General features: G+C 36.0%; 7 protein-coding genes and 1 pseudogene across 7 annotated transcripts; 1 reads left to right on the forward strand and 7 right to left on the reverse strand.

Moving 5' to 3' along the window:
• Nucleotides 1-562: 562 nt before the first annotated feature.
• LOC128564336 (olfactory receptor 5D13-like) lies at nucleotides 563-1,507 on the reverse strand. The gene has a single exon (XM_053559832.1). It carries the CDS (start codon nucleotides 1,505-1,507, stop codon nucleotides 563-565), a length of 945 nt encoding a protein of 314 aa, XP_053415807.1.
• Nucleotides 1,508-8,965: 7,458 nt separating this feature from the next.
• Nucleotides 8,966-9,910, reverse strand: LOC128564337 (olfactory receptor 5D13-like). Its single transcript, XM_053559833.1, has one exon. It carries the CDS (start codon nucleotides 9,908-9,910, stop codon nucleotides 8,966-8,968), a length of 945 nt encoding a protein of 314 aa, XP_053415808.1.
• Nucleotides 9,911-12,904: 2,994 nt separating this feature from the next.
• Nucleotides 12,905-15,523, reverse strand: LOC128564338 (olfactory receptor 5D13-like). The gene is made up of 2 exons (XM_053559835.1): nucleotides 14,610-15,523; nucleotides 12,905-12,992 (listed from the first exon to the last, which is right to left on the reverse strand). Exons 1-2 carry the CDS (start codon nucleotides 15,521-15,523, stop codon nucleotides 12,905-12,907), a joined length of 1,002 nt encoding a protein of 333 aa, XP_053415810.1.
• A 5,362-nt stretch (nucleotides 15,524-20,885) lies between these two features.
• Nucleotides 20,886-21,821, reverse strand: LOC128564339 (olfactory receptor 5D13-like). Its single transcript, XM_053559836.1, has one exon. It carries the CDS (start codon nucleotides 21,819-21,821, stop codon nucleotides 20,886-20,888), a length of 936 nt encoding a protein of 311 aa, XP_053415811.1.
• An 8,677-nt stretch (nucleotides 21,822-30,498) lies between these two features.
• On the reverse strand, nucleotides 30,499-31,443 carry LOC128564340 (olfactory receptor 5D13-like). Its single transcript, XM_053559837.1, has one exon. The coding sequence runs from the start codon at nucleotides 31,441-31,443 to the stop codon at nucleotides 30,499-30,501; it is 945 nt and encodes a 314-aa protein (XP_053415812.1).
• Nucleotides 31,444-40,172: 8,729 nt separating this feature from the next.
• Nucleotides 40,173-41,837, forward strand: LOC128565492 (zinc finger protein 79-like; annotated as a pseudogene).
• Nucleotides 41,838-42,574: 737 nt separating this feature from the next.
• Nucleotides 42,575-43,519, reverse strand: LOC128565835 (olfactory receptor 5D13-like). The gene has a single exon (XM_053562560.1). It carries the CDS (start codon nucleotides 43,517-43,519, stop codon nucleotides 42,575-42,577), a length of 945 nt encoding a protein of 314 aa, XP_053418535.1.
• Nucleotides 43,520-55,715: 12,196 nt separating this feature from the next.
• Nucleotides 55,716-56,666, reverse strand: LOC128565983 (olfactory receptor 1165-like). Its single transcript, XM_053562851.1, has one exon. The coding sequence runs from the start codon at nucleotides 56,664-56,666 to the stop codon at nucleotides 55,716-55,718; it is 951 nt and encodes a 316-aa protein (XP_053418826.1).
• Between the last annotated feature and the right edge of the window lie 4,282 nt (nucleotides 56,667-60,948).

Below are 60,948 nucleotides of genomic sequence, written 5' to 3' on the forward strand. Positions count from 1 at the left end.
TCGTTTCTTACAATTCTTGAGACCAGGATTTGACATCAAGGTTCTGGAAAGACTATACTATCTCAGAAGTAACTAGATGAGAATGCTTCCTTGCTTCCGGTTTGTGTCAACAGCCAATTTGCTTCCAAGCTCACAAGGCCTCCCTCCTCCCTGAATATCTGTGTCTGTACTTACTGTCTTGTGTAAAGGTATGCTCACTGGATTCAGGGCTCACCATAATCCACTATTATCTCATCTTAATCTTCATTCAATTACATCTACAAAGATTTTATTTTTAAATAAGATCACTTTTGTGGTTGTGGGTAGTCACAAATCAGAGAATATTGTCTATTTCAGAGACAATATTTATCCCACTTTTAACATTTGTGTTACTACATATAATGTCAGAGTTAATTTTCAAAACATGGAAGTGACAAAAAACATCAAACAATCAAATAAGTGGTTTGTTACAACATATTAAAAACTTCGATGAATTACCACACAATTTGAATGGGCTTCTATACTGGAACCACCGAACTCACCTCAAAATAATAAATGTGATTCGTTGGGGGTATAGAGGTGCTCAACAAAATTCTGTTGTGTGATCCATCAACTTCCTGACACTGTCTTTCACATCTTTGTTTCTAAGGCTGTAGATCAAAGGATTCAGCATGGGGATGATGACTGTATAAAATATAGAACCCACTTTGACAATAAGCCATGAGTTCTTAGAATTCGGGACACAGTAAAGGAACAGGACAGTCCCATGGAAAATGGTGATGGCAGTCAGGTGGGAAGCACAAGTGGAGAAAGCTTTCTGGCGCCCACCAGCAGAAGGCATTCTCAGGATAGTGACAAAGATGAGGATATAAGTACTGAGGATGATTCCCAGGCTACTGACCTCATCAAACATGGCAATGACAAAACACAGTACTTGGCTGATGGAAGGGTCAGAGCAGGAGACAGAGACGATGACAGAGTGCTCACAGAGGAAGTTATTGATGATGTTGGAGCCACAGAAGGATAATGTTAAGAGAAAATAAGTGAGTGTGAGGGAACAGACTATTCCCCACATGTAGGGCCCTGCCACTAAGGATGCACAAAGCTTTGGGGACATGACCACTGTGTAGAGCAGAGGGTTACAAACGGCCACAAACCGGTCATAGGCCATCACGGCCAACATGAAGGTTTCTGCCACCACAAATATGGAAGCAAAGGAGAACTGCATGATGCAGCCCGTGAAGGAGATGGTCCTGTCTTCCACAATCAAGTTCTCCAGCAGTTTGGGTGTCACTGTAGTGGAATAACAGAAGTCAACAAAGGACAAGTGGCTGAGGAAAAAGTACATGGGGGTGTGGAGTTTGGGGTTGACCCTGATGATCACGATCATGCCCAGGTTCCCCAGCACAGTGACCATGTAGATGGTCAGGAACACCAGGAACAGGGGCACCTGGAGATTTGCGTATTCGGAGAAGCCCAAGAGGATAAAAGTGGCTCCAGAACTCTGATTTCCTTCTGCTATCAACATGATTGCTTTTGAAGAAAATCTGAAATAATGATAATAAAAACAATAATTGTCTTATATATTTTCATAATACCCATGCCAGACATTATATCATACCTTAAACTTTATTAATTAAAATTTATTCATATATTAAAATTACATATTAAAGCTTATTAATTTAAATAACCAAGCAACAATATAAATTTTAGAAACTAGTAGATCCATATTTTTAAATATGCAAGTGGAGGCATATATAAGTTAGGAAATTTGTTGGGGTTAGACCTATTCTTAGCAATGAGCTGGGCTTTGAAGTTGATCCTGAGTGACAGAAGTTGGAGGATAGCGTACCCCTCCCCTTATCAACTGGGGTTGTATTTTAATTCCCCAGATAGTAATGTACTGTACATATACTACATTTTTTCCTCTACATACCTGTGCATTAGAAAGTTTTATAAATTAGACACAATGAGAGATTAACAATAAATAGCTAATAACAAAATAGAATACTTAAAATAGCCTGTTAACCTCACTATTTCGTACTTTAGGGACACTTGTAAGTAAACTAAGGGTCACTTGAACACAGGCACTCTGATACAGCTGATCTGATAAAAGAGATGGCTTCTACGTGACCAAGGGGCCGGTGGTATAGACAGACTGGGGAAGCTGGATGAAGGGATGCTTCACATTCGTAGTGGAAAGGATGGCATGAGATTCCATCACACTACTCACAGTGATGCATACTTTAAAACTTTTACATTATTAACTTCTAGAAATTCCCACTTAATATCTTCCAACCACAGTTGACCATGGATCACTATGAAAACACAAGAAGTGAAACTATAGAGAAGGGTGGACCACTGTAGTTTCCTTTGCAATGGATAGGACATAATTCTTCAGTGTTCCAGAAAATGTTCTCAGTTTCCATTATTCTGAAAGTCTCTTCTTTTTAATACAGAAATTAATATAAATTTAGCATTAAAATTACAAAGGATCACAGAGGTAAAACATTAGAGGAGGTGACACTGCCGTAGCTGCATGCCAGATGTTCAGGATGAGGATCAGAGGGAAGGCAGGTTTCATGAGTCATCAGAGGAACTTTTGAGTTTGAAAAATATGTTTGGAAATATAAGAGAATAGTCTTGTGTGTTTGCAACTTTTCTCTTGATTCCATCCATATAATGCAATAATGTAGCAGCCTGATAAAGTGATGAAGGTATACTTTTGACACATTCCTTTCCTGATGTGTTTTCTTTTCTAATGTAACTGTTTTCTCACTGAGTTTCACTGAATCTCTTATCATACTCATCTTAATATCATTTTAACTATCTACTCATTACCTTTAATTTATTATTATTTTTTAACCAAGATACTTTACTAGTATATTATATTATTAAATACGCATCTTATCTCCGAATGGAAAGTAATGTGTTCTTTTGCCTATTCCTTCTATTTTTCTTGACAACAAGCTGGAGAATATTACACTAATTACCAGTGGGTATAGAGTGACCCTCAACATTTCAAGAAGAATAACATTTCCACCCTGGTATTGCAGAAGATTTTGATTGAACCTACATCCATGATTATCTTGTTTTAAGTCACCCCATATATACTATATGTGAAAACATTATTTTGAAAAAGCACAAGTATTTAAAACTCACAGAAGCTCATAAACACAAGTCTCTTTAATTATTTAACAATTATCAAAACAAGTTAAGCCAAGAACTAGCACATCTTTGTTATGTTCAGGATAATAAAAGACTTTGGGTATGAATCACATAAACAAAGAAACTTTTTTGCCTGATCAATGCAACATGAAAGGACATTTATTATCATATTCACAACTGAACAATCTTTCCACCATTCCAAAAAAATGCATCACCTTTAAAAGGGGACAGAATGACAGAGTGCTGATGACAAACCACCAGCATGAAGAAAGCGTGGGCTTCAGAAACATAGATGTAATTTCAGTTTCAGCCTCTGTCATTTGCTGTGTAAATTTTCATAAATTACTCAAACCTTCTTAGCTCCCAATTCTTTATCAACAGGATGAGAATAGTACTGATAGGATAATATTTGTGGCATAGATATGTAAGAATTATGTTGAGAAATTATGCTAACATACTCAGCTCAGAGTCTGACAATTGTGGAGTGCAGGAAATGTAGGCCATCCCACACTCGCTCCTTTTAACTTTTAGTTATATGACTAATTAATTGGTTTTTCAAAAAAAAAAAATGATAAAACATCTACAAACACATCAAGGGCCAAAGTGGGCAGGAATAGACATGTGGGTAAAGATGAAAACGTCAAAGTTTCCTTCAGCTCTTTCTCCTGACCGCTTTCACTCTCCCTGACTCCAAATGCACTGAGAACTACCCTTCAGTAAATTGACACTGTTTTCCCTTCGCTGTGCTGTCTCATAATCATCTTACTCCTTCTGGGGCTCTGTTTCTCATCCCAGGTTTGTGTCCATGGAAGATTTACCAAACTGCTGTCAGGACCCCAGTAGGTAGTGGGAACAGAGACACAGCCAACTTCCCTGCATTGCTCCTGCCCTGCACTGGGAGATAACTGATTCTTCATTCCTCAAGTTTTGTGGGGTTTATGCCAATTTGGGATTAGAAAAATTCAGTTGTTTTCTATGACTTAATGTATCAAATGTTAATTTCTGTGCTTGGTTTTCTCTAAAGCCCTAGTTACTCCCCTGTGTTCAGCCTTCTTTATTCACACCAGTATTCTCAGTTTATAATGAAGAATGCATGCTCATTTATTCTTTGGCTTATTTTATTTAAATTATATATTATGAGGAATATCCTCTTTTCCTAATGCACTGTTGCAGAATTTGCAATACATAAATCCTTGGCTGAAAACCCCTGTCACAGGCTAGCAGGGTTCCTTTTTTTACCCCAGCTATGTCTTCCATATTCTTAGTAAAGTTATAGGTATTATCAGGAAAGGAAAATGTCATGATGTATTCTGTTCACTATTACATTATGCTTATTACTCTTTTTTCTACATGACTTGGAGACAATGCCTGCTTTTATAATATTTCTTAATTTTTTTCAGTGTGACTGTACTATGCAAGGCACGTGGTTGATACCCATTGAAAGCAAAAATCGGGTTGATATCCCAGAGAAAGACAAAGATCAGAGCTCAACAAAACGGAACCTGTGGGAAGATAGATACAGTAGATTTTACTTTAGTCTAATGGAGAGTTTTCTACTTCCAAGGTGGCAGAACTTCAATGTCTTCCAAATGAGAGAAAGATCATACAAGATAAGATACATCACCCATCTGAAACCAACTCACCTGAAGTTACTGTTTTATTTATTAGTAGTCTTGAAGAAAGTTCCCATTAAAAATTAGGCATTAATTTTAAAGTTGGTAAATAAATCAATAGTCCACAATAAATTTCAATGGATGTTCCAGGAATATATGTCTCTCTTGCTAGGAGGAGGACCTCAAGGAAAAGAAGCAGGAGAAGAAGAAAGAGAAAAGATGACAAAAGTTGGGAAGCAGATACTAACTCCTAGGAAGGAAATGTAGGGTGTATGTAAACCTCCATCACCTTGGGGATTCAGACCCAAGAGAACACTACTGTACTGGTTAGTTTTAGAACACAAACTAAGAAATTAGACTAAATTCAGAATGTAATTTCTTCTAAATTACTGGAAACGATGCCTATTTAAGTTTATTTTACTAATTTATTTTGACCTTTGGGCCCTAGAAATACACTAAATCATTCAGAAAATAATGGTAACTACAGTAAAACACAAAGGAAATTAGAAATCAGTGAGAATGCAATAATTAGTACATAACTGTTATTAGTATTTATTGTATTTTTTGTGTGTAGATAGCATGTATACTGTGTCTTGCCAGGTATAAGTAGAATGTACCCTCTGGCTTTTTAATTTAACATGAAATAATGATCATTGCCTTTGAAATCACTGATTCACCTTCTTGAAAATAATTCAGCTTTCCTCTAAATATTTCTAGGCCACACTTCCATGTTTCTATTAATACAATTAAGCCATGATATATCTTTTTGTCCACACCTTCCTAAAAACAAACAAACAAACAAACAAAAAACATGTATTTTGGGAGCAGGTTTGATTCTCTAAAATCACCAGTTGTCAACCAATGTATTGGTTCCACTACATTTCAATATGCCTAGACTCCTGAAAAATTCACTGATGTTTGTCTGGTCATACTCTTTACCAAAGAACACTGAAATAACAAAGGTTGGTGATTATTACAGGGTGCAGGATTTTTCTTATAGATAGCAGGCCTTGGTTAGGCCATGACTCCAGTATCCACATCGTCATTCTCTCACGAGAACTGGCATGATCCAACACTGACAGCTCTGCAACCAGAGCTAGCTTAGAACTCAATTTTTGCATAAGAGCTACTCAAATATCGCAACTTTATGTGTCATTTATATTAATTTTTTTGTGCTGCACAATAAATTACTACTGTCTTAGTGGCTTAAACTAATACACACTTTCATATCATAGTTTCTGCAAGTTAGAAATTATGGTACAGCTAACCTGGGGTTTGGGCAATCTATGATTTTGTCCAGGTCCTTACCCTTAGTTGGAACAAGTTCCAGGCTCCATATTCAACTCCGTGAGGTCCCACTATTACATTCTTTATCACCATCCCCAGATAGTGATAATGATGAGTACCCATAATGAGTACAATCTCCCCAGTAGCAAGTGGGCCTGGGTGGATACACTTTAATCTTTCATTATTGCTCACATTATCTTAATAAATTACTTCCCCATCATCATTTGACCATAATGGTAAGCCTGCTACAACTGCTCTGTCTGCTTAGAAAATTTATTGGGTCAAAAATAAAATAATACTCAGACTTAGTATTCTTCTGGGTAGCAGCTCAATTCACAATCACAAAGATGTGGAAACAACCCAAGTGCCCATCAACCCATGAATGTATTAATGAACCGTGTTATATGTATGCCATAGAATGCTATTAACTCATAGAAAAGCTGGAGACTTTACATCTTTGTATTTACCTGGATAGAGTTGAAGAACATTCTTCTTAGTAAAGTATCTCAAGAATGGAAAAACAAGCATCCAATGTACTCAATACTGATTTAAAGCAAGGAGATAGATAGCTACAGGCCCACACAAGAGAAAAACACAATTAAATTCAAGAAGGAGGGCGCAAGGGTCATGAATCCCCCACTTAATGGATACAGTGTAGAGGTATATGGCATATACCTCCTGGATGAAGGACTCAAATACACCTAGGACTTTTCTGAACAAAAGCAAAAGATGTAACCTAATCGTATGTACTCATATGTTAACCTGACATCAAACAAACAAACAAAAAAAACAAAATAAATGTATATGTTTGATTAGATTCTTGCTCTTCAGAGTATGGTCCAAGTTCCAGTAACACGGCATCCCTTGAGATCTTCTAGAAATGCAGACAGATCCACTGTACCAGAATCTGCATTTTACATCTTCTAGATTTTTGAATGTATATTAAAATCCAAAAATAACTCATTTTGATTACCTTTGATTTGATGGAAATTCTGGTGATGTAGTAAGATAATTTAGTTAATTAAAAATAAATAAAAAAACATTTATTTTTTTCTAATTTTTCTATGTGGTATTTTATCACCTTTTCTCCTCTTTCATTAACAATCCAAAGATCAAAGAGAACTCACCTTTTCTCCACATACAAGCTAATGAATCAGAAGGAAAGTAGTACATTTATTCTGTAGCATAATAATTGATAATACTTCCATTTTATAAATACATTGAAAGAAGAATATATATTTGACATCCTTAAATAGCACATCACACATACAACACATACACAAAAAAATACACAGAAATACACGATCCATGGTGACATTTAAGTTGTGAGTTTTTATTTCATTTCCCAAAGTGAACAAACTTGCAGTTGCATTATCTGGTGCCTTAGTAACTGGCCAGAAATATGGTCAAGTTATTTGTGATCCCTAGTTTAAAAGTAATGAAAATTAAGAATAAATTTCTACTTCTTCAAATCATATAATTGTCTATCTGCTCACATAATACAAGGTTTGGTGATATAAACTTAAAATTATAAGGTGAAGTTAAGCTTTATTTGACATGATCAGGTAACTCTGAGAAAATGATTAATATTTAATCACTGAGGTGACATGAAGCAACAATATCCGGTGCTTACACAGTGCATGTCCTGGGGAACCTTGTGTGACAAAAACCATGATAAGCAAGAGATAAACAGAAGTAATGTTTTGATTCTTTTTTCTTACTCAGCCAGTTACTGGTTTAAGACAAACACATAATTGAAAAATGTAAAGGATCTTAGAATCGAAACAAATGCAACCATGCCTGACAGGAAAATATCATTCTGTACAGATAAAGAGTGTAATCAAGTAATTATTAACTTTAAAATAAAAAGAAGGGTTATAAAAACTGTTTCTAAAATTTATCACGATGCCCACTGTGCTAGAAAATGCAATTTAAACAATGAAATTTGATGAATTTATTTGTGAGATTAACAAGTGATTATTTCTCCCTTGATAAACTCCCAGGAATATCAGATGTAATCAACATTTACAATGGATATCATGTTTAACATCACTTTCTATATTATAATAAATATTAGGACATTCTTGGGGAGAAAGGAGTAAAGAACTTAGTAGATGTTTAGAGACAGTGCCCAGACTGTCATGACTCTTCCAAATGCACACTCCTCTATAGCTTTTTAGATTTCCTCTGTAACTCTGATAATTCTCATTGCTAAAATTAAGTTGAAGGCTACTATTTAAAAATGATTTTTTTCTGCACTATATAAGTTGAGGTGCTGAGGTTTCATGGTCTGTTATTTTCTTGTTGCATAGGATTCCTAGGCTTGTCATAAAAATTTATCACCTATTTGGGAACTTTAAGCAATGGAAAATTATTTTCTCACAATTCTTGAGAGAAGAAGTCTGAAACCAAGGTTCTGGGAAGACAATGTTCCATCTGAAAGAAGTGGGGAGAATTTTTTCTCTCCTCCTGGTTTGTGGCAGCAAACTGAGGATTTGTGTCTACTTTCACTTGGCCTTCGTCTCTGTGTAGCTCCGTGTCGTCATTTACTGTTCCATGTAAGGACATGCTCACTGGACTTAGGGATCACCTCAATCCATTATTATCTCATCTTGGTCATTACTCAATTTTATCTGTGATAATATTATTCAAGAATATGTTTACTTCTGAGATTTGGGGTGGATGTAAACAGTTGAAGGGACAGTATCCATCCCGCTTGTAATGCCTACTTCACATATGATGCACAGCTATTTTTTCTGAATATTGATGAGAATAAAAATCAAATTATTAAATAAGTTTTACTATAATAAATTCAAAGCTCTGCTGAATTATTTAAATAATTTGAATCATTCCTTTTACTAGAAAAATTTAACATACTTCAACATAATAAATATGATTCCTTTGGGGGATAAAATTGGTCAACAAAATTGTATTCGGTGATTCATCAACTTCCTTACACTCTCTTTGACGTCTTTATTCCTCAGGCTATAGATCAAAGGATTCAGCATGGGGATGATGACTGTATAAAATACAGAACCTACTTTGACAATGAGCCAGGAGTTTTTGGAGTTGGGTACACAATAAAGGAACAGGACAGTCCCATGGAAAATGGTGATGGCAGTTAGGTGGGAGGCACAGGTGGAGAAAGCTTTTTTGCGCCCACCAGCAGAAGGCATTCTCAGGATAGTGACAAAGATGAGGACATAAGTAGTGAGGATGATTCCTAGGCTGCTCACCTCATCAAATATGGCAAAGACAAAGGAAAGCACTTGGATGATGGACGGGTCAGAGCAGGAGACAGAGATGATGACAGAGTGCTCACAGATAAAATTGTTGAGGATGTTAGAGCCACAGAAGGATAATGTTAAGAGAAAATAAGTGAGTGTGAGAGAGCAGACTATTCCCCATGCATAGGGCCCTGCCACTAAGGATGCACAGAGATCTGGAGACATGACCACTGTGTAGAGCAGAGGGTTACAAACTGCCACAAACCGGTCATAGGCCATCACGGCCAACATGAAGGTTTCTGTCACTGCAAATGTGCAGGCAAAGGAGAACTGTGTGATGCAGCCCGTGAAGGAGATGGTCCTGTCTTCCACAACCAAGTTCTCCAGCAGTTTAGGTGTCACCGTGGTGGAATAACAGAAATCAACAAAGGACAAGTGGCTGAGGAAATAGTACATGGGGGTGTGGAGTTTGGGGTTGACCCTGATGATCACAACCATGCCCAGGTTCCCCAGCACAGTCACCGTGTAGACGATCAGGAACACCAGGAACAGGGGCAGCTGGAGGTTGGTGTATTTGGAAAAGCCCAAGAGAATGAAGGTGGCTCCAGAACTCTGATTTCCTTCTGCTAACTGCATGATCATTGACTAAGATCTGAAATAATGATAATAAACATAAAAATTAACTTGTACACTTATGTTCTAGACCTGGTACTAAATGTTTAGAAAATTGTAATTTAGATATCCAGGTAACCATATGCATTATCAAAACAAGTAGCCCCACAATTTTTATATGAGCATACTGGGCTACATATACATTAAGTAACTTATTTGATGTTAGACAGATTCTTAGTGGTGAACTAGATGGTGACACTGATCCTAAGTGGTGAACCTTGACATATAGTGGATCCCATAATCCACTAGGGACGTGTTTCAAGATACCCAGATGATGCTGGAACCACAGATTTTAAGAAACTCTGTAAATGCCATGACTTTTCCGTATATACTTAGCTGTGATAAAGTTTTATAAAAGAGGCACAGTGAGAGAATAATAATAATAACTAATAATTAAATAGACAAATTATAGTAACACCATGTTTACATCACTATTTTTGGACTTTAGAGGTCTTATGAAGTAAAATAAAGATGAACACAGACACTATCATACAGCAACAGGTGACCAGATAAAGGAGGTGTCTTCTAAGCCACCAAAGGGATTTACGCTGGACAATGGGATAACTCACATTCACAGAATGTAGACCTGCACTATTAAAATTGGGGCATAATTTAACACAAAAAAATTGGTTTTCTTATAGCATTTCTCACTTATTTTTTTTTCCAACCATTGTTAACCACAGGTATCTGAAACCACAGGAAGTGAAACTAAGGCTATTTCCCCTTTATTCCATTTTCCTTTGGCTGTGCTATCTCCTAATCATCTGACTCTTTCTGGTGCTATGTTCCTCATCTCAGGTTTGTGCTTTTGGAAGATTTACCAAACCATCATCATTACTGTAGTAGATTATGGGATCAGAGACACAGCCGACTTCCCTGCAGTGATCCTGCCCTGCAAAGGGAGATCGCTGATTCTTCATCCCTCAAGTTGTAGATTTTATGCCAATCTTGGATTTGAAGACTTCAGTTGTTCTCTATGACTTAATTTATCAAATGTAAATTTCTGTGCTTGGTTTTCCCCAGAGCCCTACCCTAGGTACTTTGTGTATTCAACCATCATTATCAAAACCAGTATTCTCAGTTTATAATGAATAATACATGTTCATTTTTTTTTGCCTATTTGATTTTGATTATGTTTCAACTAAAATTACACTCTTTTTCTAATACACTGATGCAGAATTTGCAATAAATAAAGAAAACCATTGTCACAGGATAGTAGTTTTCTTCTTCTTTTTTTTTAATCCAGCAATATTTTCTACATTCTTATAGACTTATAGGTATATTATCAGGAAAGGAAAATGTCCTGGCACCTTCTGTTCACTATTAATTTATGACTATTATGCCTTCCTTTCTACATTATTTTGAGAATTTTCTAATTTTCTAATAGCCATTAAATTATTTCAGGGTGATTGCCCTAGGCTAGGTACACGGTGATACCCCAAAAGCAAAAATCGCGTTTGATACTCCAGAGAAGGACAAAGAGATCAGAGCTCAACAAACTGAACACTTGGGAAGATAGATGCAGTAATTTTCACCTTTAGACTAATGGATAGCTTTCTACTTCCAACAGGGCAGGACTTCACTCTTCCCCAAATGAGAGAAAGATGACACAAGATAAGATACATTACCCATGTGAAACCAACTCACGTGAAGATCCTGTTCTTATTTACTTGTAGTATCTAAAAAAGTTTCCACTATAATTTAGGCATGAACTTTAAAGTTGGTATATAGACCAATAGTCCACAATATATTTAAATGAATTTCCCAGGAATTTATTCCTCTGTTAATACCCACAGAAACTCATGGCAAGGTATGAGGAGGACAAAGAACAAAGATAAAGGGTGGATAGTTGATTTTTACTCCTGGGAACAATATTTAGGCTTCAGGTATACCTCTATCACCTTGGGGATTTAGACCCAAGAGATAATTATTGCACTAGTTATTTTTAAACACAAACTGAGAAGTTAGCTAAATGCCTTCCTGTTTTCTTCTAAATCACTAGAGACCATGCCATTTTAACTTTATTTTATTAATTTATTTTAAAAATTTTATCATGGAAAATAATTTTTCTGTGCTGTCCTTTATTACCCTCTTTTCTCTTTCATTAAAAAACAAGAGATCAAAGAGAGCTCACCCTTTTCCCCACATATAAGTTAATGTACCAGGAAGTGTGTAATAAATTTGTTCTCAATGGTAATGATTGATAATCCTGAATTTGTTTCAAATTTGTTGAAAGGGGAAGGGCATCCTTAAGTAACATAACACTATACACACATACAAACTCAATCATGTTCAAATAAAAGTTGTAGGTTTTTATTTCTTTGCCCAATGTCAACAAACTTGGACTCACATTATCTGAAAAATGTACAATATTGTGCATTAGTAATTGGTCAGAGTTATGGTAAAGTTATGTGTGACACATGATTTATAATTTTTAAAAAAATGTAAGAACATAAAAGCTGACCCTTTCTGTACAAAAAATAGAAAAATTAACGTGGCATCATGGCAGATGCCTGCACTTCCAGGTACCTAGGAGGCAGTGGCAGGAGGATCAGTTAAACCCATGAGTCTGAAGTTGCTGTGAGTTAAGCTGATACCATGACACTCCAGCCTGAGTGGCAGAGTCAGACTCTGTCTCAGAAAAGAATACAAAATCTGTTTCTTTTATGTTTTATAATTGTCTGTTTCCTCACAAATATAAGACTAGGTTTAATCATATACCTTCAAAATATAAGTTGAAGTTAAGCTCCACTTGACAGGAACATGGTCACTCTGGGAAAATGATTAATATTTAATCACTCAAGTGATGTGAAACAGCATCAGGTGCCTACACATGGTAAAGCCTGTGGAAACTTGTGAACAAACCATGATAAACAGAGATGACATCTTGATTTTTTTTATAACTCAGTCACAGGATTAAGCCAAACACATGAATAATCAATTTAAGGAATATTGGAATCAATACATCCACAACCATTCTGTGCAGGTAAAAAAATCATTCTGTGCAGGTAAAAAAATCATTCTGTGCAATCTACTAATTATTAACCTTAAGAAGCAACAAAGGATTATGGAAATTGCTTCTGCGGTGTACCATGATGTCCACTGTTATATAAATAAATATAATTATAAAAAATATAATTATAAAATAAATATAAGTAAATATAATCATAAAAAATGAGTTTTACAAATCAATTTTTGAATTTTGTGAATTTGATAGGTGATGTTTTTATTATTTTTCCTCTTGGCAATCTTTCAGGACCATCACATAAGATCAACATTTATACCTCATTTCTGGCATTATGTTCAAGATCACTTTCTATGCTATTGAAGCGTTTGAAGGTATGACTGGGGTGATGGCCCCAAGAAGAAAAGAAGGCCAGTCTGGGGATCAAGGAGAAGTTTTATTAAGAGAAAAAGCAGAGAACAGTCTGACCAGAAGGCAGCTACCTCTCACACAACTTCAAGAGGTTTTTGTTAACTTTCTCAGTGTAGCTGTCATGTGCAAGGGGTTCAACAGGAGAGTAATTCTCTTCTGTAGAAAGACTGGTCTTTACTTTAAGAGCTAACTTTGAAGTTACTCTTTTCTGTGAATAGGACCAGGAACTTATTTCTGAAGCCATCCAGGGCCAGGTGGAAACTGACTGTTCCTTTGTATCCCAGAAACACTGGCTTAAAGCATTCCAACTGCTATGCTGATGCAGTTGGTTTCTGGCCAGCTTTTTCTCACTAGCTCCCTCCTAAAATGGCTTTACTCTTGTCAGGGTGGGAGGATTCCTTTCCCACAGCTATAATAAATGTAGGGGAGTTTCTTGGGGACAAAGGAATAAAGAACGTGGTAGGCTCCCAGAGTCAGTGGCACAACTGTCAATACTTATTCTTCCAAATGCATTTGAAGGAATAAGCTGTCGTTTTTTTGCATTTGCACTATATGTCTGATATTCTTATTACTAAAGTTAAGTTGAAGGACATTTAAAATTATTTGCCATGCAATAAATAAGTGTGAGAGACTAAGGTTTTATGGGCTCATATGTTCTTGTTAGATATGTTTCCTAGGCCTTCGTACAAAAATTATGACCAATGTGATGGTTTTATAAAATAGAAGTTTCTTTTCTCACAATTCTTGAAATCAAGGTTCTGGCAAGACTATGTTACCTCAGAAGGTACAAGGCGAGAACTCTTGCTTGCCTCCAGTATGTGTCAACAAACTGCCAATTTGCTCCCATCTTCACCAGGCCTTCCTCCCTCTGTACATCCATGTTGTCCTTTACTGCCTCCCATAAAGTAACCTTCATTGGATTTAGGGATCACCTCACTCCACTACCATCTCATCTCAGTCATTACTAAATTTTATCTCCAAAGACTTCATTTATAAATAACATCACTTCTGAGATTCTGGTGAGGGCACATATTTTAAGGTACAATATGCATCCCACTTGTAACACATATGGCTAATAGCAATAATTTTTTTGAAAATATTGACAGGAATAAAAATCATGCAGTCAAATACATTTTTATACAATATATTTAAACCTGTTACTAGTAAAATCCCTAAATACTTTGAATCATCCTCTATTTCAGAATCATTGAACATCTCAATATAATAAATCAGATTCCTTTTGTGGTAATAAGTGCTTAACTAATTTGTGTTGGGTGACTCATCAACTTCCTGACACTCTCTTTCACATCTTTGTTCCTCAGGCTGTAGATCAAAGGATTCAGCATGGGGATGATGACTGAATAAAATACAGAACCCACTTTGACTATGAGCCATGAGTTTTTAGAGTTGGGTACACAATAAAGGAACAGGACAGTCCCGTGGAAAATAGTGATGGAAGTCAAGTGGGAGGCACAGGTGGAGAAAGCTTTCTGGCGCCCACCAGCAGAAGGCATTCTCAGGATAGTGACAAAGATGAGGACATAAGTAGTGAGGATGATTATCAGGCTGCTCACTTCATCGAATATGGCAATGATCAAAGAAAGAACTTGGATGATATAGGGGGCATAGCAGGAGACAGACATGATGACGGAAAACTCACAGAAGAAATTGTTGAGGATGTTAGAACCACAGATGGATAGTCCTATGAGAAAATAGGTGAGTGTCAGAGAACAGAATATACCCCACACGTAGGGTATAGCAACTAAGAGTGCACAGAGCTTTGGGGACATGACCACTGTGTAGAGCAGAGGGTCACAAACTGCCACACACCGGTCGTAGGCCATCACGGCCAACATGAATGTTTCTGTCACTGCAAATGTGCAGGCAAAGGAGAACTGCATGATGCAGCCCGTGAAGGAGATGGTCCTGTCTTCCACAACCAAGTTCTCCAGCAGTTTGGGTGTCACCGTGGTGGAATAACAGAAGTCAACAAAGGACAAGTGGCTGAGGAAATAATACATGGGGGTGTGGAGTTTGGGGTTGACCCTGATGATCACAACCATGCCCAGGTTCCCCAGCACAGTCACCATGTAGACGGTCAGGAACACCAGGAACAGGGGCACCTGGAGATCAGCGTATTCGGAGAAGCCCAAGAGGATAAAGTTGGATCCAGAACTCTGATTTCCTTCTGTTAATATCATGATTGTTGAATAAAATCTAAAATAATGGTTATATAAATAATAATTATTTTATATAATTATACTGTAATATTTGCAGTGTTCTAGACATTGTGCTAAAACATTAGAACATTTTAATTTAGATATCCAAATAACATTATTATGCCTTATAAAAGCAGGTGACCTCATAACTTTTATATAAGCAAACTGGGTCTCATATACATTAAAGAACTTCTTTGTGGTTAGATTCTTAGTGATGAACAAGATTGTGATGTTGATCCTGTGTAGCAGAACTTGAACTATATTGGACCTCCTGATCCACTATGTATGTGTTTCAAGATTCCGAGTGGATGACTGAAGCACAGATTGTAAAAAACTGTAAATACCATCATTTTTCCTATGTATACTTACCCATAAGAAAGTTTTGTAGAATAGGCACAGTAAGAGATTAACAATAGTAACTAATAATAAAATAGACAAATCATAGTAACACCATGTCAGCATAACTATTTTTGCACTTTAGAGGTCTTACGAAGTAAAATAAGGATGACTTGAACACAGGCACTGTCATACAGCAACAGGTGATTAGATTAAGGAGGTGGCTTCTAAGCCAAGCCACCAAGAGGATTTACGCTGGACAAGGGGATAATTCATATCGCACGCAGGATATAGATCTGCTCTATTCAAAATGGGGCATAATTTAATGCAAATAAATGGGTTTTCTTATGGAGTTTCTCACTTATTTTTTCTAAGCATTTTTAACCACAGGTTTCTGTAGTGGTGAAACCTGTGATTAACAATGAAGTTAAACTAAGGCTATTTCCCCTTTACCCTGTTTTGTCTTTGCTGTGCTGTCTCCTAATCATCTGATTCTTTCTTGGGCTCAGTTTCTCATCCTGGGTTTGTGCCTATAGAAGATTTGCCAAACTGTCATCATTATTGCAGTAGATTATGGGAGCAGAGACACAGCCAACTTGCCAGTAGTGCTCCCGCCACCCTCTGGGAGATCATTGATTCTTCATCCCTCAAGTTTTATGATTTTTATGCCAATCATGGATTTGAAAACTTCAGTTGCTCTCTATGACTTAATTTACCAAACGCAAATTTCTGTACTTGGTTTTCCCCAGAGCCCTACCCTAGCTACTCCGTGTATTCAACCTTCTTTATCCACACCAGTATGCTCAGGTTATAACGAACAATGCATCCTCATTTATTTTTTTGCCTATTTGATTTTGATTATGTTTCACCTAAAATTACTCTTTTAACCAATACACTGATGCAAAATTTGCAATAGATAAAGCCTTAGATGAAAACCATTGTCACAGGATAATAGTGTTCCTTTTTTTAATCGAGAAATATTTTCTACATTCTTGTAGACTTACAGGTATATTATCAGGAAAGAAAAATGCCATGGCATATTCTGTTCACATTAATTTATGCCTTCAATGTTTTTCTTTCTACATGATTTTGAGAAGTTCCTGGTTTTATAATAACCATTGAATTATTTCAGTGTGATTGGCCTATGCTAGGCACATGGTTGATACCCCAAAAGCAAAAATCGAGACTGATATACCAGAGAAGGACAAAGAGATCAGAACTCAAGAAACTGAACTGTTGGGAAGATAGATTCAGTAACTTTCACCTTTAGACTAATGGATAGCTTTCTACTTCCAACGGGGCACGACTTCACTCTGCCCCAAATGAGAGAAAGATGACACAAGATAAGATACATTACCCATGTGAAACCAACTCACCTGAAGATCCTGTTCTTATTTACTTGTAGTATCCAAGAAAGTTTCCACTACAATTTAGGTATTAATATTAAAGTTAGTAAATAGAGCAATAGTCCATAATAAATTTCAGGAATTTTCCAGGAATATATTCCTCTGTTAATATCCATAGAAACTCATGGCAAGGTATGAGGAGGACAAAGAACAAAGATAAAGAGTGGGTAAGTAGATTTTTACTCCTGGGAGCAATATTTGGGCTTCATGTATACCTCCATCGCCTTGGGGATTTAGACCCAAGAGAACACTACTACACTAGTTACTTTTAAACACAAACTGAGAAATTAGCTAAATGCCTTCCTGTTTTCTTCTAAATCACTGGAGACGATGCCTCTTTAACTTTATTTTACTGATTTATTTTGAAATTTTACCATGGAAAATATACAAATTCACTTAGAAAACATGGTGACTGTAATAAAACACAAAGGAAATAACAAATGGATGAGAACGCAGCAATGACGAGGTGACTGCTGTTACTATGTTCTGTATTGTATTTCTGTCTCTACGTAGCATGTGTGTTGTGTCTTGAGATGTATAAACAATAGCATGTGCATTCTGGCTTTTGAATTTATCACAAAATACTCATTATTATAATTGGAATCATTGATTCACTTCTTTGCAAGTGATTTATGTTTCCTTCTAAATATGACCAGGCCACTCTTCAAAGCTTATGACATTTATGATAATTAAAATCACGTTACTGTCAATAGAAGAAAGTAGAAATAAGGAGTTTATTTTTACCATCTCTAGAAACTCTACACCAGTTGAATTTTATCCAAAATAAAAATACATATGTGTTTTGATTCTGGTTCTGCAGAGTGTGGTCTGAGGTCCAGTAACAGCAGCATCATGTGGAGTCTACTGGAAACGCAGAATGACGGCTTCCCTGTAGATCCTCTGCACCAGGATCTGCATTTGATGTTTCCAGATGACTTGCATGTACACTAAAGTCTGAAAATCATTCAAATGGATTACCTTTCAGTTGAAGGAAATTCTGATGATTTATAAGATACTTCAATGAATTAAAGGCAAATAAAAATATTTATTTTAATTTTTCTGTGCTATTCTTTATTACCCTCTTTCCTCTTTCATTAACAAACCAGAGATCAAAGAGAGCTCACCCTTTTCCCACATGCAAGTTAATGTACCAGGAAGCATGTCATAAATTTATTCTCAAGGGTAATGATTGATAATGCTGAGTTCATTACAAATGTGTTGAAAGGGGAAGGGCATCCTTAAGTAACATAACACTATACACACACAAACTCAATCATGATCAAATAAAAGTTGTAAGTTTTTATTTCAAGTCAACAAACTTGACTCACATTATCTGAAAAATGTACAATATTATTCATCAGTAATTGGCCAGAATAATGGTAAAGTTACTTGTGATACCTGATTACAACTAAAGAAAGTACGAATAAAAAAATCTTACTCCATCTCTACAAAAAATAGAAAAATTAACGTGGCATCATGGCAGACACCTGTACTTCCAGGTGCCTAAGGGGCAGTGGCAGGAGCATCAGTTAAACCCGTGAGTCTGAAGTTGCTGTGAGTTAAGCTGATACCATGACACTCCAGCCTGAGTGGCAGAGTCAGACTCTGTCTCAGAAAAGAATACAAAATCTGTTTCTTTTATGTTTTATAATTGTCTGTTTCCTCACAAATATAAGACCAGGTTTAATCATAAACCTTCCAATAATAAGGTGAAGTTAAGCTCCTTTTGACAGGAACATGGTAACTCTGGGAAAACGATTAATATTTAATCACTCAAGTGATGTGAAGCAGCATCAGGTGCCTACACATGGTAAATCCTGTGGAAACTTGTGAACAAACCATGATAAACAGAGATGATATATTGATTTCTTTTTTTTTTTTTTGTAACTCAGTCACTGGATTAAGCCAAACATGTGAATAATCAGTTTAAAGACTATTGGAATATTGGAACATTCACAACCATTCTTTAGAGAACAAAAATCATTCAGTGCAGAGAAAAAGTGTAATCTACTAATTATTAACCTTAAGAAGCAACACAAGATTATGGAAATTGCTTCTGCAATGTATCATGATGTCCACTGCTTTAGTAAATATAATTTTAAAAAATGGGTTTTGCAAATGAATTTTTGAATTTTGTGAATTTGACAGGTGATGTTTTTATTATTTTTCCTCTTGGCGATCTTTCAGGACCATCACATAAGATCAACATTTATATCTCATTTTCAGCATTATGTTCAAGATCATTTTCTATGCTATTGAGGCATTTTAAGGTACGATTGGGGTGATGGTACCCAAGAAAGACAGAAGGCCAGTCTGGGAATCAAGGAGAAGTTTTATTAAGAGAAAAAGCAGAGAACAGTCTGACCAGAAGGCAGCTACCTCTCACACAACTTCAAAAAGCTTTTTTTTAACTTTCTCAGTGTAGCTGTCATGTGCAAGGGGTTCAACAGGAGAGTCATTCTCTTCTGTAGAAAGACTGATCTTTGCATTAAGAGCTAACTTTGAAGTTACTCCCTTCTGTGACTAGGACCAGGAACTTATCTCTGAAGCCATCCAGGGCCAGGTGGGAACTGACCGTTCCATTGTTTCCCAGGAACACTGGCCTTAAAGCATCCAAGAGTGTGGGGAGGGGGGTGCTATGCTGATGCAGTTAGTTTCTGGCCAGCTTTTTCTCACTAGCTCCCTCCTAAAATGGCTTTACTCTTGTCAGGGTGGGAGGATTCCTTTCCCACAGCTATAATAAATGTAGGGGAGTTTCTTGGGGACAAAGGAACAAAGAACATGGTAGGCTCCCAGAGACAGTGGCACAACTATCAATACTTATTCTTCCAAATGCATTTGAAGGAATAAGCTGTCATTTTTTTGCATTTGCACTATAGGTCTGATATTCTTATTACTAAAATTAAGTTGAAGGACATTTAAAAATTATTTGCCATGACAATAAATAAGTGTGAGAGACTAAGGTTTTATGGGCTCATATGTTCTTGTTAGATATGTTTCCTAGGCCTTCGTACAAAAATTATGACCAATGTGATGGTTTTATAAAATAGAAGTTTCTTTTCTCACAATTCTTGAAATCAAGGTTCTGGCAAGACTATGTTACCTCAGAAGGAACAAGAGGAGAACTCTTGCTTGCCTCCAGTATGTGTCAACAAACTGCCAATTTGCTCCCATCTTCACCAGGCCTTCCTCCCTCTGTACATCCATGTTGTCCTTTACTGCCTACCATAAAGTAACCTTCATTGGATTTAGGGATCACCTCACTCCACTACCATCTCATCTCAGTCATTACTAAATTTTGTCTCCAAAGACTTTATTTATAAAGTCACTTCCAAGATTCTGGTGAGGGCACATATTGTTAAGGTACAATATGCATCCCACTTGTAACACGTATTACATCACATACGGCCCACAGCATTTATTTTTTCTAAATATTGACAGGAATAAAAATCAGGCAGTCAAATACATTTTTATACAATATATTTAAACCTGTTCCAAATAAATTCACTAAATAGTTTGAATCGTCCCCTCTTTCAGAATCGTTGAACACATGTCAATGTAATAATTCTGGTTCCTTTTGGGATAAGAAGTGCTTAACAAAATTATGTTGGGTGGTCCATTAACTTCCTGACACTCTCTTTCACATCTTTGTTCCTCAGGCTGTAGATCAAAGGATTCAGCATGGGGATGATGACTGAATAAAATACAGAACCCACTTTAACTATAAGCCATGAGTTTTTAGAGTTGGGTACACAATAAAGAAAGAGGACAGTCCCATGGAAAATGGTGATGGCAGTTAAGTGGGAGGCACAGGTGGAGAAAGCTTTCTGGCGCCCACCAGCAGAAGGCATTCTCAGGATAGTGACAAAGATGAGAACATAAGTAGTAAGGATGATTATCAGGCTGCTCACTTCATCAAATATTACAATGACCAAAAAAAGAACTTGGATGATATAGGGGGCATAGCAGGAGACAGACATGATGACGGAAAACTCACAGAAGAAATTGTTGAGGATGTTAGAGCCACAGATGGATAGTCCCATGAGAAAACAGGTGAGTGTCAGAGAACAGAATATACCCCACATGTAGGGTATAGCAACTAAGGATGCACAGAGCTTTGGGGACATGACCACTGTGTAGAGCAGAGGGTCACAAACTGCCACAAACCGGTCGTAGGCCATCACGGCCAACATGAAGGTTTCTGCCACAGCAAATATGCAGACAAAGGAGAACTGCGTGATGCAGCCCGTGAAGGAGATGGTCCTGTCTTCCACAACCAAGTTCTCCAGCAGTTTGGGTGTCACCGTGGTGGAATAACAGAAGTCAACAAAGGACAAGTGGCTGAGGAAATAGTACATGGGGGTGTGGAGTTTGGGGTTGACCCTGATGATCACAACCATGCCCAGGTTCCCCAGCACAGTGACCATGTAGACGGTCAGGAACACCAGAAACAAGGGCACCTGGAGGTCAGCATATTCGGAGAAGCCCAAGAGGATAAAGTTGGATCCAGAACTCTGATTTCCTTCTGCAGATATCATGATTATTGAATCAAATCTAAAATAATGATTATATAAACAATAATTATCTGATATAATTATACTATAATAGTTACTGTGTTCTAGACATTGTGGTAAAACATCAGAACATTTTAATTTAGATATCCAAATAACATTATTATGCCTTATAAGAGCAAGTGACCTCATAACTTTTATATAAGCAAACTGGGCCTTATTTACATTAAAAAACTTATTTGAGGTTGATTCTTAGTGAGGAACAAGATTGTGATGTTGATCCTGAGGGGCAGAACTTGAACTATATTGGACCTTCTGGATCCACTAGGTATGTGTTTCAAGATTCCCAGTGGATGCCTGAAGTACAGATTGTAAGAAACCGTAAATACCATGATATTTCCTATATATACTTACCCCTAAGAAAGTTTTGTAAAATAGGCACAGTAAGAGATTAACAATAATAAATAATAATAAAATAGACCAATTATAGTAGCACCATGTCAGCATAACTATTTTTCTAATTTGAACATAGGCACTATTATATAGCAAAACTTGATCAGATAAAAGAGATGGCTTCTAAGTAACTAAGGGGATTGAGTGGAGACAGGAGGATGATTGATGTCCCAGGCAGTGTGTAGACTGTGAGATTTCATCACTCTATTCAAAATGGGACATAATCTAATGCATGTAAATTGTTTTCTTCTTATAGAATTTCTCACTTATTTTTTCCAACCACTGTTAACCACAGGTAATTGAAACTATAGGAAGTGAAACCATGGCTTACTGGGTACTACTCTTTCTTTTTTCTTTCAGGTGAATAGAAAATTCTTTTACAAGGTTGTGAAAGCGTTATGTTCACAGTTTCCTCATTCTGAAAGTCCATAGTGTTTAGGACTATACATGTAGCGATGCATATAAATGTAGTATAATGGAACAAGAGCAACCGAAGAGATGCGGAGCCGTAGCTACACGGCAGATGCTCAGTCTGTGGATCATACGGAAGGCAGCTTGTCTGAGGCATCAAAGGAATTTTTGAATTTGTAAAATATGTTTAGGCCTTGGAGGAAATATAGCCTTGTATACCTGAAAACTTTCTGTTGATTCCATTCTTATACTGCAAACATTTTCTTTGCTTAAATAACATATCATCCTGATTAGACAATGAAGGTGTATTTTGACATGTTCCTTTCAATTTTTTGTTTTCTTTCCTACTTAAGTTCTTTCTCAGTTTCTCTGATGCTCTTAACAGACACCCCCAGAGGCCTTGCTCATTATCTATTAATTGCTTTTTGACTTATTATTTTTAAATTGGCTCTCTATGCCAGTGTATTACAATATCCACAGAAACTGTGAATTAAACTGTAATATAAACAGTGATTTGTCCAACCCTTTTGTTGTTCTTGAGAGCAAGCTGAAGAATATGGTAAAAATCACAGTGGTTACATAAGGATCCTCCAATGCGCCAGTGATAGGAACATTGGCCACCCTAGGTACTGAAGAGGCTTTTGATTGAACCTATATATGTAATCATCTAATTTTGAGTCTCACAAACTATGCTACATTGGGAATGTTATTTAGAAAAAGCACAAGTATTCAAGTTGTCATTAATTATTTAATAATGGTTCTAAAATTAAGTTGAATCAATACCAAGCACAACTCTGCAATGTTCACATTAATAAAAGACTCTGAGTATGAATCACATAAATGAAGATATCATTTATGTCTCACCAGTTCAAAGAGGAAAGAAATTATCATCTCCTTCACAGCTCGACACTATTTATGACAGTAAAAATCAAATAAATAAAATTAAATGAACTTTCTTTATGGGGGAAAGGGAATGATAAAATGCTGATGACACCAGCAGAGTGAAGGAAGCATAAGCTCTGCAAACGTAGATTTAATTTCAATTTCGGGCTTTGTTCTTTGCACTTTTAGTATTATTATTATATTATTTAGAGACAGAGGCTCACTTTGTCACCCTTGGTAGAGTGCTGTAGTGTCACAGCTCACAGCAACCTCAAACTCTTGAGCTTAGTGATTCTCTTGCCTCACTCTCCCAAGTAGCTGCAACTACAGGCGCCGCCACAACGCCCGGTTCTGTCCTTTGCACTGCTTTGTCAGTAAGATGATGATACTAGCAATTGGATCGTACGTTTTTCATAAGTACGTAAGAATTGCATTGAGAAACGATGCCAATGAATTCAGCTCAGATGCTGACAATTGCAAAGTCCAGAAAATGCAGGCTACCCCATTCCAACAGCTTTAATTTTTAGTTTTATGACTAATTCAGTGGATTTGACAATCCCTCTGTCATCATAAAACATCTAGAAAACACATTAAGGACCAAAGTGGGCAGCAATGTCCATGTGGGTGAAGATGAAAGCACCAAAGTTGACTTCAGCTCTTTTTCTTGGATCTCCATTGCTCCCCCTTACTCCAAATTCACAAAGAGCTTCAATAAATTTGCTCCGTTTTCCCTTTGCTGCGCTGTCTCACAATCATCTGACTCTTTCTGGGGCTCTGTTTCTCATCTCAGGTTTGTGCCTATGGAAGATTTACCAAACCATCATCGTTACTGCAGTAGATTATGGGAGCAAAGACACAGCCAACTTCCCAGTAGTGCTCCTACCCTGTGGGAGATCACTGATTCTTCATCCCTCGTGTTTTGTGGTTTTTATGCCAATCATGGATTTGAAGACTTCAGTTGTTCTCTATGACTTTATTTATCAAATGTAAATTTCTGTGGTTGGTTTTCCCCAGAGCCCTACCCTAGCTACTCCATGTATTCAACCTTCTTTATCCACACCAGTATTCTCAGTTTATAATGCATTCATGCTCATTTATTTTTTTGCCTATTTGATTTTGATTATGTTTCACTTGGAATATACTGTTTTTCTAATACACTGATGAAAAATTTGCAATAAATAAAGCCTTAGATGAAAAACATTGTCACAGGATAGTCGTGTTCCTTTTTTTAAACCAGCAATATTTTCTACATTCTTGTAGATTTATCTGTATATTATCAGGAAAGGAAAATGTTATGGCACATTCTGTTCACTATCAATTTATGATTATTCTTTTCTTTCTGCATGATTCTGAGAAGTTCCTGATTTTCTAATAGCCATTAAATTATTTCAGTGTGATTGTCCTATACTAGGCATGTGGTTGATACCCTGAAAGCAAAAATCGAGATTGATACTCCAGAGAAGGACAAAGATCAGAACAAACTGAACCCTTGGGAAGATAGATTCAGTAGATTTTACCTTTACACTAATGGAACGTTTTCTACTTCCAAAATGGCAGGACTCCACTGTACCCCAAATGAGAGAAAGATAACACAAGATAAAATACATCACCCATCTGAAACCAACTCACCTAAATCCACAATAAATTTCAATGAATGTTCCAGGAATATATTTCTTTCTTAATACCCAGAGAAACTCATGAAAAGGTTGCAGGAGGAGAAGGAAAAAAAGATAAATATTGGGTTGTTGATTTTGACTCCTAGGAACAATATATAAGCTTCATGTATACCTCCATCCCCTGGGGGATTTAGACCCAAGAGAAGATTACTGTACTAGTTATTTTTGGAATACAAACTGCAACATTAGACTAAATGCCTTCCTATGTGGCATGTTGCAGAATATAATTTCTTCTAAATCACTGGTGACAATGCCTCTTTAAGTTACTTTACTAATTTATTTTGAGCTTTTTGATCATGGAAAATATACAAAGTCACTTTAAAAACATGGTATGTAAAATAAAAAGGAAATAAGAAATTTATGAGAATGCAACAAGGAAATGGGGACTGTTGTTAATACTTGTTGTCTTATACCTCTGATTCTACATAGCATGTATGTTGTGTCTTGAGGTTTGTAAACAATGGCAGGTTCATTTTGGCTTTTGCATTTAACACAAAATACCAATCATTGTCTATGAAATCATTGATTCACTCCTGCGAAAGTAATTTATGTTTCCTTCTAAATATGACCAAGTCACTCACTCTGCCAAGCTTAAAATCTGTGTAATTATTAAAAGTTGATAATTAAAATGAAGTTATTGTCAATAGAAAGAAGTAAAAGTGAGTCTGTTTTAGCCATCTCTAGTGATTCTACACCAGCTGGATTTTATCCAAAATAAAAATACATATGTGTTTTCATTCTGGCTCTGCAGAGTGTGGTCTGAGGTCCAGTGACAGAAGCATCACGGGGAGTCTGCTGCACCAGGATCTGCATTTGGCAATGTTTCCAGATAATGTGTGTGCATACAAACGTTTGAAAATCACTCGTTTTGATTAACCTTGACTTGATGGAAATACAGACCATTTGTAAGATACTTTAATGAATTAAAAGTAAACAAAAAATGGATTTTTTCTGATTTTTCTATTCTATCCTTTATCATCTTCTTTCTTTTTTCATTATGAAACCAAAGATCAGTGAGAACTCACCCTTTTCCCACATACAAGTTAATATACCAGAAAGTGCATAAGAAATTTATTCTGAAGGACAATGATTTGTAATGCTGAATTGGTTATACATGTTTTTAAAGAGGAAGGGTGTCTGTTTGACATCCTTAAAGGAGCATAACACCATATGCACACACACAAACACAATCCGTAATGAAGTCAAAATTGTAAGTTTTTATTTCATTCCCTGGTATGAACAGGCTTTGAGTCACATTATCTGAAAAGTATATATTATATTTCATTAGTAATTGACCAGAATTATGCTAGCGTTATTTGTGATCCATGATTTACAAGTAACAGAAATTAAGAACACAAAATTTGACCCCATCTCCACTAAAAATAGAAAAATTAGCCAGGCATTGTGGTGGGCTCCTGGAGTGCCAGCTACTCAAGAGGCTGAGGCAGGAGAATCACTTGAACCCAAGGAGTCTGAGGTTCTATGAGTTAAGCTGATACCATGACACTCAAGCCTGGGTGGCAGAGTCAGACTCTGTCTCTATAAAAGAAGAGAATACAAATTCTGTTTTCTTTTATGTTTTATAATTGTCTATTTGCTCACATATATAAGACAAGGTTTGGTGGTGTACCTTCAAAATATAAGGTTGAAACTAAGCTTTATTTGATATGAACATGGTAACTCTGGAAAACAACTAATCTTTAATCATTCAAGTGATGTCAAGCAACAATATCCAACCATATCAGGATATTGTTGGATAGTGCACGTCCCGAGGAAACTCGATGAGCAAACCATGAAGAGCAAGGGATAAATAGAAATAACATCTCCTTTGTGGGTAGGGGGAGAAAAGCAAAAGCTTTTCTTACAATACAGAGGTCTGGCAACTAAGTTCAAAAACTTGCCACCACTTACATGGGCAGCCCTGTACAAACAGCTTGGTAAGGTTTCATAACCTTGAGATGTCGGTGTCTCACAGCTGTGTTCATATCAACGTGTGATGGTGTCTTCCTGCATGGCATTCATTAGTTTTTTATTTTTATTTTTTATTTCAAGTAAAAATGACAGTATGGATTTGTAGGTTTCATTGTTCTCACTTCCAAGGTAAAGCTCAAGCAGTAGGAGAGCCCTTCACCCAGCAGGCATGTTGAACATTCTCTCATGGTGCACATTAGCTGAGATTCTGCCAATTACCCTCACTCTTCCCCCAGATCACCATCCCCTCTCCCTCCTTTTTGCTCCCTCTTGTTACACTATATTTGTGTTTCATCATTCATATAGGCATGTAATTGTTTATATATAAGGTGGACATAAATCTTATGTACAATTTAAAATACTTTAACATAGTAAATTGAACTTTAACTTCATGAACACTCCAAATTGCTTTCATATTAATATTGAGTACTTTGGATTATTTTCTTCCATTCTTGGGATACTTGACTAAGAAGAATTGTTAAAACTCCATCCAGGTAAAAATAACAGATGTAAAGTCTCCATCTTTTCTTATGGCTGAATAGGATTCCAGGATATATACACACACACATATATATATATCATAGTTTGTTAATCAATTCATGGGTTGATGGGTATTTGGGCTGCTTCCACAGCTTGGCAATTATGAATTTAGCTGCAATAAACATTCTGGTGCAAATGTCTTTGTAGTGAAATTATTTTTGTTCTCCTGGGTAGATACCTACCCTGTTTCCCCAAAAATAAGACATCCTCTGAAAATAAGACCTACTTACAGCAAAGATAAGACGTCCCCTGAAAATAAGACCTAGTGCATCTTTGGGAGCACTCCTTAAAATAAGACACTGTCTTATTTTCAGGGAAACAGGGTAGTAATGGGATTGTGGGATCAAATGGATGGTCCACTTTTAGCATGCACTGCAGAAAATAATCCCTAATTAAAAATTGGTGCTGGGAGAACTAGTTAGTCACATGTAGAAGAATGAAACTGGACCCACATCTCTCACCACTGACAAAAGTTGATTCTTTTTGGACAAAATATTTAAATTTAAGACATGAAGCAGTCAAAATTCTGGAAGAGAGTGTGGGTAAATGCTTGAAAATGTTGGCCTGGGAAATATTTTATGAGGAAGACATCCCTGGCAACTGCAGCAACTCCAAAAATATATAACTGGAACTTGATCAAGCTAAACAGCTGTTGCACAGCTAAGTGTACTACAAACAAAGCAGACAGACAGCCTTCAGAATGGGAGAAGACTTTTCAATGTTATGAAACTGACAAAGGCCTGATAACTAGACTCTATAGAGAACTCAAATTAAACAATAAGAAAAGTGCAAACAAGCCCCTCTATAAATGGGTAAGAGATTTGAACACAAACTTCTCTGAGAATGACAAACGAAATGGCCAAGAACACATGAAAAAAATGCTCATTATCTTTAATCATCAGAGAAATGCAAATCAAATCACTCTGCATTATCACTTAACTCAAATAAGATTATCCCATATCACAAAGTCCCAAATCTACAGATGCTGGCATCGATGAGGAGAGAAGGGAACACTTCTAAATTGCTGGTAGGATCACAAACTAATACAGAAATAACATCTTGATTCTTTTTATGTAATTCAGTTAGTTACTGGATTAAGCCAAACACATGAATAATCAATTTAAAGGCTATTGAAATCACAACCATTCTTAGGAGGAAAAAAATCATTCTATGAAGATAAAAAGTGTAATCTACTAATTATTAACCTTTAAAAAATGAAAATTATGGAAACTGTTTCTGAAGTGTATCATAATGTCCACTGTTTAACAAATATAATTTTAAAAATAAAGTTTTACAAATTGATCTGTGAGATTTGTGAATTTAATAGGTGATGTTTTTGTTATTTTTCCCCTTCATAATCTTTCATGACCACCACCTAAAAATCAACAATCACACTTCCGATTCACCACCATGTTTAACATTACTTTCTATACTACTGAGGCATTCAAGGGGTACTGTTGGGGAGACAGTGCCCAAGGAGAAAAGGAGGCCAGTCCGGGGATCCAAGAGAAAAATCAGAGAGAAGTCTGACCAGAAGTCATCTTACTGTCACACAGTCTTGGAAGGCTTTTACTAGGCTTCTCAGTATAGCTGTAATGTGGGAGGGGATTTTTAGGGGAGTCATTCTCTTCTGTAGAAAGACTGATCTTTGCACCAAGAGCTAACCTTGAAGTTACTCCCTTCTGTGGAGGGGAACGTGGCAGACAGGGCAGGGGGAAAGTTACTGTTCTATTGTTTCCCATGAGCACTGGCCTTTAGGCATTCTAGAAGTGTGCAGAGGGGTTATTGTAACCATGTAGTTTATTCTGGCCTGTTTTCTCTCACTAGCTCCCTCCTAAAATGGCTTTACTCTTGTCAGGATGGGGAAAATTCCTTTCCCACAGCTATAATAAGTGTAGGGAAGTTCCTTGGGAACCAAAGGAAAAAAGAATATGGTAGGCTCCCAGAGACAGGGCCACAACTGTCAATACGAATTCATCCAAATGTATACCCCTATTGAGTTGTCATGTTTTGTTAGTTTGTTTTTGAATTTGCACTATAATTCTGACATTCTTGTTACTAAAATTAAGTTGAAGGACCTTTAAAAAAAGATTTTCCATAGCAATATATAATTTTGAGAGATTAAGTGTTTATGAGCTCATATTTTCTTGTTGGATATGTTTCCTAGGGCTAGGCATAAAAATTATGACCAATGTTGTGGCATTATAAAATAAGAATTTCTTTCCCACATTCCTTGAGAACAGAAGTCTGAAATCAAGGTTCTGGCGAGATGACGTTACCTCAGAAGGAACACGGTGAGAACTCTTTCTCGGCTCCATTATGTGTCGACAAACTGTCAACTTGCTTCCGTCCTCACCAGGCCTTCCTCCCTCAGTATGTCTGCGGTGTCCTTTACTGTCTCACGTAAAGGACATGCTCACTGGATTTAGGGCTCACCTTAATCCATCATGATCTCATGTCAGTCCTAACTCTATTTCATCTGCAAAGATTTGACTTTCAAATAAGGTCACAGCAGAGATTCTGAGTGGACATAAATAGTTTAAGAGGCGATATCCATGCCACTTAGAACACTTGTGTCACTTTACATATCATTCACAGCTATTTTTTTAAAATATTAACAGGAATAAAAATCAAACAATAAATACATTTTTATTACAACAGATTTAAAACTTCCTAATGAACTGACTAAATAATTTGAATGATCCCCTGTACTGGAACCACTGAATGCACCTACACATAAGAAATCTGATTTCTTTTGGAGATAAAAGTACTTAACAAAATTGTGTTGGGCAATTCATTAATTTCCTGACACTCTCTTTCACGTCTTTATTCCTCAGGCTGTAGATCAAAGGATTCAGCATGGGGATAATGACTGTATAAAATATAGAACCCACTTTGACTATGAGCCATGAGTTCTTAGAGTTGGGTACACAATAAAGAAAGAGGACGGTCCCATGGAAAATGGTGATGGCAGTCAGATGGGAAGCACAGGTGGAGAAAGCTTTCTGGCGCCCACCAGCAGAAGGCATTCTCAGGATTGTGACAAAGATGAGGATATAAGTAGTGAGGATGATTCCCAGGCTACTGACCTCATCAAACATGGCGATGACAAAACAAAAGACTTGGAAAGTGTATGGATCAGAGCAGGAGACAGAGATGATGACAGAATGCTCACAGAAAAAATTGTTGAGGATATTAGAGCCACAGAATGATAATACCAAAGGGAAATAGGTGAGTGTGAGGGAACAGACTATTCCCCACGTGTAGGGCCCCACCACTAAGGATGCACAGAGCTTTGGGGACATGACCACTGTGTAGAGCAGAGGGTTACAAACGGCCACAAACCGGTCATAGGCCATCACGGCCAACATGAAGGTTTCCGCCACCACGAATATGCAGGCAAAGGAGAACTGCATGATGCAGCCCGTGAAGGAGATGGTCCTGTCTTCCACAACCAAGTTCTCCAGCAGTTTGGGCGTCACCGTGGTGGAATAACAGAAGTCAACAAAGGACAAGTGGCTGAGGAAATAGTACATGGGGGTGTGGAGTTTGGGGTTGACCCTGATGATCACAACCATGCCCAGGTTCCCCAGCACAGTGACCGTGTAGACGGTCAGGAACACCAGGAACAGGGGCACCTGGAGGTCGGCATATTCAGAGAAGCCCAAGAGGGTAAAGGTGGCACCAGAACTCTGATTTGCTTCTCCTAACTGCATTGTTGTTGAAAAAAATCTGAAATAATGAAAATAAAAATAATAATTATCAGTATATCATAGTAATATAATATTTACTATGTGTCAGACATTGTGCTAAAATGTTAAACTTATTAATTTAGATACCCAAATAATAATATGCATTATCGAAAAAAATAATATGCATGATCAAAACAAGTTTCCCATAATTTTTATGTAGGAAAACTGAGGCATGTATAGACCAATGAAACGTAGAGGTTAGACAGCTTCTTAGTGAGGAATTAGGTTTTGGAGTTGACGCTGAGTGACAGACTTAAAGGATAGTGGCTCCCCCAGGATCCACTGGGTTTCAAGATTCAACAGTGGATGCCTGAAACCATAGATAGTAACAAATCCACAATCCTATGTTTTCTTCCTACACATACATACTTATGATAAAGTTTTATCAATTAGGCACAGAATAGATTAACAATATTAATTAATAATCAACCAGTTATTTAAAAAATGGCAGAATCACCATATTTGCACATTATGGCCATTATTAGATAAAATAAGGGTCATTTAAACACAAGCACCATGAGATAGCTACATTCGATCAGTGTAGGGGCAGGAAGCACGTGCCACCTGGAGAAGCTGGATGGACAAAGGGATGATTCGCGCCCCAGGTAAAATGCACAGCTTCAGATTTCATCACAATGGGGCATGATTTAAACTTATAAATTGTTTACTTCTAGAATTTTCCATTTATTTTTCCCAACTACAATTGACCACAAATAACTGAAACCACGGGAAGTGAAACCACGAGAAAGGGGCCACTATTATATTTTCTTTAGGATGAATAGAAAATTCTTCTACAGTGCTGTGGAAAATTTTATTGGACAGTTCCATCATTCTGCAAGTCTGTGCTCTTTAATAGAACTAACACAGCAGTGAATAATTTGGAACCAAAGATTATAAAGGATAAAGAGTAGCAAAACATTCAAAGAGATAACAATGCTATAGCGGCATGGTGAATACTCAGTCTGAGAATCATAGTGAAGGCAGTTTGTGTAAGTCATCAAAGGGATTTTTGAATTTTCAAAACGTGTTTAGATATTGAAAGAAATACAGCCTTGTATATCTGCAAACCTGTTGATTCCATCCTTGATTTCACTAATTGCCTTCATTTCCTGAGATAATGTGGCAACCTGATAAAATGATAAAGGTATTTGTGATGTGTTCCTTCATTCTCTTCTTTCCAACTTAAATGCTTTGTCACTTAGTTTCAAGGATGCTCTTAACACAGACATGCATATCTTTTGTTCATTGTCTATTCATTATCATTTAACTCACTTTTTAAATCTGGTAAATACAGCAGCATATCATATGTATAATTATTTAACACTCTGAATTGGAGAGTAACATAAAAAGTGTTTTGTTGAATCCTTCTACTGGTCTTGAGAGCAAGCTGGAGAATATGGTGATAATCACCAGTGCCTACAGAATGACCCTCAAAGTCTCTGGTGACAAGACATTGCTACCCTAGGTATCATAGAGAATTTTGATTGAAGTTACAAATGCAATTATCTTATTTCAAGTCATGCAATCTATGCTATATTTAAAATGTTATTTGAGAAATCACAAATATCTAAAATTCAAAAGCAGTTCATATCCAAAGGGCCCTTGAATCATTTAATAATTATTTCAAAACAAGTTGAGCCAGTAACAAGCATATGTCTGAAATGGTTAATAAAGGAATGTGAGTATGAAGCCTTCCAACAAAGACACCATTTTTGTCTGACCAGTTCAAAGTAGAAAGGAATTATCATCTCTTTTGTAGCTAAACACTATTTTTGACACTAAAAAAAAAAAAAAAAATGCACAACCTTCATGAGGGAAAGGACAAGCGGTTCACATCAGACCAGCAGAGTGAGGGAGCTGGAAACAGGGATTTTAGTTCCATTTCAGCCTTTGTTATTTGCTGTGTAGATTTTCACAAATAATTCAAATTTTCTTAGCCCCAACTTTTTATCAATAAGGTGAGAACAATTCTGATCAGATACTACATGTGTCACGGGTAGGTGAGAGTTACATTGAGAGATGATGCTGATGGACTCAGCTCAGAATTGGACAGTGTGGAGTCCAGGAATCGCAGGCTCCCCTGTGCCTGCTCCTTTTAATTTTTAGTTTGATGGCTAATTGGGGTTAATTTTTTAATCTTTATATCATTATAAAACATCTAGAAAATAGACCAAGAGCCTAAGTGAGCAGCACTGGACATATGGGAAGAGTAAAATTGAAAACATTGAACTTTAGTTCAGTTTCTTTGCTCCTCCTTACTCAGGAATGAAGGAACACATCAAAAATACACCTTTATCTTTTTATCAGTTTGCCACATTATTTTAGGAAATGAAGGCAATTACTGTACTCAGTTCAGAGTCTGACAATTGTGGAGTCCAGGACATGTAGGCTCCCCCATTCTCATTCCTGTTAACCCTTAGTTTCACGACTAATTAACTTTATTTTTCAAAAAAGTCATTATGGAACCTCTAGAAACTCATCAAGGGCCAAAGTGACAAGTGGACAGCAATAGGCATGTGGGGAAAGATGAAAACACTGAAGTTTAGTTTGGTTCTTTTTTCCTAGAACTCTTTTGCTCCCCCTTACTCCAAATTCACTAACTACCCTTCAATAAATTTGCTGTTTTCCCTTTCCTGCGCTGTCTGCTAACTGACACCTTCTGGTGCTCTGGTCCTCATCCCAGGTTGGTGCCTACGGAGGATTTACCAAACTGCTGTCAATACCCCAGTAGATTACAGGAGCAGAGACACTGCGGTGCTCCTCCCCTGCACTGCGAGATCACTGAGTCTTCATCCTTCAAGTTTGGAGGATATTATGCCCATCTGGGATCAGAAAGCCTCAGCTGTTCTCTACGGCTTAATTTACCAAATGTAAATTTCTGTGCTTGTTTTTTCCCAAGGCCTTAACCTAGCCACTCCCCTGTGTTCAACCTTCTCTATCCACACCAGTATTCTCAGTTTATAACAGACAATGCACCTCACTTACTCTTTGGCTTATTTGATTTTGATGATATTTAATCTGCAATATCCTTTTTTTCTAATACACCAATGAAAAAATTGCAATGCATAAATTAGATGAACACCACTGTCACAGAGTAGTGGTGCCTTTTTACTCCAGTAATATCTTCTACATTCATGATTGACCTATAGGCATTATTATTAGGAAGTAAAAATGTCACAACATATTCCGTTCACTATTACTTTATGCTTGTTAGCTTTTATTTCTGCAAGATATGAGAGGTCCCAGATTTTATAATATTCCTTTTTTTGTTTTGTTATTATGCTTATGAGTTAAGCACAGGGGCTCATACCCGTAATCCTAAGTGCTCTGAGAGGCTGAGGCGTGTGGATTGCCTGAGCTCACGGTTCAGAACTAGCTTGAGTCAGAGCACGATCTCCATCTCTATAAATAGCCAGGCAATGCAGTGGGCACCTGTAGACCCAGTTACATGGGAGGCTGAGGCATGAGAATCACTTGAGCCCATGAGTTTGAGGTTGCTATGAGCTATGACACCACAGCACTCTACCAAGAGTGACAAAGTGAGACTGTGTCTCAAAAAAAAAAGAAAAAAAGATACTTTGTCAGAGTGATTGTACTATGGTAGGCAGATGGTTGGCAGATGGTTGATACCCAATATGCAAAAATCAGGATTGTTACCCCAGAAAAGCACAAATTATTACTCATCAACATGATCATCCCTTGGGAATATAGATTGAGTTGATTTTACTTTTAAATAATGGAGTGATTTCTTTCTACTTCCCGGGTGGCAAGATTTCAGTGTCCCCCAAATGAGAGAAAGATAACACAGGATAAGGTACATCTCCCATCTGAAACCAACTCACCTGAACTGCCTGTTCTTATTTTTCAGTAGTCTTCAAGGAATTCTCCACTCAGAGTTTAGGCATTACTTAAGATGTAGATTTCTGTATTTATAGCAATAATCCCACAATAAATTTCAACTAACAAACCAGAAATACATTTGCTTTTTAATACCCAGAGAAACTGAGGGAAAGAAAGCAGGAAGAGAGAGAGAGAGGAGAAGAAAAGGTACCAAAGGTGGTTCTGAGTCCTAGGAACACAAGGCAGGGCTTATGAATGCCTCCATGGCCTTGGGGATTTAGATCCAAGAGAACATTTACTGCACTCATTATTTTTAGAACACAAACTAAGACATTAGATTAAATGCCTTTCCATTTTGCATTTTGTAGAGTTGCAAATTCTTCTAAATCACTTGAGACAATGCCTCGTCAAGTTTACTCATTTATTTTAGAAATTTTTATTATAGAAACTACATAAATTCACTTAGAAGACATGGTAACTATAGTAACACAGAGGACATGAGAAGTCAGTGCAAATGCAACAGTGAAGAGATAACTTTTATGAATAAATAGCTCTTGAGTTATTTTTCTCTCTTGTATGTGTCATGAAATGTATAATCAATACGATGTGTATTCTGGCTTTTTAATTTAACATAAAATACTGGTTATTGTCTTTGGAACCACTGATCTACCTTTTTAGAAAGTAATTTATGTTTCTTTCTAAATATGACTAGGCCACTCTTCCAAGCTCGTATTTATCAGTTAAGTCATGGTGTAAGGGCTAGAGCAATGCACGTATTACTAGGCAGGAAATATGTTGCCTCAGCATCCTTAAAGAAATCATTCCAAGCATTATAATTCCTCTTTTTTTTTATTCGGGGAATATACTCTGGAATGCTTCTCATTATGTTTCCCTTAACATAAACTAAACTGGTGGGTCCCTGAATGTCTCCTGGTGTGTGTCTTACTGAGCCCCCCAGCACACTGGCCGCCTCCCACATGACTGGTGGGATATGATCAGTGTAACGGATGCTCTAGTATTCTGGGTCTTATTTAAGTGGTGTAGACTTCTTCAAATTATATTACAACAAAGAATTGGAGAATTAACATAGCCCTAAAGTCAAATTGTAAAGAAATACTTTTATCTAGCCCATGAGAACAAGTCACACAAACGTTTCTGATTTCCTTTAAAATTAGAAAGAATAGTAATACATTTGCCAAATTATGGGCTGCGTCCTATGCATCTTGAGCCTCATTTATCTCCTCAAGGGCTCTTCAACCAGCTGATTGAGTTTGCTCCAGTTTCTAGTTACCTCCGAGGTACTTCTGGTTTGAGGAATTTCTCTTATGACTTCTTTTCTTGTAAGTCCTCTGAAGACATTCTTTTAAGTATTTTGATCTGAAACATTTTTGATCTATCTTTATTTTTAGAGACTATTTCATAAGTTTATGATTATCATTCCACAGTTATTTTCCTCACCAATTTAATCACGTCAATCAATGGCCTCTGGCTTCCAATATTTCACTAGTGAGTGAGTCAGTCATCATCTTGTAAGTCAGGTAAGAAATAGAAGATCCCTGCAGACCAACAATTTTTAAAAAGTAAATTGCATAATATCCTGCACGTCCATGTAATCACAAATGACATAATTTCCTTCTTTTTCAAGGCTTTACAGTATTCCATTGAATATATTTACCGTATTTCATTTACCCCTTCATCTGTTGAGATATACTTAGATCGTTCTCACATTTCCGTTATTGCAGATAATTTTGCAATGACCATGGGGCACATTTTCTCTGTGGCATACTAATATCATGTCCTTTGCATAGATACTCAGTAGTGGGATTGTGGAATCATCTGGTGGGTCTTTAATTTTTTTGAGGAGCTTCATACTGTTTTCCATAATGGCTACTACCAATTTTACATTCCCAGCAATAATGTACCAGGGTTCCCTTTTCTCCATGTCTTCAGCTTATAATCTTTGATATTTTAATAATAACCCTATAGAAAAGTCTGAGATAATATCTTATTATGGTCTTGATTTATACTTCTCTGATGGTTAATGATGTTGATCATATTTTCATATACCTGGTAGCCATTACAATGTCACTTATGGAAAAATATAATTCAGGTATTTGCATTTTTTTTCCAAAAATCAAGATCATTTAGGGACTATTAAATTATGTGAATTTCTTACATATTTTGAATATTAAACTCTCATCGGATATGTGATTTATGCATATTTTCTCTCATTCCATATAATGTCTTTTCATTTAGTTAATTATTTCCTTTACTGTCTACAAACTGATTAGCTTGATGTGAATCCACTTGTTTATTTTCTATTTTATTGCCTGTGCTATTGGAGACAAATTAAAAAAAAAAATCACTGCTGAGTCCAATACCAAGGAGCTTATACCTTATGTTTTATTCCAGAAGCATTAAAAGTTTCAGGTAGAGTTTAAGTCTTTCATCAGTTCTGAAGTAATTTTTGTATGTTGTAAAAGAGAAGGCTCATATTATTCTTCAGCACACAGAGGATGTTCTCCGGGACAAACCACATGTCAGGTGACAAAACAAGTCTTGTTAAATTAAGAGGACTGAAATTTTATCAAGCATTGTTTTCAACCACAATGGAACGAAACTGGAAATCAATTAATAGGAAGAAAAGTGGAAAAAATACAAATACATGCAAACTAAACTTGATGCTCATCAAAAACCAATGCATCAAAAAGGAAAACAAAATAGAAATTAAAAAATATCTTGAGACAAACAAAAATACAAACATAATACGCCAAACTCGTAGGATCCAACAAAAGCAGTTTATCTGGATAAATTTATAGTCCTAAAAGCCTACATTTAAAAAAAAGAACGAAGTTCTCAAATAAATAGCCTCAAGTTCACACCTCAAGAAACTAGAAGAACATCTCCTTAGTTTTCAATGTATCAGCAAATTATTATGGATCCACAAAACCCTACCAGGTTTGTTGTTTTCCCAGTAGGGCCCCAATGCAAGGGCCAAACCTGAAGTTCAGCCTGTGTAGAGAACCATACAAGGTGTTCCCTGTGTTAAATGGCTCGTGGCTGCCGAAGCTACAGGATAGATCTCTTCTCTCTTTCAAATTTTTATTATCTATTCTCACTTGTTGCCAGTGCTTTCTATAAAGTATAATTTTTGTAATTTGTCTTTTTTAATGCACAAATAATAATGACCTGTACTTACAGGGTGCAATGTGATGTTTTGGTATATGTTTACCTTGTGGAATATTAAATAAGGCTGATTATCATGCCCATCACATCACACACTCAGTGTTTTTTTGTGGTGAGAATGTTTAGAAATATAGTCTTTCAGCAATACTGAAATATGTAATACATTGATATTAACTATGATCACTGTGCTGTACAATAGGTAACTAAACCTTAATCTTTACAAGTATATATATTTATATTGTACCATATACAATATGTATACATTGATGTACATATGTGATTATATATTAACATATATGTGTGTTCATATATACACACCTATACATATGTAACTTTCTTCACATTAAACAAGATGTTTCCTGCTTTCTCCTATTTATCCTTGAGATACAGATAAGTCTGCATCAAAAGCTCTTTGTGGAGAAAAATTTTGAACTTGTATCCTATTCTTTTTGTCTTTTTTTTTGTAGAAACAGAGTCTCACTTTACCGCCCTTGGTAGAGTGCCATGATGTCACACGGCTCACAGCAACCTCCAGCTCTTGGGCTTAGACGATTCTCTTCCCTCAGCCTCCCGAGTAGCTGGGACTACAGGCGCCTGCCACCACACCCGGCTATTTTTTTTTTGCAGTTTGGCCAGGACTGGGTTTGAACCCACCACCCTCGGTATATGGGGCCAGCGCCCTACTCACTCAACCACAGGTGCTGCCCTCTTTTTGTCTTTTAACTTCTTTATATTTTGTATATGCCAAAGAGAAGAATTTTCTTCCAAGCTAAAATATTGGATTTCATTTCTTGTGGGTATTTAACTAGCAAAGGGATTGTGGATTGGATGGGAAATTTGCATGCAACTTCGTACAATACCACTCACGTGTTTTCAAAGTCATTTTTCCTTTTACCACATCTGAAATGCACCAGCATTACACTACTCCATTGTCTCACCAATAATCAGTATCTCAGTTGTATTTATGTCAGCCGTTCTAACAGGTGTACAATATTTCATCGTGGTTTTGATATGAGTTTCCTAGATGATGATCATACTTAGTGTCTTTTCAGGTGTTTATAAATCACTTGTGTATGTGCCATGTCAAGTGTGTGTTCTTTCAGCCATTCTTAAACCAGCTGGTTCATCTTCCTGTTTTGAGTGAAAGAGCTCTTTATATATTCTGCATCTGAATCCTTGGTCAGACATCGCTATGTATATTGCAAATATTTACATATGATCTCTGGCTTACATTCTCACTGTCTTTCACCATGAAGAAAATCCTATCCTAAGATTCTAAATTCAATGAAATTCATTTTATGTTTGTTGAGTCATCATTTTTACATTCACTTTTTAAAAGTTCCACTCCAAATTTGAAAGGGTTTCCCAAAGTTTTATGTTATAATTTTGTGCTGTTAACATTTATTTTTAGATCTATGATAGATGTCAATGAATTCAAATCATTAGATGTATATCATGGAGGTAAAAGTTAAGGCACTTTTATCCATATGGATATCTAATCCTTCCATAATTATTTCCTTAAAAATCATTCTGCTTAGGCTCAGACAGGGCTTCTGAAGGGAGAGGCCGCAAAAGAGGCATTCAGCCTGGGAGCTGTCGGAGCAGCTCCGCAAACCCAGCGAAAACCTTTGTGCAGTGAAGCTGATGCCCAGAGAACTGCCGGGAGGAGGTGGTGCGAGGTTGGACTCAAATGCTGGAGGAAGGAGTACTGCCTTCTTCAGACACTGCCCTTCTGCAAGAGGAGAGCACAGAAGAGGAAGGAATGGCTGCTAGTCTGCTCACAGCTGGGTCCCAGAGATCTACATCCTTCAGCAGTGTGACAATAGCTTTTTCCCAGAAAGGGTGGAGGCACCTGGTCCCCACCCCGAAGGACGGGTTCAAGGAGGGACTATCAGAAAAGTCCAGGAACCTGGTGTTACTAGGACTTTCAGTTTCCCAGTCTGTCATGAACTCCCAGTTGGAGCAAAGGGAAGGCGCATAGATGCTGGAGGGAGAAGACCTAAGAAGTGCATGTCCAGACTGGAAGATTGTGTCTACATCACCACCAGAGCAAGCTATTTCTGAAGAATCTTTCCAAGACACAAATATAGAGATGCCCCCTGGGGAGTCAAACCACAGGATCAATGAACTTAGGAAGAGCTGCGATCTGAGGCCAGTCCTCTCTCCACAACAGAGAGTTCCTATGGAAGCAAGACTTCACAAATGTAAGACATACACCAATGGCTTCAAGAATTCAGAAATAACTGAACCTCACAGAGCAAAACCGTACACATGTAACGAATGGGCAAAGCCTTCAGTTACTGTTCTTCCCTTTCTCAGCATCAGAAGAGCCACACTGGGGAGAAGCCCTATGAGTGCAGTGAGCGTGGGAAGGCCTTCAGCCAGAGCTCGTCTCTCATTCAGCACCAGAGGATTCACACAGGAGAGAAGCCTTATAAATGCAGTGAATGTGGAAAAGCCTTCAGCCAGAACGCAAACCTCACAAAACACCAGCGAACTCATACAGGAGAAAAGCCCTGTATGAGTGAGTGTGACAAAGCCTTCAGTGACTGTTCAGCCCTCGTTCAGGATCAGAGAATTCATACCGGGGAGAAGCCCTATGAATGCAGTGACTGTGGGAAGGCCTTCCACCACAGCACAAACCTCACAAACCACCAGCGCACTCACACTGGGGAGAAACCCTACAAATGCAGTGAGTGTGGGAAGGCCTTCAGTTACTGCGCAGCGTTCATTCAGCACCAGAGAATTCACACAGGGGAGAAACCTTACAAATGTAATGCTTGTGGAAGGCCTTCAGCCAGAGTGCAAACCTCACAAACCATCAGAGGACTCACACTGGGGAGAAACCCTACAAGTGCAGTGAGTGTGGGAAGGCCTTCAGCCAAAGTACAAATCTTATAATCCACCATAAGACTCACACTGGGGAGAAGCCGTATAAATGTAATCAATGTGGGAAATTCTTCAGTGAGAGCTCAGCCCTTACCCGACATCATATAATCCACACTGGAGAAAAACCTTATGAGTGTAATGAGTGTGGAAAAGCATTTAACCAGAGTTCATCCCTTAGTCAACACCAGAGAATTCATACTGGCATGAAGCCCTATGAATGCAACGAGTGTGGGAAGACCTTCAGGTGTAGCTCAGCTTTCATCAGACATCAGATACTTCATGCTGGAGAGTAACTGGGAACATATTGGGAGTGGGGAGAGCCCCCCTACATGCCAACTCATAACAGATATGTGGTGATCTCAGACAAGTGCTGAAGGCTTGGATACACCCAGTACCCCTACTTTTATACTCTGTAATCCAGACCACACCTAAGACACCTGCAATAAAAGTCACTATTTTACATGTTGCAAAAAAAAAAAAAAAATCATTCTTTCTCCTTGCAACTATAATGACATGTTTGTTGCAATTTCAATGACCAGGTATGAGAGATTTCACTTTGGGACTTTATTATTCTCTTTATTATAATAGTCCACTGGCCTAATTAGTCAAATAATCTTTTGAAATAAAATAGGGCATGCCTTTAGGAAAGGTAGAACACACTGTGTACAATTTTGTTTGCAAGTCAGCAAGCTATACTTTCCATAAATAAAATAATCAACTTCTGCCAACCAACACAAGAGAAAGAAAAGGTTTGGTTGTTGTGAACAATATAGTAAGCTGAAGCATTTGTTAAAGACACTTGGTAGTGTGTGTTACCTTATTCCAATTTTAGGGACCGATTCTGAACCTGAACATATTTGATGAGTTGGAAATTAGTTTTGCTATGGAAGCATACATACGAGATTCTAGTACATAAATTAAAGTGTTTAAAAACAATTTTAAAATATTGCAACAGATAGTCAAGATTTTTTAATGCTTAGCTTACATGTAGTTTAGAACAACTTCACTAAACATTTATGCATACAAAAATCAATAATAGTAAAATGTGCTGTCATAGATATAGTAAGGCACATTCTATTGCTTAAACAATTTGAGGTATCAATTGCACTACAAGAGCTACATAATCTGTAGTATAGTAAATGATGTTTTAAGTAATGAAATAATAAATCTAATATTATAATTAGTGACAAAGCAATTTAGTGAGAACTAATTTTCCAAACATGTCCTTCACATCTTTGTTCCTAAGGCTATAGATCAGTGGGTTCAGCATCGGAATCATAATTGTGTAAAAAACAGAAGCCACTTTTACTATGAGCCTAGATGTTTTAAGATTAGGAACACAGTAAAGGAAAAGAATGGTTCCGTGGAAGATGGTGATGGCAGCAAGGTGTGAAGCACAGGTGGAGAAGGTTTTTGAACGCCCACTTGCAGAAGGCATCTTCATAACAGCGGTGAAAATGAGCACATAGGATGCAAGAATTACCATGAGGCTACTCGTCTCATTGAATACAGCAACAGCAAAACACAGCATCTGACTGAGATAGGGGTCTGAGCAGGACACAGAGACAATTACAGAGTGGTCACAGATAAAATTATCTATGATGCTAGATTCGCAATAGGACAGTTTAAGCAGAAAATACGTGAGTGTCAGGGAACACACGATGCCCCATGTGTACGACCCAGACACCAGAAGAGCACAGAGCTTCTGAGACATGGCAGTCGTGTAGAGCAAGGGGCTGCAGACTGCCACAAAACGGTCATAAGCCATCGCCGCTAACATGAAAGTTTCTGTCACTCCAAAAATGCAAGCAAAACAAAATTGCAATATGCAACCAGAGAAAGAGATAGTCCTGTCTTCCACGACCAAGTTCTCCAACAGTTTAGGTGTGACTACGGTGGAATAACAGAAGTCTACAAAGGACAAGTGACTAAGGAAAAAGTACATGATGGTGTGGAGTTTGGGATTGATCTTGATAATTATTATCATGCCCAAATTGCCCACCACCGTGACCGTGTAGATGGCCAAGAAAAGCAGAAAGAGGAGAACCTGGATTTCTGAGTATTCTGAGAAACCCAAGAGAATAAAGGTAGGTGTGCCGCTCTCGTTTCCTTCAGGTAACACCATGATTCCTGCTGAATAAAAAAAAAAAAAAGTTATATTTTTGAAAAGTAGAACTAAATAGAAATGAGTAAGAGAGGGAGGAAAGAGGCTCTGTGACTTTCTATGAAGAGTGATACAGGGATTCTCAAAGTGTGTCTCCAAACCAGCAGCAACGCAATCACCCAGAATTTCTTAGGATTGACAATTTCCAACCCCTTCGTCAACCTTCTGAATCAAAAAGTCCAGGATGAGGCCCACAATCACATGCTCTCGGTGATTCTGATGCATGTTAATGGGTAGAAACCACCAGTGTATACAGAGGGTGCCAAAAATATATATACACTTAAAACAGGAAAAGCTGTATCAAAACTGTAGTATTCCAGTCACGTTTGACTTCTGCAACTACAAGAAATGCCCACCGTGACTTGTATTCATCTTTTGTTATTGATATAGATTAAGGTCATGATTTTTAGATAGATTTTTTGTTTCTTAAAATGTACATACATTTTTGGGCAACCTCATCATTCTATTTATTTAAAAGTCTGCCTCCTTAGGATTATTAATACATAATAGAACTGAACACATAAATTTATGACACAAATACATTTTGAAAGTTAAAAGATCATATAATTTAATAATTGTAATATACCTTAAAAAGTATCTAGTCCGCACTTTATCACGGTACTTGTTATTTTGCTAAGTCTAACAAATTCGATTTTCATTAAGCTCCATGAAAATCTCCATCAATATACACTGTGCTGTGGGGTACTTTTATGGATCCCTGATTGACATTTTAACATTTAATAAGTTGTACTACTTTATTAAACACAGTTAATCAATTAAACTTTGATTACTAATTTGTAAATCTGCTTTAGGTTGCCCCTTCTGAGATACATAATACAGATACATATAAAATATATGTGTTATATACTACATATGTTTTATATTATATTTTTATTTTATATATACTGTATAGAGAGAAAAGAATAGAAATGTCTTATAATCGCCAACAATATTTTAATGCAATATATGTTCTATGATACACTGAAAAATGTATACTTAATATTACATATTTTCTTGACCAATGAGAAATAATACCCTTTGTGACAAGACAAACTTGAAAAAGATAGGGATGTATAAACAATATTAAATTAATGGCTTTTTTATATGCAAAAACAAGAATGAATAACACTTGGACATAAGGGCACAGCAGAAATGGAGCCGGAACAAGGGCAAGGCTCTAGAATCGACCCGTGAGGTCCATTCATTACATGTATAATAAGCAACCCAGACACAGAAGCCCCCTTCACCAGCATATTCTCCCCACTTGCAAGTGGGCCTGGATGGAGGCATGTCAATCATTCATTATCATTCACACTATTTTAAACAATTACTTCCCATTCAACACTTGACCAAAGTGTAGTAATCCTGATACAGCTGCTCTGGATACTTGGAAAAATTATTAAGTCTAAAACAAAACAAAGCAATGTTCAGAAAGAGACTTGGTATTTAAGGCCTTTAACATCCAATGAATTTTGTAAATATCAATGGGTTAGCATTAGGCTTGTACTCAAATCAAAAGAAAGTCTATGAGAGTTCAAAATCAACAAATATCCCATAAGATTTTGGAAACGTCACTCTTCCTCAGCAGTATCCCTGTTATCAGTTTCTGTTCTACAACATTTAATTCTAATGGTCACTCGTGCCTTTTCATTGAAAATTAAAATATCTCTGACCATAAAAAGAGACCTATTGAATTCTTAGAGTAGTTTGTATGATCTGAACTTCCATGTTTTCCACCTGAATTAAAAGATAGCAAAAGATAAATAAACTTACCTGAAACAAAAATATCTTGATTAACTTACCAAGAATTTATCTTTACAATGAATGAACCTCAAGTATTTTTTTTTCTCCTTAGTCACTGAATGATCTTTAAGATCACTATTGCCTCTAGCTTTGTAACAAACTAGCAGTCCATTTTAATGAGAGTACTGGTAAGATGAAATCTTGTTTCTAGGACATAGAAATCTCAGAGTAAAAAGAAAGAAAACTGCAAGCTGATGCAGCCAAACATTGAGTCTTATACCTGCCTCCATGACTATGGAGATATAGGCCCCCGGGAATTAAAATTGGCATATTCCTCAGCTGGTCTCAAAACATGCAATTATGCAAACACTGTCTCCCATGTTATTCTAATAGATGAATTTTCCTCCAAACCATTACAGATAATTATATTACTGCATTTATTCCATTAACTGTGTTTTGGTATTTCATTGTTAAAATGATACATGTTCACCTAAAAACAAAACAAACAAAAAAAAACAAACACTACATAGTTTGAGAAATAAAGAAAGGAACAATTCAGAAATAACTAGTATTAGATTAACTTCATTTCAAATTCCACTTTAAGCAAGGTATGAAAGTCACCATTGCTTCTGAGTGATATGATATGGGTATAATGTATCTCCTAATATGGTGTAATAAGAAAGACACTTCACCTCCGGGATATCCTACCCCTGACACCTATGGACCTAGCTTACCATGAGAACCCAAATATGGAACACTTGGTAGGATGTGTCAAGAGTACCCCTAAGACTGTCAAAGTCACAATAAACAAGAAAAGAGTGAGATACTATAAGAGCATACACTGGAGAGACTCGACTACTAAACATAATGTGATACTTAGAAATGGATTCCGGAAAAAGAAGGTGGCATCGAGGAAAAAGACAAAAAATGGCAAATCCAAATCAAGTCTGGACTTCAGTGGCAGTAGTGTTCCCAGTTTCTTTTCTTATTTTATTTTTATGATGAGGTTAGTTTACGTGAGATCTGCCACCTAACAAATTTCGTTTTTTAGTTTCATAGTATTACTGGGGTACAAATATTTCGGACCCATGAATTGCTTTTGTCCAGTTTGAGTCAAAGTTATTTCATGCGCCCATCACACAGTTAATGGTGCAATGGATGTGGAGGTACAGCTGTATCATGAGATCCTAAATGAGCTTACTCAGATATATACCCAGAAGTGGGGTACTTAATTTTAATTTATTGAGGAAACTTCATATGGTTTTCCACAGCAGCTGTACCGTTCTGAATTCCCACCAAAAGTATATAAGGATTGAAATTAATCCACATCCTTGTCAACACTTGTCTTTTGTAATGATTTATGTTTTGTTTCAAATTAATATGAGGGTACAATTTTTTAGGTTACATTGTTTTTACTCCTAGAGTGAAGTCTAAGTTGCAGTGGAGCCCTTCACACGGCAGGCGTGCTGAACCCTTCCACACTGTGTACATCAGGTGAGATCCTTCCAATTGCCTTCCCTCTTCTTTCTCCCCTCTTTTTCTCTCCCCTCCCCCTTGCTAGACTATATTTGTGTTTTATCATTCCTGTGGACATGTAGTTGTTTGTATATTGGTTTCATATTAGTATTGAGCACATTGGATTTTTTTCCATTCTTGAGATACTTTATTAATAATAATGTGTTTCAATTTTATTCAGGTAAACACAAAATCTGGGGGCATCACGTAACCAGACTTGAGGTTATACTATAAGTTTATGGTGATCAAAACAGCATGGTATTGGCACAACAGAGATATAGATCTATGGAATAGAAGCATCTAGAGATGGACCCAGCCACATATTGCCATTTGTCTTTTCCTTTTTTAATATAACAGCCAGCCTGACAGGTGTGAGGTAACATCACTTTGCAGTTTTCTGATAATTAGTGATATTAAGCACTCTTTTAAACCTGTTTGCCATTTCTTTTGCTTTCTTTGGAGAAATAGCTATTTTAGCTCTTAGCCCATTTTTAAAATCACCATATCAGGTTATATTTTGTAACTGAGTTGTTAGAGTTTCTTATGTATTTTGGATATTAACCCCCACCAGACTTAGCATTTACAAATATATTCTCAGTTTATGTAACTTACATTTTTGCTCTGTTAATTGGATAGTTTCTTTGAGAAAGTTTTTTGGCAAAATTGTGATGAGAATTTTGTATGTTATTAAATGTGGATTACTGAGTTAAGAATGTATAGGAACTATCTGAACAATATTGAAAATAGTTTTAGAAATCTACAATTCCCAATTTTAACTTTTTAAAATCCCAGCGCTTACCCCGACTCTACCACAATACTATAATATCAATGGAGCAAAATTGTACTTGTACCCCATAAATATATACAAATAAAAAACTGTTAAAATAACTCTATAAATTCGGACCAAAAACATTCACACTAAGGGTTCATTTCATCGAATCTCCACCACCACAACCACCATAGCTTCATGCAAAAGCGTCATCCCCTCTGACCTGAAACAATGTAAATGTATAAGAAATACCTGGTCAACACCCATTTCTGTTCCCTTTTATGTCAGTTTGCTACACCAGGGTGGGGAACTTACAGCCTTAAGGACACATGTGGCCTTTTAGGTTCATTAATTGCACGCATTTGACTGAATCCAAATTTTACAAAACAATTTTATTGTTATTAACACAAGTTTGTTTATGTTTTATATTTTTATTTTATTTTTCAAGTGAACATATTTAAAATACTAAAGAATAAAATAAATTTCAACAAAATAAAACTGCCAGATTGCCAGCACAATAATGGCTTAAATGACGGCTGCCACACTCATGATTCAGCTGTGACTTCTCCCGCCTGACCGGCACCCCTACCACTCAGGTGTGGTTGGCAAGAGTATGCCGGCCTGCTGGCAGGTATTGACAATGATGCATGGTGTTTCTGTTTGAAGTAGAATTTGTGAATAGTTGCACAGCTCAAAAGTGTTTTTTTTTAATTCTGTCTTCTTAATAGCCCATCTTGCCAAAGACCAAAAGAATGCTGAAGGAATAAAACAGATTTCCTTAATGAGAATTGGGAATTGCAATAGTATCTTGTTTCTGCCAAAGATAAGAGGATTCATTTGCCTTGTGAGATTGCAACCTTAAAGAAATGCAGTGCTCATCAGCTTTGTAACACTCATAAGAACCACACATATTTTAAATGAGAGAGGAGAGGTGCCAACGTTTGTATTGCAGAAATTCAAAGATGAGAACAAAAAACAAAAGCAGTTCTTTCGAGCTGCAAAGTAGTTTATATAATCAGGAAAGAGGGAAGCCATTCTGTGATATAGAAATTGTAAAAGAATGAATTGTAAAAGTTGTGGGATATTTAGACCCCAGTAACATTTCAAAGTGTAAACAACTGCCTCTTATAAGGAGCGCTGTAACTAATTGGCACTGTAACTAATTAGTGTTCAACTTAACAGAATAACTTCATGCAGTACTTCAAAAGAAAAATGTGTATTTGTGGGGAAGATGAGTTAAAGTAGAGGTGCCCAGTTGTTTTGAATAACTGCGATTAAGCCCGCAGATGCCATGAGTTCCTGAGTAATCATCATTAGTGTTTTATTTGGTGCAATTGTTGTCTTGGCTATTCTATAGGTCCCAAGGCTTTCTACCTGGGGGGAGGGCGGGGGGAAGAAGCTGCCTATGCTAGGTCACCTGACCCCACAAACTAAGTGGAGGCAGATGTCTTAATACCTGCCCACTCACCACCAAGAGTTGAATAAAAGGCATGTCACAACTACTTTCGGCTCCTCATTTTTTTTTTTTTTCAGTTTGTTAGAATCCACTGTGAACATTTTCAGCCTCAACCTTTGGTACTACAGTATCATTCAATCACTTTGAATGGATTCAGTGATATTGCTTACTTGGTGCAGGTTTTAAGCTTCATTCAGATCATAACAGAAGATTTTCTTGGTTAGGGAGAGCTACTCATTTTGGGCATACTGGTGAACAGAAAACAAAGTCAATATTTATCTTCAAAAACTTTCAAGATAAAGGTTGTGAGGTTGGATGGGAATTTGGTAAATGGAATGAGTGTTTGTACTGATGGTGGACCTTACATGACGGAAAAACATGAAGGGTTTACCGCACAGATTTAAAAACGTATTAACAGATCCAGATGGTCTCATTTCATTGCATCTTTCATCAGCAAAATCTCTGTACTATTTTAAGTGACACTTTGCAACAAGTTCTAAGTATTGTTAGCTCTGTGCAAATGTAGCACAGCATCCCCAGTTTTGTAACATGCTAAAGTTGAATGATGACGCATTTAATGTGGATTTGCCGTATCATTCTAAATTGCATTAGCTATTGGGGGGACAGGTGTTAGCCAAAATTTTCTCTCTGTAAGAAGAGATAGTTAAAGTTTACAAAGAACAAAATCAGAATGTGAATTATTGAAAGACAATATCTACAGAAATGCAGTAGTTATTCATGAGTAACGAAACAGAATTTAATTTAGTGTATGCAAACCCGTATAATATTTTCTAATAATAAAATGCATACAGTTCACAAAGAAATAAACAATATCTGAAACTTCTACTATTCCAGCCCCCAATATCAGCATGTGGAGTAAGCAAGACTCAAATACAATCCTCCCCTTGAAGAAAGATGCCACAAACTCACAGTAACCTGAGGATATACTTCATTCATACCAGTTACCATAGGGCTGTGATGTGATTTCCTTACTTTCACTACCACACTCTTAAACTCCTACTGTGTTTATGGAACTAGTGACTAACTTGGTGCCAAATTAGTCTTAAGCTACACTCTTAAAAAGAATTTGTGAAATGAATAGATGAACATCAGTATCTCACATATGATATTTGTATTTGTTAATAAAAATTGCCATTCTCAAAGCAATTCTCTATTTCTCTATTTCTTATCACATTTTCTTGATTAAATAAAAATGCTTAGATATTAATGCCCACTTAAAAAATACATTGTGGAGTTTGGAAATTCTTATAAACTATTCCAATCTGCCATTAATAATTAGAGCTAGAAATTGGAATGTTCCCCAGAACATTAACTCCCTGATGTATTTGTATCCCTGTAAGGCACCAAGCAATATAACATAATGAAAAATCTCTGAAAGTGAAAGCTCATTGTGCAAGAGAAAGACTACTAATGGAACCTGAAAATAGATAGAAAGCTTATAATTTCATCAAACAGAATGTAAAATACTATCATTGCCAGAAAAAGTTAATTACTGAAAAAAAACTGATGCCCCACATTATAGCTAAAAGAAGACAATAATAATTTTTCTAAAAGTATTCAATAGAAATTAATGGTGGATGTTATTTTTATGCCTACTATATTCTAGCACATAAAGTAGTATAAAGGTGTTCATTATACATGAAAATACATGCATACATACATGAAATCTGTAGTATCTACATTAAAATTTACAATCTAAATATGCAAAATACAAATGTGTTTACAATAGATTATATATTAACTGTGTTGATAACACAAAAATATACAATCTACACCTGCAAATCTGCACATCTATCAATATACCTGCAAAGAGACATAGAGGTGAAAACAGATACTTTGTGATCACAAACTTTAAGATACCTGTTAATCACAAAATGGATATTATGCCAGTGAGTTTTAGTCATGAGTTTCTCTCTATTAAAAAATTGTGATTAATATAATGATTTTTGATTATATAATACATTTACCTAATGTGATTCAAAAGATAATTTTTTTAGAAAAAAGTCTCCTACATGCTATGCTCCATGTAATAAAGAATGTAATAAAATACATAACAAACAAAAAATTGAGCAAATAACAAATATATAATGGAATTTTTTTCTGTATTCTTTTTTTTTATAATGGAATTTTTAATAAAACTGATAGAGTGATTAAGCATGTCTATACTGAATTAAAGAAAAAAGAGAGAAAGGCAATTGATTCCAGCAATGGAAAATAAGCAAATTTATAGTTCCAATCAACTTTAGAAAGAGATTCCTATAAAAAATTGTAAAAATAACATCAAAAACTTAGCTAAAATGTGTAAATTCTAAGAAAAAAAGACAATAAAGCTAACTCAAGATAAATAATGAGATTATAACTTCCATACATTAACAAAAGTGTGTTCATCATTGAAAACACAACATTTCTTATCTTTCAGTGAATACTAAAATTGCCAATAATATTTCACCAAATTGTATGAGAAGAAACACTTACCAAATGCTTTTAAGAGGCTCATATAATTGTGGTGCCAAAAATTAACAAAGACTAGACTGAAAATTACGGAATGATTTCTATCATAAACATAAAATTTTAAATTCTAAATGACATATTGACACATTAACTTATCAACAAATAATAAGTATATTACATTATATCACATTTAAATTTTGTTTTCTCAAAAAAATTGGTTCAATACAGGATAATTCAAAAATATAAATTTCTATATTAAAATACTTGAGGCATAAATCACATGATTATTTTATAAAATGAAGGAAAGTAGATGGAAAAATTTCAATATCCACTCACTAAAAAAATAAAATATAACAAAAACAAATAAAAATAAGCAAAACAGACATTGCCAAAACACGTAATCATCAGACTGGCCAAAGTCAAAATGGAGGAGAAAATCCATTTTCTGTGAGGTAAAAGCATCAGATAACACTCAAAGCAAATGCATCAGACAAGCAGCAGATTTCTCAGCAGAGAACTTACAAGCCGGAAGGGATTTTCATTTTCAGTCTTTTTATGCAGATTGTCAGCCAAGAATGTGCCTCTTGCCAAACCAAGTTTCATAAGTGAAGGAGACATACTTTCCCCAAAAAGTATCCTTGAGGGAATTTGTCAGCATTAGACCTGCCCTATTAAGATGTGCTCAAAATGCTCTAACCCCCTAAAAAGAATGGTTGATATTTGCCAAGGTAAAAGACACTTAAAAGCAAAAACTCATAACTCTTATATAATAGTAACAAAAGAGAGAATATAAAGCAAATGTCAACAATCAACATGTTGCCTAGAGCAATATTTCACTTTTCAATATTAACATTGAAAGTAAACAGTATAAATGGCCCACATAAAATATATAAATGGGGAAAATAAAATTAAAAAAAAAACTCAAATATATAGTGTCTTCAAGACACTCAATTTAACAAATAAAAAGTCTCATAGACTCAAGGAACAGGAGGTAGGAAAAACGTCCCACGCAAATACAAACCAGAACTAGCAAAAGTAGCTATGCATAGGACAAATAAAACATTTTAAACCAACAACAGTTTAAAAAAAAGGAAAGAAATAAAGATAGTCACATAAACAAATGCTACTAGAAGCCAAGGTATGACATGAACACAATAATGAGGAATTTTAACACCCTCCTGACAGAGCTATACAAATCTGCAAGACAGAAACTCACATAGAAACCCTGGATCTAAATAGGACTCTAGAAAAAAATGAACTTAGCAGAATTTACAGAACATTCTGTCAAAAATTTCAGAATACATTATCTTCATCAGCACATGGAACATTTTCCAAAATAGACCCCATGTTAAGCCACAAAAGAAGTGTCAGCAAATTTTTACAAGTTTAACTCATACCCTATCTCTTAGCAGACTACGGTAGAATAAAATTAGAAATCGATTCCAAGAGAAACTCCTAAAACTACACAAATACATGGAAATTAAACAACCTGCTGCTGAAAGATCTTTGAATCAATAGTGAGACTAAGATGGAATTTTTTGTTTGTTTGTTTTCTAATGGAATGAAAATAATGTCACAAACAAAATCTTTGGGTCACACTAAAAGAAATGCTAAGAAGATACAAAGTACTAAAGGGCTACATTGAAAAGATAGAAGGGTCACAGGTTAATATCCTAATGTTATATCCCAGAGAACTAGAAAATAAGAACAAACCAAACAGGTGGCGCCTGTGGCTCAAGGAGTAGGGCGCCAGTCCCACATGCCAGAGCGGGTTCAAACCCAGCCCCGGCCAAAAAAAAAAAAAAAAAGAACAAACCCAACTTAGCAGAAGAAAAGATATGACAGACATCAAAATAGAACTAAACAAAACGGGAATGACAACAACAACGTAAGACAATGCAAAGGATCCATGAAATCAAAAGTTGGCTCTTTACAATGATAAAGAAAATGCACAGACCACTGGTTACACTAGTGAAGAAGAGAAGGGAGATAGTTCTATCACAGATAAAAAGAATATTATAAATACTATTACAGAAATATAATAAATCACCCAACATTGCTCATCTGCCTCTAAGCAGATTAGCTAGAAAATCTAGTAAATGTTTGGAAAGACTTGACCTCCCAAACTTCAATAAGGAAGGAACAGAAATCCTGAAGAGACCAAAAATGAGTACTGAGATGAAATGAAGACTACATCTCCCACCAGAAAAAGTCCAAAGATATTTGGAGTCATAGCCAAATTCTACTAGACCTGCACAAAAGAGCTGGTGCCCTTCCTACTGAAAATGTTCCATAACAGAGAAGGTGGGGATCCTCCCAAATTCATTTGAAAAAGCCACAAAAAAAAAATAAAATTATAAACTAATATACACCATAAACACAAAGTGAAAAATGCTCCACAAAATACTAGAGCACACCCATAAATTAAAATAAATGACAATAATTCACAACAATATGTTGGTTTCATCCCAGAGATACAGGGATTGTTCAATATATACAAATCAACAAACGGACTTACCACCTAAATATTATTAAAAACAAAAACTATATGATTATCTCCTAGAAGCACTCAATAAAATCTAGCACCTCTTTATGATAAAAATTCTTAGCAAACTAAGCATGAAAGAAATACTTAAAAATAATATAACACACCCTCAGCCACCATCATCTTAAAGGAGGTAATGTTGAATCCACGCCCTCTTCTACTCAACGTAATATTGGAGTCTTAGCTGGAAGAGAAAGAAACAAAGGGCATCCAAAACTAAAAAAGAGGAAGTCAAGTTAACCCTGTTTGCCACTAATACAATTTATTTTACAAAAAGTTTGAAAAAAGAGAATATGAATTTAATTTTGGGAGGCATAGACAGTGAGTTTACGTAGAAAAGAAAATGCATCATTACTACACACATCATACCTTTGGCTGTTGCTGGAAGTGGGAGAAAAAGGACTTTGGGGATGCTGGAAATGTTCTGTGGACCCATTTAAGTGTTATGTGGGTATTTGTTTAAAAATACTTTTAATATATTTCAAATTTAAAATTACATGTCAGAGAGTCACAGCCCATGTTGCAAAGAGTTTGATTTTCATCACAAATATGACAGAAAACTATGGGGAAATTCTATTCTTATGTATGAAATAAACTGATGTTACATTTTAAAGAATCATAATGGATAATTTAGAATTGATGGCTTTCATAAATATTTTAGTCCATTTTGTGTTGCTATAACAGATTATCATGGAGTAATTGATAAAGAAAATAGATTTCTCACAGTTCTGAAGGCTGTGTATTATCAACTTAATGACAATAATGGCTCAGAGAGCAGATACATGAAGATGTGTTTTGGAGATAGAAAGAACAAGACTTACAAACAGATGTTTGTGTGAGTCTCTGGAATGATAATGTTTTCTTCTTTGTTTAAGCACCTAACTAAAGTTGGACAGTGGACCCATTCAGTGATACAAAAAAAGGTGAAAATGAATAAGCTTAATGGAAAAATTGGCAATTAAAAAGTAGATTTTATTATTTGTGATCTTTGTATAACTCACTCATGAATGGAAGTATTGTTAGAAGTAAATTGAGCTTTTCTTGACATTCAGCATAATTTCAACAGCTTTTATTGAAATACTTTACATTTATGCTCCAAAAATAAAGGGTACATTGTACCTAATATGTTCAAGCATCCACTTGCATAAAGATAGCTGATATTTTTCATATAGACCATAAACCCACTTTTTATTTGAAATAAAGCTTTAAGGTAAAAAAAAAAAAACCTTACAGGATGCAGTACTCACCAAGTCAGAACAATTGATTATAAGGATGTGAGCACGGATATAGTAACTACTTTAAATAAGCAGTTATCACCTGTGTTTGCAACACTTTATAAGCACAGTTTAAAATGAAATCATAAGTAGTAAATCCCTTAATATAAATTTCTTTTTCATCATCCTGACTTTCACTGAGGGTTCAGTGAGATGATTTTGAAAAATATTTCTTTCTCAAACCTCTAGAGAGGAAGGGAATCAAATTACTTTATAATTGTATTAAACTAGAGATAATATTAAGGCATTCTGAACACTGAAAACCATGGCATAAGAAATATCCAATTGATTAAAACATCAATGTGCTTATCTAAAATAATGGTAATGTAATCAATAAGATATATGAAAAAAGTTGGACATATATAAAAATACATATTTTGGAATTATATTGAGGGACAATGAAGTCTGGAGGTGATTAAGCTCCTGACTGTCTCTTTCACATCTTTGTTCCTAAGGCTGTAGATAAGAGGATTCAGCATTGGGATCACAACTGTAAAAAGCACAGTGGCCACATTATCTAGGAGCCATGAGTTATTGGAGTTGGGCACACAATAGAGAAGGAGAATGATCCCATGGAAAATGGTGATGGCGGTCAGGTGGGAGGCACAGGTGGAGAAGGCCTTCCGCAGTCCCCCTGTGGAAGGCATCTTGAGGATAGTGACAACTATGAAGATGTAGGAGGCCAAGATGACCAGGAGGCTACAAGCTTCATTGAATATAGAAATGACTAAACAGGCCATCTGGCTGAAGGAGGGGTCAGAGCAGGCCAGAGACAGGATGGCAGAGTACTCACAGCCAAAGTGATTTATGATGTTAGGGCCACAGTAGGAAAGTTCCAAAAGAGAATATGTGAGTGTCAGGGAACAGAGTCCTCCCCACAGGTAAGTCCCAGTGACGAGGAGAGCACAGAGCTTGTGAGACATGGCAACTGTGTAGAGTAGAGGGTTACACACAGCCACAAACCGGTCATAGGCCATCACCGCTAACATGAACATTTCTATGATCACAAATGCACAAACAAAGAAAAATTGTACCATACATCCACTGAAGGAGATAGTTCTGTCTTCCACTACCAAGGTCTCTAACAGTTTGGGTGTAAAAACACTGGAGTAACACATATCCAAAAAAGATAGATGGCTGAGGAAAAAGTACATGGGTGTTTGTAGCTTGGGGTTGACTCTTACGATCACAATTATACCCAAGTTCCCCAGCATAGTGACTGTGTAGATGGCCAGGAACACCAGGAAGAGGGGAGCCTGGAGCTGTGGATATTCTGAGAAGCCCAGCAGGATGAATGTGGTCACAGAGCTCTGGTTTCCTTCATGAAACATCATGGCCCTTAATTAAAAAAAAAAAAAGGAAGGAAGAAAGAATAATAACAACAGCAGCAGCAACAACAACGACAACAAAAACTGATCAACATGAAAAACACAACAGCAAATTCCTTTGAGGAAAGGTATATCTTTTCAGACAGCCACAGCTCTGTACTCAAATATTGGATTAACTACTTTAGGTTTATCTCATTATGAAGGGCTCAATAAACATCTGCTTAAGAGTATCTTTGAGTGGTCTGATCAGAAATTCCACTGATAACTATGTTCTCTCAATGATAGAGCCATGGCAGGGTCATTTAGAAAGCTCAAGATACTCAATAGTATGAAATTATCTCTAGCAGAAATATTTTTGAGATATTCTTAAGATTTTCACATTGATTATCTTCTGTTACACGAGGTTTTTTGGTGGTTGATATCACATGAAATAGAAATTAAAAATCTCTTATTCATTAACAATTATGAACCACAACAAATATAGTATTCTAAAAAGTAATATCTCATATAAAAATAACCACAGGGTCTTTCTTTATATGACAAATGTAGACACGGTGGCCATAGAAGAATGAAATACATAAAAATTTAAAATATGAACTATTTAGTAAAAGAATCGGAGTCTGAATATTAGGAATTTTATGTGATTAAGCCTAAAAAGAAAGCCCAACTCCAGAAGGTGATTTGAAGACCGAGTACATATGATTCTGCATCTTGAACACATCTGTGAACTGGCACATTTGGCTTGTCTGTGACAAGAAACAGCCCACCATTCTGTGTACCACTATTAATTACAGGCACAGAGCATCACCATGTTCAATTAATTAGGAGCATGGGTGGACATTTTATTAGCTTCATATATTTAGTCACATATGCTGGTAAAAAGGCTTATCTTTCAATGCAGGATCTTGGATTACTTGAATTGAGTTGCAAATATGCACGTTAACAATGATAAGTAATCTTCACTTTCCCACTGCTTTCTCATCACAGTCTGGTGTTTTTTGGTTATCCTTTCATAATTCTAAGGTTTGTGGCTATTGGAAAGTCAGTCTGAAAAAAGAAAAGCAGAAATTTCAGAACGTCCCTTCCTCTTCATTCTCGTCGTCACTACTTGTCATTTAGATGCAAAGTTCCTTGTTAGTCTAGGAAAAGCAAACCAAAATATCCTTTAGTCTTAGACATAATAAATAAAGTGTTTTAAAAGCACTTTGTTGCAAAATGCATCAGACTGAAACTATTTTATGTGGATTTTCATAATTTTCCTCTCAGAATTACATTATTTTTTCACTAAACATAATGCTGTATTCAACAACCATTTGAAAATTGTATTCTATAACAATTTCAACTAATCCATGGAAATGACACTTTTTCCCTCTACCATTTTAGACCATATCATCTTTCAATGAGAAATTTCCTATGTACTTCTTTCATGAAAAATTTTCTGGTTAATAAAAATATCACTATCTTTCTCCTACTCTGTTTTTCTTTATCCTATATCATCACAGTGTTTGTATAATGACTAGCATGTATTACTGATTTTAAGTGTGTGTGTGTGCATCTTTTTTTCCCTAAATTCGTTAAATTTCTTAAGGAAAAAAACATATTTAAAAATTCATCTAATATACTTAGTGTACCTAAAATAGCATTTAAAGACAAAGTTTCAAATTCAATGCAATGATCCTAAGAACATGAAAAGTAGACTTTAGCTTCTTGAGTCTACACATTAGCTAAACTTAGTTGACACTGCTCTAACTCAGGTCATATTAGTTTTTCCGTACCAAAATCTTTCCAGACTTTAACATACCTCTTTTAATGAGTGAAAGATGACTAACTTTGAAGCAACTCACCAAAAGCCATATTTTCCTGATGTGTATTTTTTATTGATGACTTTCTTGCTATTATTAATAAAAAACATACATAATCTCTCTCAAAATTAAAATTTTCTTATAAATATTCCCATCACTTTGAAATTGGTGGGTGACTATTGAAAATATAATTCAATACAGGATTCAACAAATGTCATTTTTCTAATCATTGAGAAATCATGAAGGGAGCATAGAGATACCCTTGAGTAATAGACAGATTTGGAAATTATGTTCCACAATCATGGTGTTTATTATATATATATATATTTGACTTTAGGGACACAGCCTCAGGAGAATTATGATTGAATAATTGGAGTAAGTTTCCTCTTCCTTAATTTAGAATGAAATTTCTTCTACACCGTTTCCATGTTGTGTTTTGTGCTTAGTTTATCTCAATTAAGAGACTATATTTGTGAACATGACAAAAATAATACCACTTGCAAGACTACTGAAAGAATAAATATATGGTGGATATAATTATTTTTTGTTCTCTCCATTTTGATTTTTATGTTTATAAGTGCCTGTAATATTATACAACACATATTTTTAAATTCTGCCCTATAGTCATATTTTTATGCCTTTAATAAACCTGAATGTATCATTGTTTTGAAAGTGTGCCAGTAGATTATGTATCCTGTGTGTGGCGATAGGACCGACTGTATTCTGAAGTACAGCTTTGTTGCTCACAGACCTGATATTGGGGGTATATTTATGTGTTTGTTGAATCAACTAATGAAGTGGACATTAAGGCAAAAAGGAAAGAAAATCTAGTATATTGATCAGAAAACTTTGAGATATGTGTAGAGATAGAGGAAGTTGAAAACTGAAATTACCAAAACCATTCAAAGGAATTGGACATTATAACTTGGCTGGGTGGATTTAGCTATTTTTGTGGCCTAAAATTAAGCAGTTTAATTTTTAATTAGGTAAATATTTGATATTTTTATTATGTTTACTAAATTGTGAACTATTTTATTAGAGGAAAGCTAGCAAAAAAAAAAAAAAAGAAAGAAAAGAAAAGAAAAACAAAAAAAAATCCCTGCTTTGGTTTAAGTAAAAAGGCTGTGAGCCTCAATGGCTGACCTATACCAAAACAACCACTTGGAATTTTAATGGAAATCAAAACAAAACAGCAAATAAATCACTGAAAATGGACTTTTAAAATATAAACCATGGATTGTGTTAATACATAAAAATGACACTTGGAACTTGCTCCCTGTTTGACATGGTTTGGGGCATGGCATATAAACCAAACCTTAAATCACAAAGGCAACTAAAGGTTTGTGCAATATTTTACATTTTAAATAATTGTGTCAAAATGTTAGTATCTTGTAGATGTAAGTCTTCATTCTACAATTTTTTTTTGGAAATTGCATGCAGTTTTCAGTTAAGGAAGAACTGTGTGCTTAGTTCTAAAACAGTGTTTATCTTTTTTTCTTCTTAGTTTTCAGTAGTTAAACTTCAAAAAATGCCTTTAGATACAGAAGTCCGTAGTGCACTTTCTCCAAAATAGGATTTAGAGATTTCCTTTTAGAAAATCAGTTAAAAGAAACAGGGATATTAAAGATGGATGCTATACCTTCTTCATGGTTACAGTGTGGAATTATTACAATAAGGTACTTTAAATTCAGTGGTTAGCCCTGTATTTGAAAGGTAGATGCCAAATAGCAGAAAAACTATGAATCATTATGGATAAACAGATTTGCGGATAGTTTTTTTTTGTTTGTTTGTTTTTTGTTTTTGGCCGGGGCTGGGTTTGAACCCGCCACCTCCAGCATATGGTTTGGTGCCTTACTCCTTTGCAGATAATAAAACTATCTGCTACCCCAGATAGTTTTATTATCACAACAGATATGGCAGGAGACAACCAAAGTAACACAAAAAGAACAAGCTTTGTTAAGATATAAGAAATAATTTATTTTTTCAGAAAATGTTTTGAGATCCAAGAGTCCAGGCTAGAAATTAATATAAAAGACAATAATACAGTAAAGGATGATCAGAATAACTAGTTATTGGGAAAATGCTAAATGAAAACAGCATTAGATACCACCTTACACCTAACACGTAGAATGAATAAATTTAAAAAGATTGCCCTTAACAAGTGTCAGTGAGGAGAAACTGGAATTTTCAGACCCTGATAGTTAAATGAAACATGAAAAACAATATAAAATCTTTGGAAAAAAATCTGGTGGTTTCCTGAAAAGTTAAACATACTACACCAGCCATTTGATAATTATATAACTAAAATAAAAATGTCAAATTCCTAGAAACACACAAATAATTTAAACTGACTCAAGAAGAAATAGAGAGTCTGACCAGACTTACAATAAGATAAAAAATTAAATAAGAAGTCAAAAACCTTCCAAAAATGAAAAGTCCACTACCGGATAGCTTCATTGACAATTCTACCAAAATTAAAAAATTAA

This window comes from Nycticebus coucang, chromosome 14 (genome assembly GCF_027406575.1).
Source record: "Nycticebus coucang isolate mNycCou1 chromosome 14, mNycCou1.pri, whole genome shotgun sequence".
NCBI classification, from domain to species: domain Eukaryota; kingdom Metazoa; phylum Chordata; class Mammalia; order Primates; family Lorisidae; genus Nycticebus; species Nycticebus coucang.

Excerpts from the sequence above, each read along its gene's own strand:
- LOC128564336 (XM_053559832.1), bottom strand. The coding sequence starts at position 1,507 with ATGTTGATAGCAGAAGGAAATCAGAGTTCTGGAGCCACTTTTATCCTC.
- LOC128564339 (XM_053559836.1), bottom strand. The coding sequence starts at position 21,821 with ATGATATCTGCAGAAGGAAATCAGAGTTCTGGATCCAACTTTATCCTC.
- LOC128564338 (XM_053559835.1), bottom strand. The coding sequence starts at position 15,523 with ATGATATTAACAGAAGGAAATCAGAGTTCTGGATCCAACTTTATCCTC. Across the intron at positions 12,993-14,609 it reads GTGAAAGAGAGTGTCAGGAA|GTTAATAATTAGTAGATTGC; the intron begins GTTGATGAGTCA and ends TTGCTTCTTAAG.
- LOC128564340 (XM_053559837.1), bottom strand. The coding sequence starts at position 31,443 with ATGCAGTTAGGAGAAGCAAATCAGAGTTCTGGTGCCACCTTTACCCTC.
- LOC128565983 (XM_053562851.1), bottom strand. The coding sequence starts at position 56,666 with ATGATGTTTCATGAAGGAAACCAGAGCTCTGTGACCACATTCATCCTG.
- LOC128565835 (XM_053562560.1), bottom strand. The coding sequence starts at position 43,519 with ATGGTGTTACCTGAAGGAAACGAGAGCGGCACACCTACCTTTATTCTC.
- LOC128564337 (XM_053559833.1), bottom strand. The coding sequence starts at position 9,910 with ATGCAGTTAGCAGAAGGAAATCAGAGTTCTGGAGCCACCTTCATTCTC.